This window comes from Buteo buteo, chromosome 8 (assembly GCF_964188355.1).
Source record: "Buteo buteo chromosome 8, bButBut1.hap1.1, whole genome shotgun sequence".
NCBI lineage: Eukaryota > Metazoa > Chordata > Aves > Accipitriformes > Accipitridae > Buteo > Buteo buteo.
Genome location: NC_134178.1, coordinates 22,846,040 through 22,918,128, shown reverse-complemented (window position 1 = coordinate 22,918,128; position 72,089 = coordinate 22,846,040).

Here is a 72,089-nt window from a genome sequence, read left to right as displayed (position 1 = left end):
GAAATCCAAAAGGTCTCTGTAATCAGTTGGGGCCTTCTAATTTCAGAGTCTGTTAGCGCTCTTCAGTAAAGGCATGCAAAAGAGGAATTTGAATCTATTTTGCCTTTTAAATACTTACATGAACCTGGCAACAGTTAACAGATGTAAAATATTTTACCTTCTTCACTGCAGTGAACAATTGCCTTGAATAAAAAACAAGTTGTCACTGTGTCCAAATTAATGTCATTTCTGTTTTTCAGCAAGCAAAGAATATAAGGCTGGCAGCACAAGTAAATGAAAATCAACTTTCCCTGGGACTTGCCTCCCTTCAATTTGTCAGCCAAAACCCATATTTATTTACAGAGGAAGGAAAAGAGTGTAAATATAAACAGTCCCAGAGGTAAATAGGGCCTTGGCAGGAATAAGAGCAAATGTCCAATACCATTCAAAGGTTAGGTTTAAGAAAGTGTGTTCATGTTGAATGAATTATGTTTTTATTGTTTATGAAAAGATTGGGGAAAGAGATATTGTCCTCACTGTAAGAAAGGAAAAGTTGTAAATTTTGCATTCATCTAACTGAATAACACAACTGGAAAAGGAGGGAATGCCTCAGTCTGACATTTTCTACCATGTACAGCATTCCCTATATCTGGTACATTCTAGTTAAAAAGTGAAAGCATTCTCACATTCGAGAGCAGGCAGAGAAAGTCTAGTAGAATTTAAATTGCAATAGTACAACTGAATGCCACGTGCAAGCTTTCGCAGCACCTGCGTGTCTAGTGAAACACCTAGCCCGCTGAACCTGAGTTGCAGATTATCTTAATATCTGTAAGTGAAATCTCTAGGGAACTAATGAGTGGAAAAGTCAAACCTCCGAGAGGCTAGATTCAATTCATTAATTTGCAAGCTTTGTCCCCACTTTGCAATACATTATGCTTGAGGATAAACCTTATTTGATCATTCCTAGGGGGTGCAGAAATATCATTATCCCTAGTGGAAAAATAAGATTAGAGATATTTACAGATAAAAGAAGACCCATTTAAGAAGTTTGTGGTAAAGTTATTATATAACCTATTATATACTACCAGACAGTCTTAGTAAATCTCTCCTTTTAATCTTCCTTTCTTTTTTTTTTCCTTTTTTATTTAAAAAAAAAAACAAAACCAGATTGTTTTGTCTACATGATGTCATCTACAGAGTGAGATGGCTAGTGTTTACCCACTTCTGCAAAGGCTTACACAAAATTAAATAAGGTCATATAGTGGAAATATTTTAGAGAAACTAAATCTAACACAGAGTCAAAATGAGATTTGGATTGGTTTTTGACAATACATGAAAAATAGCTTAGAAATGTAATAAAACTATATAAAAGAATGAAACCTCACTTCTCACAAATATTTAAAACACATAATGTTACAGCATATGATTTCCAGAAGGAGGTATACAAAACGTCTCTAAATATGAATAATTTGTACTTGAATCTTCTATTCTTTTTTTAAATCCTTTCAACTTTTTATGTTCTCTTCATCACCCCTCTAAACATCTCACTGTTTGTTGCTATCTTGCCAGTCCTCAGGTATATGGAACTTTATTTAATATTCCATTTGTGCTTACACTAAAGCCAGAGAGAAAAAAACTATTATTTTTTTCTGCATGACAAGACCTGCACATATCAGAATTGTTCTGGAGTTTTATAAACTATACCACACTGTAAACAAGTCCAATTTGTGCCCTGCTATCTTCCTTCAATCTGATTTAACAGTATTGCTTTTGATAGCTTGCATCTTTCTGTATTAGAACTCTGTTGCCTCTTTTCTGTCTCTGTTCCCAGACTGTCTTTCTGCACTTTTTTGCACTGTCTACAGCTTATTCAGCATACAGTCCATCATGTTTAGAATTGTTTGAAAGCATTAGTAACATTAGCATTATTTTCTCTGCCAGATTACTGGGGGAAAAAAAACCCCAAACAACAACAATAAAAAAAAACAGACAAGAAAACACCTCTTCTGCAGTACTCCCTGAGTTCTTTTCTTCATTTCCATATGATGTCATTTACCATCATCTTTTTTTGGCATATCAGCACTTCCCCTTCACAGCAGGCAAGGATTTGTACATATCCTATCCCTTCTGTGGTGCCTCCCATCTCTACTTAATGCTAAACAGCTATTCTTCTGCCAAAAGACTTTTCTCCTTTCTTGAAGCCCTATTTGCCAGGAGTATCTTGTTTCTGTAATGTGTGCTTTCTGCCTAAAAAGGTCCTGAATCAGTAGGGATCTCTATACATAATTTTGAAAGAGTTTCCTGGCTGGCACCCTTGCCTAGGCTGGTTTGTTGCCTAACTACATCAGGATAAACTTCCTGTATTTGCCTACTAGTAGCAAGTCCCTTATTTAGATTCACCAAAGGCTGCATATCCTATCTCAGCTTGCAGAAGAAAGATTAATGTTCTGCCCAAAAGGGACTGAAATGATGTCTTGGAAGAGGGAGGAAGGTATAGCATAAACAGGCAGATAAGTCTCAGGAGCTTCTGGGAAATAGTGACTTTAAGAAGCAGTACTGCAGCTAGAGTCAGTGGACAAAGGCATACCATAAACATGCTGAGCTGGGACTGCTAATGTTCTGTAGAGGGGCACAAACTACCACCCCCCCCAGCTGTGAGTGTTAGCCTGTGGCAACGAAGGGCAACATCCCAAGCAAAAGTCTGAAGACCAACAGTAGAAAACTGTTTTATGACTCTGATGGCAGTCCTCAATCAGATTTTTAGCTCACACTTAACAAAGTAGTGATGAATATATCTCAAGAGTTAATTGCTGTGTTACAGCCAAATAAAGCCAGATACTTGCCTCTTTGGTTTCTTTCTGCTCACCTCAGTCAAGCTAGAAGTTACTAAACCACATTCTTCAGAAGGATGAAAGGTGTCTTAATATATTTGACCTTCCACTGGATGTTTTACCAATCATAATGTCTAAGTGACTACAGAGAACTACTTTTTTTGTGAGTTGAGAGTTCAACAGTGACATGTTTTCTGCAGCATTCTGTTTAAGGTGCCCAGTTTCTGTAGCTGTCTTATTCAAAGATGAGTAGCTGCCCTAAGTATGACCTAAATAACCTGTCGTGGTTTAACCCCAGCCAGCAACTAAGCACCACGCAGCCGCTCACTCACTTCCCCCCCATCCAGTGGGATGGGGGAGAAAATCAGGAAAAGAAGTAAAACTCCTGGGTTGAGATAAGAACGGTTTAATAGAACAGAAAAGAAGAAACTAATAATGATAATGATAACACTAATAAAATGACAACAGTAAGTAATAAAAGGATTGAAATGTACAAATGATGCACAGGGCAATTGCTCACCACCCGCCGACCGACACCCAGCCAGTCCCCGAGCGGCCAAAAAAAAAACCTGCCTCCCCCCCCTTCCCAGTTCCTAAACTCGATGGGACGTCACATGGTATGGAATACACCGTTGGCCAGTTTGGGTCAGGTGCCCTGGCTGGGCATGAGAAGCTGAAAATCCTTGACTATAGTCTAAACACTACTGAGCAACAACTGAAAACATCAGTGTTATCAACATTCTTCACATACTGAACTCAAAACATAGCACTGTACCAGCTACTAGGAAGACAGTTAACTCCATCCCGGCTGAAACCAGGACATAACCTTATCTACTAATTATTTTATAGGTATTTTCTTAAGGATGACACAATATTTAAAATCTAAAGGAACTGTTACCCACCTATTTTTGAAGAGCACTGGACTTGTGACACAAAAACCTAATTTTAGAAAATCTAAATTAAAAAAATTAATGTAGCAGACACTATCTCTGATATCTCATAATGTGTTTATTTGCTTATAGATATAAAAAAGAAAATAAAGAAGTTAATTTCTTTAGCTATTTCAGGAGAAATGACAAATAATTTTGGATATATGTTATTCGGTGTAATCCGCATTTAAACAAAGAAAAAGGAATTGTTTCATGCTTAATCCACTGTAACTCAACACATCAGCTATTTGGGTGCTGCTTTATAACTCCAGAGGAGTTATTAAAAAGGCATAAAGAAATATCTAATACCAAGCTTTAAGGACTGATACTTTCTTCCTAATCCAGCCAAGCCATGGACTTTTGTGGGACCTGGACTTTTTGATATGACAAAAAGACTGCTTGTCTGGATCAGGTCCAGATTGCTACTCTTCCTACTCTGCAGTAATTCCTTGCTGAATTACATGACTAGAGAGAAAGTATAAATGTGCAGCAATTCGTTCACACAGAACAGAGTGCTAGAGAGGGATGAATGTACATGGTTGATTTTATAAACCTACATTTAAAATCTTAGGTCACTGGGTTATGCCTTCTCAAACTGAAGCTCAGATGAACATGTGATGATGAGTCTGAGTTGCCTATGTTCTGCAGTCAACATAGCTACAGAGGAATGATCAGCCATTTGGGTTAACTGCCTGTGTATTTGCTCAGGCTCCCAGGTAGGTTTTGCTGCCCAAAAGAGAATTTATTTGGTGTGGTTAACATTACCTTAGTTCACTCTAACAGAAGTACTTCAGTGTCACTAAATCAGTAGAGTTTTTACCATCAATCACATTCTGATCATAGATAGGACCACACAGAGAGCATCAACAAGTTCTAATTTTTTTTAAAATTAAAAAAGGAAAAAAATTAAAAAATATCAAGTCAAATTCTATATTGCTATACTGGGAAATTTGACAGAGGCTAAAAAGAAAATATTTTAAAAGTTGTATTGGTACAAAAGGCATCAAAACAGACTTCTTGCAACATGGTAGGTAGCTGTTCTCTTTTAAAAGCAGAAGAGTTCTGGTTCTTAGTGACCTGCTCTCAACATACTCACATGAATTAAAAAAACTGAAGTTTATTGTAGGTGCAGCTGGTTGAGCTGTATTAAACATTAAGAGAACAAACTTAGGGAGATTAAATAGTATAATGACATGAACATTAAAGACAAATAAGCTGGCTGAATAAGACCAAGAGGCATTGAAATAGGCCGGGTCTGTAATAAATGTCAGTTTCATTACTGGAACATAAAACAGGACTCTTCAAAAATCATGGTCAGCAAAAGTAACAATAAGCATCTACCCAAATTGTGGCAACATTAAGAGAGATGTAAATGTATGTCAACAGCTACAGGAATCAGATACAGAAACAGGTGAACAGCTTTAACATAACTGCTAAGTATTTCTCCAAAGACAGAACCTTTAAAGACTTTTTTAAATTAAAAATCGTGAGGTCGTTATGGAGGCATCTGCACCCCTACTATGCTTTGAGCACAACTGTGTCAGCCTTCATGTACAGACAGGCAAGAAGAATTAGGAAAGGCATGGGAATTACTAAAACATATCCTGCATATCTGGCTCTTGCTTAAATTCCCTTATCCGTGCATTTGGAAGACGTTGATTTCAGTGGCTGTCAGTAGTCTAGAAGGAAGTTGTCACAGTCCTGGACTTTGACTCTTGAAAGACAGAATGATTTGGAGCCAAATGAAGAGCAAACCAGCTCTTTCAGTGCTTTAAGGGGGCTTATAAGAAAGATGGGGACCGACTTTTTAGCAGGGCCTGTTGTGATAGGACAAGGGGTAATTGTTTTAAACTAAAAGATGGTAGATTCAGACTAGATATAAGGAAGAAATTCTTTATGATGAGGGTGGTGAAACACTGGAACACGTTGCCCAGAGAGGTGGTAGATGCCCTATCCCTGGAAACATTCAAGGTCATTTTGGATGGTGCACTGAGCTACCTGATCTAGTTGAAGATGTCCCTGCTCATTGCAGGGAGATTGGACTAGGTGACCTTTAAACATCCTTTCCAACCCAAACTATTCTATGATTTTATGATTTCTCAGGCATGAAAAGGATTTTAGGTCACTGTGGTAAATAAAAATGTATATCCAAGTAATAACCTCATATGAGGTTTGTAAACACTTTGGTTGTTTTCTGCTCTTTATAATTTCTTTCTTTTTAATCCTTGTGCTGCTTTTTTTTCCATGTAAAGTACCTCTTTCTCTCCTCCCAAACTGCTTTCTGTAACCCCTGCTTCAGAAAACTTCCCTCCTCCTTGTAGGAATTAAAAGACTCTCCAATGCTCTCAGCATAATGCTGCTGGGGCTTAAATTAATGAAAACACAGAAGCCAGGAAGAGCATGGCTGCTGTCACCAAATGCAATAAATACAAGATTGCCATTCAGAGTGGAGCAGTCAAAGACATGAATGTAAACCAGAAAGAACCTTTCTTGGCATGAAGTTTGAAAACAGACAGTGTTAGGCCTGTGGGTGGGCACCAGCAGGCTTTAGTAAATACTGAGGGCATACTGTAGACAGTAAGTACCTGGTAGGGTTGGAGATGTGTCGTCTGCATTAATTTGTGATTCTTTGTCTCTCTAGGCTAGTTTTTGACTTCATGATACAGTCAGACTAGCTCGCCAGTTAAACACTTTCCTCAATTATTTGGATCTGAACCTCAGATTCCCACATCACAGCTTAAACAAGTATCAAACTCACCAGCATTAATGAATATTGTCTTATCCAAGAGTTTATTAACAAAGAAGATTAAAATCCACTACTATCATGAATTATTTCAATTGGTCAAGAAATAGGTACAAGGATCTACCAGCTCTGATGTTCTTTCTCATGCAAAGGAACAAATACAAGGAACAAAAATGATGCTATGTTTCTTGACTGAATTTGTTAAAACAAGTATGCCCCCCTACCTCCACCTGTTGAGGATTTCTTGGCTGAGTGAGGACATGTGAGCAATCCAGCCTTTAGCTGGGAATGAAGCATAAGTTTACAAAGTGCTGAAGCAGACAAGGATGCTGTGTCCTTGTACGTTGGGAAAAGGAAGATAAGAAGAGCCTCACAAACAACTCCTGGATGCTGAAGAGTGAGATAAGCAACCGCAAGATGCCTCATGAAGAAGCTTGAGCAGCCAATAAAGGATAAGATAGTGCTGTGTGAAACGGGACATTGTACCAATTAGAGCATTGTATAAGGCACGTGCATAAGCACATAGGATATATAACTGTGCTGAAAGTTGTAGTAAATGGGCTTCACTTGATCACATTGGTCTGTGTGTGATGTCCCCTGTGGATCCTCCACCGCATCCACCCCCCCACACCTTTCTTTAAACTTTTTTTCCATTTTTTCTAAATGTAATTCTTCAAAGGCAAACACAAATTGTTGAAATCTTACTTTAAGCATCTTGGGCAAATGTCAAATAGCATATCTATATGGTAGGCTTTATGTTATGTATAGATAGCATTAATATTCCCTAATTATTACAATTTAGACTTTACTACTGTAATTTTCTTTAAATACAGTGTTCTCTATAAATATGTATCCCCCCTACTGTAAGACACATTCCTACTCTTTTTAATCCTCTCATTTTTCTTAGTCACTTGAAGAATATAAGATAAAGGGTGAAGTGTGCTGTAAAACCATTTCAGGGAAAAAAAAGAACAACTATATTCTGAGCACTTTTTATGCACATGCAATAATACTGTAGGCTTATTAAATGATGGGACTTGTAAGAATAAAAGTCTCTGTGAAATCATCCTAGCTGAGGTCAACCAGATTTAAACCAATGGAGAACTGAGCTCTGCATATGTCAACTTATTTCTGAATAAATTAACCTGGTTCAAACAATAGGATGAAATCCCAAGCTACAAGAATAATGACACCAAATCTGAGATTCTTTTATTAAGTGGATCAAATCCAGATAAAAATATCGTCCTATTTAATCTAATCTAGTTTGTTGTTTTAGTGTAACAGCAGCTCCACACCTCTTTAAACATATTTAAAAGAGATTATGAGAAAAGGAGATTTAAAACATTAATAGGATTGAAACAGATGGAAAAACCTCCTATTTGCTCTCATGAGCTGATGTAGCGTGTAGAATAAAAAAATGTACTGACAAGAAGTAAATTTTTAACTCTATTTCTAACCTTCCAGAACTCAAAGTTTAAAACCATGCAGACTGATAAACATACAGCTAGGTTTCTTTGTTAAGTGGCTCATCTCAGAACACTGTAGAAAAGACTGCAATATTTGAAGAAATGAATACAGTCCCTCTTTCTTCTCTCCAGTCAATCTAGTTTTTCTGCCAGCATGTGAGAAATTGAGACCATTTGAAATGCTTTTCACAATGATTTTTCTAAAGTAAAAGTGATACACCTTTTATTAGCAAGCCCACCTTAAGCTAGCCTAGAAAATTACATGGAAGCTACCTCCCACCACAGCTCTGATTTTGTGGGCTTTGATGGAGTGCAAGGGAAGAATGAGGATAAGCTGCAGGATTCCGCAGGAGTGAAGGAGACTGTAGCTTCTCTCTTTGGAAGGAGAGTGCAAAGGTGAGAGCACAGCCCAAGTTCTGCATCACTACCTGAGCCCAGAGAGAGAAGACATACCCCAGAATAAACTGCCTTTTCTTCAGGCTACTTCCATCTATGTACACCTGTTCAATTTACCACTACAGACCTCCTCCTGAAAAATAGCATCATCAGAAGCACATTTGTCTCCTATCTTTCTCACAAGACCCGCCTATACCTGATTTTCTTTTTTGTTTCAGTTTTGTTGGATCACAGGATGAGGTTGGAATAAACCTCAGGAGATCACCTACCCTAATAACTTGCCTAAAGCAGGGTCGCCTATAAGATCATACCAGCTTATCCTGGGCTTTATTCAGTCAAGTCTAGAAAAAATCCAAGGGTGGAGACTGCATCCATGCAAGTTTTTCATTATAACCTCTCTCTCTGTTTTGTTTCCATTTCTGTCTATTGTCTCTCACTCTCCCATTATGCAACCCTGAGGCTGGCCCTGTCGTCTCAGTGACCCATCCTGTCAGTACAGACAGGCAATCCCCCTCCAAAGCTATCCGTTCTTCAGACTGAAGAAGCCTCAAGTCCCTCATCTTCGATCACCTCTGTCTCCCGACCTCACTCCAGCTGATCAACGTCTTTCTTGTATTGGGGTACCCAAGCTGTCCACAGTACCTATATGTGGTCTAACAAGCATCAGGCAGCCATGAAGAATCCCTTCCCTCAATCTATTGGCTGTGGTCCTCTTGATACAGCCCAAGATGCTGCTGGCTCACACTTAGCTCATTGTCAGGCCAATACCCCAGTCCTGTTGAGAGAGCTGCTCCCCAGTCTGCTTGTTGGCAGAGGCACTTCTTGCCCATAGGTAACAGTGTAGAAACTTTTTACTGTTCCTCATAAATAAGGCAATTTGGTCTCAGTTGGACCTGACCTGCAATTTAGACTCTCTGGGTGCAACTTAGATGTTTATGGTTTTAATCTGGAGTAGGAGGGTGCCTTTGGAGTAAGTTTCTTGACCTTCAAAATCCACTGAACTTTGGCTCACATTTCAGAGCAGCCTCCTAGTGTGCCAACAGTTTTGGATGAAAACCAAGGTGGACTTCAGGAGCTTGCTAAGTGCACTTTGGCTGCTTATGGAAATTGACACCACAAGACCACACTAGAGTTCGCCTCAAGTCAAAATTCCAAAACTCAGCACCAATTCTTCTGCTTGAGAAAACTGTTCCTAGAGGGCCTGAATACTAGCTAATATATGCATATTGTTTCTTTCAAAGCTTGGTATTTACCATCACAAATGGGAAAGAATCTAAAAATCAAGGGTTTGTAAGAGACTGGGGACTTTCTGGAGCATGAAAATTCTTGGGTATCACATTGACAGAAATTCATGGTCTGATGAATAGGAACTTTTATTTCTGTAGTCAAAAAAAGTAATTGAGAAATAGTTACTTATCTACATTTTTTTTTCCCTTCTGTAGGCAGAAACAATCACATGTAGTAAAGCAGTATTATTGCTCTGTTGGTGCAAATCCTAGCAAACTTAGTTATCTGAATTATAATACTGTTAACACATGTTGAAAGGTCTAATGCAGAATAAAATGTAAAGCCCAGAGATCTTGTTTTATAGCTACTGTTTTAAGCTGCTCCGTTTTTTCCAAAACCCATCACAACGCAAGGAGATGCAGAATCGACCTGTTATGAACTTTTTCCTATTGCCATCCCTCTGCTCTGGGGGGAAGAAAGATGCTTTACTTAAGTCAACTGTAGAACTTCAGAGAAGAGAAAATTATTTTAACTATGTTAGTGTTTGGAAAAAGACACAATCCCACGTAACTCTGTCTTGATTTATTTCTACATAAAACATAACTTATCAGTGAAGATTAAAAGAATTACATTTATTTAGCTTAAAGAGGTGACATTTAGGGAGGAAAATGATAACTCTACATAAATAGTTAAAGGGCAGTAATATGAGAGAAAGGAAGAGCTAGTCACACTGAACATTAGTCATAAAACAAGGTGTAATGGGCCAAGTTAGAAGGATAAATTTACTTTGGTTATTACAAGAACTTCCTGAGAAAAAGGACAGAGTATAGAAAGAGTTCTCTCATGAAATAGTTATTACACAAACTTTGGAGACATTAAAGGTAAGATTAAAAAGCTATCTGTAAAATATTGTGAGTTTTTAGAGACTGAACTGGATGACCAATAATATCCTTTCAAATATTCTTGTAGGGGGTTGACCTTGGCTGGATGCCAGTTGCCCACCAAGCCACTCTATTACTCCCCCTCCTCAACAGGATGGGAGGAGAAAATACGATGAAAAGCTGGTGGGTTGAGATAAGGACTCAGAGGTCATTCACCAATTACCACTACCAGCAAAACAGTCTTGATTTTGGGAAATTAATTTAATTTATTGCCAATTAATAATAGAGTAGGATGATGAGAAATAAGAACAAATCTAAAAACACCTTCCCCCCACCCCTCCCTCCTTCCCAGGCTCAGCTTCATTCCTGACTTTTCTACTTTTTCCCCCTGAGCTGCACAGGGGGACAGGGAATAGAGGTTGCAGTCAGTTCATAACACTTTGCCTCTGCCTTTCCTTCCTCTTCATGCTCTTTCCCTGCTCCAGCAGGGGGTCCCACCCATGGGAGACAGTCTTAAATGACCCTCTCAATGTGGGCCCTTCCCTCAGGCTGCCGTTCTTCAAGAACTGCTCCAGCATGGATTCTTTCCATGGGTTACAGTTCGTCAGGGATGGACTGCTCTAGCGTGGATCCCCCATGAGGTCACAGGTGCTGCCAGAAAACCTGCTCCTGCATGGGCTCCTCTCTACAGGATGTAGTTCCTGCCAGGACTCTGCTCCTGCATTGCCTCTCCATGGACTGCAGCTTTCTTCAGGACATACCAACCTGCTCCAGTGTTAGGTTCCCCATGGGATGCAGGGGGACCATGGTGCTGCATGACCATTGCCTTCTCTGGGGGCTACAGGACAATCTCTGCTCCAGTGTCTGGACCACCTCCTTCCTCTCCTTTACCGACCTTGGTGTCTGCAAGATTGCTTTTCTCACACACTTTCACTCCCCTTTTTCAGCCACTGTTGCACAGCGTTTTTTCCCCTTCTTAAAGACATTGTCACAGAGACACTACCAACATTGTTGATTGACTCAACTTTGGCCAGAGGCAGGTCCACCTTGGAGCCAGCTGAAGCTGGCTTTGTTGGAGATGTGGACAGCTTCTGGTGTCTTCTCACAGAAGCCACCTGTCACAGCCCAGGCTGGACAGACCAGGGAGTCTTGTCACATCCCAGTTTCTTAGGACAATGACTCAGGTTTGCTGATTCCCAGGTCAGGATTAAGGTGAGATGACATCAGAGATCCTTTAACTCACAAAACTGAATTTTTATTTGCTCACAACAAGGATTAGCATGCTCACCACAAAAACTGGTATGCTCACAACAAAAACTGGCACGAAACTATGTCAGTAAACTGTGTAACATGTGCTAACCATACATCACCCAACATATACTACAGGCCTTGCTTATTTGGGAATCAGTTCAGGGCAGACAATAAGGAGATATTTCCTGTTGAGTCACAAGGTTCAGAGCAGACCCACTTGCTTTCTAGTCTCCTTCTCAGAGAGGAGCCTAGGGGCAGCTGATCCACTCCTAGTCCCAGACTTGGTCAATGGTTTATGTCTAAGGGATGAGGTGTAGGGATTACAGAAAAAAAAGAGAGAGAGAAAAGAGAAAGATTTCACCAGTCCTGCATCCAGCATTGGTTCAGTCAGCCAAGGGACCTAGCTCCAGTGGGCTTGCACACCTGTGGCTTCAGTTTGTGTCCTTTTATCATCCTTGCCCCTCCTTTGGGTGGGCACTCAAACTTATTAGGCTAATTAGGTGTCATGAGCGGTTTGTGAGCCTTTGGGCTTGGGGGTCTTTTGGAGAGTAACTTCCCCTTCCCTGCAGATGTGATCTTTGGCCATGCACGGTGAGCTACCCTGCTCAGCACATCAGAACAGCACACCATGTGAGAGACTGAATTGTTATTTGAGCTGTTTGTCTCAAAGATTGTTAGGTGTGAGAGACTGGACTGTCATCTCAAGCCTTTCATCTCAAGAATTGTGAACTGCTTATCTTGAGCCCTTTGTGTCTGAGATGGCCTGCCTAAGCAGGACATTCCCCTGTCCATAAGGATGATTACTAGGCCACTGAGGCATTCAGGAGATGAAACAGGCTGAAACTGGCAAAGCATGGAGGAATGTGCAGGCTACCATTCTCACGGAAACTGTAGTCTTTGAGATAAGACACTGGTTTCTGGTGTTGATCACGCAAAGGTCATGTGATAGATGAAACCTGCAGCGTGTGGACAGTGCATGAACAATACATATGTGCATGCCTCATCGAAATATGCCCTATAAAAAAAAGTGGAGACAAGCCATGGTTTGCACCCACCACCGAAGAATGGAAGACTGAGGACCAATGGGACGCCGCTGGATCTATGGTGGTGACTATACTTGCAACTCTATCCTGACTACTTGCTTGATTTCTGCCTTTCCTTCCATTCTATCCTATCACTACTATTTTCTAATTTTGATACTTTTGATAATAAAAACTCTTTTGGGTATACGGCATTTGACCTCATTTGTGTCTTAATCTCGCTCTTGGGATCATATTGAAACCTTCCCCAACATTGGATCGGGACACACTGGAACAGGGAGCTGTGTGCTCTCCTGCACAAACTCCCAGTCCTTTTGCTGATGGGTGCTGGTGGGCTTCTTTTCATCTGGGGTTCCCTGGTAGGCAGAGTTCATTGTTATGCAGAGTTTGTCCTTAAGCAGAACTTGCCCCACCACAATGTTTGAGACATTAACTCTTTCAGTCTCTCACACAACACCTGCAGCCCTTCTGCTATCAAAATCTTGCCATGTAAACCCAATACAATACTACTTCACAATACTATGGAAAAAAGAATGGTGGATGCTTAAAAATACCCAGAGGTAGAGGAGCACCAATTCCCTCCTTGCTGAAATCAAGCTGTTCTAATAAGGGGAAGGAAAAATGCCACACAAAATGCAATAAGCCTTCTGACAGTTAATTTAATTTGTAATCTGCTCTAGGTATGATTAAAACTGTATTGACTGACTTCTAAGATACTTGCTTCTACTTCTACTGCAGTAAGCAAATTTTTCTACTAATGAAATATGAAGCCAGACAAGCCACAGGTTCAGAATCCCCCTGCTTGCCACCTTGTGTTAGTGGGAGAAAAAGTTGAATAAGCCACATTAAGACAGTTCTATATTCAGCAGAAAGACTGAAGATTTACTCCTACGTTCTTTCTTCACCTTTAGATTTTCTCTGGCAGATCAGCAAGACTTACTCCTGGACTTTTCTGGTAGTAGGGATGCATACGAGCCTCTAAGAACCTGCAAGCTGGAACTGTTTCTTAACAAGTAGTACATAAAAAAAGTGGAATTTCCTAGGAGCAAACATGTAAATACAACTTCTACCATTTTCTTCAACTTACAGTTTTGGTCTATGAAAGCAAAATGAAGTTCTAGTCATGGAGGGAATAAAGTAAGGATATAATTGCAGATATTAACATTTGATTGACACCCCCTCCCCTCCCCCCCCCCAGATCAAATATATGTACAAGGTTCCAGTCTCTGACTGAGACAATAAACACATCTGGCCACATGGAAAAAAAAAAAAAAAAAAAAGTCTGCCTTTAGTTTGGTCTTGTTGAGATTACAGATGCTAAAGATTAAGCTTCATGGTTGTAATGGATTAGCAAATTTTCTTCTCCAGTTCACAATACCTCACAGCTGCCCAGGGAACTACAGACTGATTGCTTGACAAGCTGTGATTGACACAGGGTCATGGAGCCAGACTGACCATGATGATACAGACCCTTGAGAAACAAAAAAAAATTGTAAGGAAGGAACAAGACAAAATTTAAATATTTTTAGTTTCACAAGCAGAGTGAGAGAGCTGATAGGTTTGCATGCACTTCAGTTGCTTTGTCCATCAACACTAGTGATGTAACAGTGATGTAACACTCAGACTAGGAAAGGTCTGAGGACCCAGCTTTGCAGTTTCAGAATTAAGATGATGCTACTTCCCCCCAGGTTCTTGTTATTTGCTCATTACAGTTTGTGTTGTGTTTACGTGGCAAGGTGTTGGCAGCAAGGGTCTCCAGGGCTGGTCCCTGTGAAAAGAGGCCAGGGGCTGCCCCATGCTGAACACAGCCAGTTCCAGCCAGCTCCAATGTACCCATCACTGGCCAACACTTAACTCATCAGCCAAGCTGGACAGAGAGAGGAGGGGGAAAGTGTGAAAAACAGCCCTGCTGACACCAAGGTGAGAGAAGGAGAAGGAGGAGGGGGAGAAGGTGCTTCAGGTGCCTGAGCAGGGGCAGAGATTACCCTACAGCCCCTGGAGGAGACCGTGGTGAAGCAGGTATTTCCCTGCAGCCCACGTAGAGCACAGGGTGGAACAGGTGGATATTTCCTGAAGGAACCACAGATTGTGGAAGGCCTGCACTGGAGCAGGTTTATCCTGAAGGACTGTAGCCTATAGGAAGGACCCATGCTGAAGCAGGGGAAAAGTGTGGGGAGGAAGGTGCGTCAGAGAGGAGCTGTTGTGGACTGATCACAACCCCCCATTCCCCATCTGCCTGTGACGCTTGCAGTGGGGAGGAGGTAGAGAAGTTGCAGATGAAGGAGTGAAGTTGATCCTGAAAGAAATGGGCGTTGAGAAAGGTGGTTTTTATCTTTTGTCTTGTTTTTTCACCATCCAAATCTGTTTTAGTTGACAATAAATTAAATTAACTTTCACCAAGTTTAGTCCATTTTGCCCATTATGGTAATCAGTAAGTGATCTGCCTGTCTTTATCTTGACTCATGAGATTTTCTATCTTGTTTTCTCCCCTCATCCTGTTGAGGAGGGGGAGTGAGAGAGTGGCTGGCTGGGCATCTGGCAGACAGGTAAGGTAAACCATGATTAAACGTATGATAAGCATAATTAACTAATACTATGGTATACAATAAAGCTAAGATGTTTTAGCTGGATTCAGATGAATTCACTACATTCAATTTTTGTTACTGCCACCAGTAATCCAGCAGCAAAACTTTAATCCACTGTACTTTATCTTTTGGCTTTGAGGACTTTTTATTCTCCTATGCTTCCTTTCCGTATCCCTGTTACATTGTAGTGTCAACTGTTCTCTCAGCCTCCTCCTCAGAGCACAGGGTGCATCCGAAAGTGCTGTACAGTTTCCTCAGCAGAAGCAGGATGAGTACAAACAATATTTCTCCTGAATTACTCTTTCACTGTATTAACCAAAGCTCCAGCTTATATAATTCAGTAAGATCATCAGCTTTCCACCATCAACGATGACTGTCAGGATCACCACTAGGTAATAAATTATGTAAGACTTATTAATGGTTCACATATTTTTTGTCAGATTTATACCGCCAGTTTGTATTTTGATGTGAGGATCAGAAACCTTTTAGCTTTGTTAGAATGGGGGGACCTCTGGAGGGCAGCAGGGTCCTCCAGGGGGCCCCAGCAAAGCCCAGATAAGGCCCCGGGGCACTCTGGAGGGTAATTAGGGCCCTGCAAAGGCCCTTGCAGAGCCCAGCAAAGGCCCCTGGGGCTTTCCAGAGGGCAACTCTGCCATGTCAGAGCACCACTGCTGTTGGCAGTGATGGAGACCCTCCTGTCAGGGCCAGTTGCTGTGCATGTCCCCGCCGTGGGTAGCACAGGGCAGAGAGAAGTGAAACAGCAAGTGGCTCTGCCCAAGGATGTTTGCGGGGCACCTCGAACCTGCTGCTGCCTGTGCGTTCGCAGCCTGGAAGTAAGCTGAATGAATGGGCTGGTCTTGGCAGGGCTTTCCAGAGTGTCCCAGCACCCCTTCCCGAGCCCAAACTGGCCCCACAGGTCTTTTGGCTCAGAGCGGCTTCTGCTGGCTTCCTGCAACGCACTCACCCATTAAAGCAGTTCTGAGTGTGAAGCCTGATGCCTGGCCACATGACTGCTAATGGAGCACACCTCATGAAGCACAGATGAACTGTTAACAGTTTTCATCCTTCTGGTAATGTTAGAGGGAAGAGGTTAAGAAAGTCTAGGAAGTGATAGTAGCCCAGGTAAAAATCCCTAGCTGACTTAATATATTGAGCAACTGAAAGAGGTTGTTCTGGGTTTATGTGACCAGAGGTCACTGGGGACTTATGCCAATCAATTTAGTTAGAAAATAAGTAATAGTGAACGCAATAGCCTCTTGGAGTGAACATCCTTATCCAGGGGTTTGATGTAGGAATCTGAACACGTGGTGAAACTGTGACATGTAGGTGCTGCACTGTCAGTCCACATCCACATATGCCAAAGTGTTGGAAGCCAGTGTACTTTTGTCCTGGCTCCCAACTGGCCTGTGGGGGTCTGTTTGTGTTCTGCACATGTCCTGGTTTCAGCTGGGATAGAGTTAACTGTCTTCCTAGTAGCTGGTACAGTGCTATGTTTTGTGTTCAGTATGTGAAGAATGTTGATAACACACTGATGTTTTCAGTTGTTGCTCAGTAGTGTTTAGACTATAGTCAAGGATTTTTCAGCTTCTCATGCCCAGCCAGGGCACCTGACCCAAACTGGCCAACGGTGTATTCCATACCATGTGACGTCCCATCTAGTTTAGGAACTGGGAAGGGGGGGGCAGGGATTTCGCCGCTCAGGGACTGGCTGGGTGTCAGTCGGCGGGTGGTGAGCAGTTGCCCTGCGCATCATTTGTACATTTCAATCCTTTTATTACTACTGCTGTCATTTTATTAGTGTTATCATTATCATTATTAGTTTCTTCTTTTCTGTGCTATTAAACCGTTCTTATCTCAACCCAGGAGTTTTACTTCTTTTCCTGATTTTCTCCCCCATCCCACTGGGTGGGGGGGGGAGTGAGTGAGCGGCTGTGTGGTGCTTAGTTGCTGGCTGGGGTTAAACCACGACAGCACACTGTGTGAAAGGGTGACATAGATTAGAAACCTTGCAATAGAAATGACAACCTCCCTGTTGTCCACACCTTGCTTAATAATTAATTTTCAGATTTTATGTCACTGAGTGGTATAGTTCTCTTCTTGAGACTCTCCACCTCTGAATTCCCCTGTGACGTCTATAAACTCTGGGTACAGTAGTATCTTTCCAGTACTTTGCTGGTAATGATATTTTGCCAATCCTTTTTCTAAAAATGTCTAGTATTTCATATAATCATCTGCAGCCTTCAATAATCTTAGTGGTGTATTGTAGCACCCCAGTATGATGTTCTTTACAAGTATTCTCAGAAGCTATGTATTTGCTTACACAGTCCATCTGGTCTGTATGTATTTTCTATGGCACTTCCTTACACTTCAGCTGATTTCATTAGTATTCTTTGCTATAATAGCCAGTTTTGAAACAAAGTGTTTTAATTCTTTCATTGGATTTACTTGTCTTCTGTTTTTTCCTAGTTGCTCATTGGTATCAATCCCCTTGAGTCTTAGCTTCACAGTTTAATTCCTGGAATACATTATGACTTCTGATGTAAGGACAAGGAAGAGGTTTTTTGTTTTCATTTGATTTGGCTTTTTTAAATAAAGATATATCCATACTATTTTATTAGAAGTTGAAGATTAGTTGAGAACTAATCTCAAATTTGAAAATGAAATAGGTTTGTATACATGAAGGCAAATAGACTGTTTTATAGCATGCCAATTTCTGTTATGTACTCTTGCTATAGACATTATAGTTCAACATCATTAAGGGTTTTATACAAGAACTTTAACCCCCCCAACTTTACATTAGTTCATATAGTTTCACATTAGATCCATACTAGAACTTTGATAAAAATGAAACTTTGTATTACATGATATAGCTGACAGCAGACTGTTTATTAGGAGTAAAAATTCACTTTTTAATGATACATAAAACGAAGTTCAATTTCACACTTAGTTTGTGAATAAACTTTTAATTGATACATGGGTCACCTCACTTGCTTGTATGTGGACCTATAAGGATCATTCCTCATTGTCTGCTTGAGCTGAATCCCATATGGATTCCTTTAATGTATTAGGTTGACCTTTAGTCATATCATTTCCCAAGCATTTTTGCATAATTGTTCCATCTGGGTTTATAAATTGGATGATTGGTGTTTTGCCATGTTACCAACCATCTGATAAGTAACTGACCAATTCACAGCTGAACTTGTAATAGTGCAGCCTCTCAAGTTGAGGTGCCACAATTTCTTTTGTTTTGATTTGGTTTGGTTTTACTAACATTGATGTTGCTTTGCTTTTGAAATATGAGACAGTTTGATATGTGAAAGAGGATGAAACTGTGATCTGTACAACCTGTTTATTTCCATTTCTTCCTTCAGCACTGCTGTTTTTGTAGACTATTTTGTGCACTATTTTTGGATGTTCAATGATTTACTTTTCTCTTTTTATCTTTTTTGTGACTGAGAAGTCACAAATTCAATGCATTTGGAGTAAGCAGGTTTTATTTGTGCACACTTAAAAAGTCATAGATCTATGTACTTCAGGTTAAGCTGTGACAAGATTCTGAAGTTGAATCTGTCTGCCAAATGTGGATCAATTAGCAGTTTTTCCTTAAAGACTATGCCCCAAAACATTTTGAATCTAGAAATCTATCTTCATCTGAGCAGAAACTAAAGGAATGGACTTATTAAAATAAAGAAATTTATTAATTTTAATTAATAGAAATAAAAGAGAGTATAAACAAGTCTTCACTACACACTTGTCCTGGTTTCAGCTTGGATAGAGTTAATTTTCTTCCTAGCAGCTGGTAAAGTGTTATGTCTTGGATTCAGTATGAGAAGAATGTTGATAACACACTGATGTTTTAGTTGTTGCTGAGCAGTGCTTACACTAAGTCAAGGATTTTTCAGCTTCTCATGCCCAGCCAGCAAGAAGGTTGGGGGGGGCACAATACGTTGGGAGGGGACACAGACAGGAGAGCTGACCCAAATGGTCCAAAGGGATATTCCATACCATATGACATCATGCTGAACAATAAAACTGGGGGGAGTTGACTGGGGTGGAGGAGGTGGCCCACTGCCCACTGCTGGGCATCGGTCAGTGGGTAGTGTACAATGCGCAATGCAATTGCTCATCACTTTTTTATTTCCTTTTATCATTATTATTATTTTCCCTTCCTTTTCTATCCTATTAAATTGTCTTTATCTTAACCCACAAGTTTTACCTTTTTTTCCAATTTTGTCCCCCATCCCACTGTGGGGGAGTGAGCGAACAGCTGTGTGGTGTTTAGGGGCCCGTTGAGTTAAAACACAACACAGTTTATTTTCCCCCAGCCTTGCATTGCTAGCAATGCAATGATTTTTCTGGGTTGAAGAAACTCTCAAAGATAGTGAACGACTTTCTTTTTTTCTGCCTAAAGCCTAGTTGTATGCCTGGTCTCTGCTATTATGTCTGTTGTCAGGCCGGTGTTCTGTCCCTTGCCTTTAGCTGTATATAGAGACTGTATTTTGGCACTTTTTTCAAATAACTGATTATTTTTCCCCACTTTTCCATTATACCTGCTACTTGCTGGAGTTTTTTCTATTAATTTTACAGAACATGGTGGTTTATTTTTTTTTAATTAAGATCAATGTTTAATAGTATAAGCCAATTATGCTCTGAAAAAAAAGGATGAATTTCCCATAACTACCTCCATGACCAGAAAAAAATAATCTCATAATTTGGAATCCTTCCAGATTTATGGTGAAGGAAGAATCAATTATATAAGGAGACTTCTGCTTTGTGTTTTGAGAATTGGTATTTGAATTCCAACATCACAGCTCTGATAATATTTTTCCTTTAAATTTATTTAAAGGTAAATTTTAATTTATTTCAGCAAATAAATTTAAGTTCTTTTTCTTTTAATTGTATTCTACACCTCTGACTCTTGCATCCACAATCTGCAGAGAAAGATTCAGAGCTGTTACTATCATTGTTTACAAATAGGATAGTATGGGGTTTAGGAAAAATCTGTTCATATGTCACACTGTCCTGTTTAAGACTTTAATGGACTGTGTAACACTATATCTTAACGGATCAAGTTAAGGCTGTTCAGTGGTTGATGAACTTCGTTTTAAAGTCTTTTTTTCTGGGGAGTTTAACATAAGTCACTTTCAGAATTTTATTTTGATGCATTTTATTGTTCATTTATCTGCAACAATTTTTTTAGCCCCATACTGTACTTCGAGGATATTTCTGTTTTAGGTATGCTTACCATAGAGTACATGGAATTAATGCAGGTTGTTCTACCATCTTTTTTAATTGAGTAACAGTTTGGTTGTACTGTATGTATTCATGCATTCACCACCTTTCTTTCAAGCCAAAGCACCAGAACATGAGACTGTATGCATCTCACTTACCAATACACTGCTCTTTCAGAACTCTAATCGATAGTGTCATATTAGCAATGGATTTAACTTAGTATGCTTTCCATCTAGTCATGCAATGCGGACCTTTTTTTGCTGACTATTCACAAAGTGATATACCATACAAATCACAAATTACAGTGCTACAACTGGTATCATAATTTATTAATTGGCTTATTACCTAGTTTAACACATTTAAGAAAAGAAACAAATAGAACTATTGGATTTTTTAACACTTTAAAGTCCTTTGTTTGAATACTTTTACTGCACAAGGTGGCTGTGTCACAGTTCTGAACAGATGCTATTCAATACCAGTAATATAATGATTCTCATAGTGTGGATAACTGTACCAGGACCCTGAGCACATCCCACCTCCTGGAGGTTTGGCTGCCTGGGAACAGGCCAACTTAGAGATAGCACAACTGGTGTACTTGAAAGAAAGGGCTAGAAAAAGCCTGAGCAAAGGAAGCCAGCTCTTCCCCTGTTAGGTCCTGTTAGGCTGATGTTCTTGCCCTCAGTCCATATCACTACCCTTTCCCTGTGAAGAAGCCTGCTCTTGCTGCTCCCTGGCAAACTGTGGGGTTTACCTAAATAGCAGTAGCATGTGAGAGGCAAATGTTACCTTGGACAGAAGACAGCAAACCAGGAAGGTGGCTGTTGCTTCTGCATGTCAGGAGAAGGGACTGAAATCTGTGAAACTTAACAGAAGAGTATCTCAGCATCTTCTACCATGCTGCTGTGGCCCAAGCTGGCCTGATGGATTTTGGTGTGGTGCAGGTGTGGATTATATAATATAAAACTTATCTTCACCATTTAGATGCAGCTGATGTGTGGAAAGGACATCACTGAATAGAAGTAATGGTTTGCCGCTGAAACTTGGTCACATGGATGTCATCCTCCAATGTGCTGCCAGCTTCAATGTGGTCTAAGTACATTGGCACAGATGTTAGTTTATCTCCTTCCTCAAATTCTCTATCAAGCAGCACAGGATTGACTACAAAGGCACCTTTGTTTATTTAAAACTGTCAATGGCGTTTATTCTAGCCATCTTATTGTTACTTCATAAGTCTACTGCTTCACTTCCACCTCCTCGCTGTTGCTGTCTTACATCTTAGATACAAAAAACATGGGACAGAACAGTTAGAATTTTCCTATGCGCACTGTGGTCTGTATGAAATACAATAGATCTCTCTATTATTTGAAAAGAAATTCTGGTTTTGTAGGTATATAGTTAAAATTTACTTCTGATTGTCCTTTTAGTATGCTAAGAAAAGTAATTTAAAGCAGTACCAGCAAATATTCTGTGACTAGAACAAAGGCTCTTCTTAATAAAATTACTGGATTAGAGGCTATTGTTTTAAGAACAGCATTATCCTTAATAATCTCTTATATACTTTAAATAAAAAAAAAATTATGTAGCATAGAGCTAACAGTTTGGTGAAGGATAAAATTATTCCTAAAAATTCAGAATGCTTTATGAACCCTTCCCTGGAACGTAGTGAAACCTTAAAAAAGATATATTGTTTATTGGAAGTTCAGGATTACTAAGCCTTCAAGATAGGTGAGTAATTACAGAAAATTTATAACAGGCAACATATTGCTGTGGAGACACTGGCATTACTTTTCCGTTAAAATTAACAACTCGCGTAGAGTAACTTCGATTGCTCTGTTAGTAAGACATCAGTTTCAAAACACAAACGTGTTTTTAGCCATTCAATCATTTTTACGGGTGAGCTTTAACGCCTGGTGCGTATAACCACGCGGTGGCACTGTTGATTAAATTTGGATTCTGACGGCGTTGTCGTGTCGAGCTCTGTATTAAAGCTGCTGCACTCCTGTTATTTCTGCGTGTGAATCTGCCTGCTACCGTTTATTTGGGGATAATGAGGGGGCCGGGGTGCAGAGGCAGATGTTGATAGTTAGTTCAGAAGCAGGTTCAGAGACAGAGAAACTCACAATAAATGTAGTCCAGACCAATTTAGCAGTCCAGAATACAGCTCTCTGTGAAGTATACGCAGTATGATGTTGTCACTGATTATTTTAATTGTCTTTCCCCCCACCGAGAACTCATTCTTATAGCAAGTAATATTGCATCTCTCTTCAAAATACATTAATTTAGTTTTGAATGGAGATCAACAAAATAACACGCTTGACAGAGTATTATGTTCATCATCTAACATGACAAGAATGTAATGTAGCTCAGCTGGAGAAATACTTTTGGTACTCTATTCATTTAGGATGGCTCAAATATTTTTCTTATTAGTATTTCACTATTTAATTTACTGCTAAGATTTGCCATGTGCCTGGTTTATGTTTAAAGCTAGCTGTTTTGGGGAGACTACAAAGAGACCTGAAGCACCTACAAGACATTCACAACTTGTTGAATAACGATTGAATCTTTGAGCCTCTGAGATTGCATGCTCTTCAGGAGAGATGAGTAATAGCAATGCAGCCATCTAGCTGATGGTGGAAGCTTCAAAAATCTCTGAGGGTTTGCACGGCTTGTATCTATTCTTCATAGTTTATAAAAGGTAATATAAGAATCAGTTTGCATAGTCTGTCTCTTTTCAGTGTATTGTTTGATGTATATTTGCAAGATAGAACATGGAAGAATTCTCATAAAAAACTCAAAGTAGCCAAAGCTAAGAATTTATGTGTAAACACAGCATGTTGTGAAACTGCCAATGGACTGCTATGCCTGCAGCCAGAAACCTTTGTCTTGGATCAGTAAAAACCAAAATCTTAATGTCCATTTGTTTTCTGCCAGATCAAATGCCTCTGTATGAGACATTTGGTATATTGCTGCAGATGAAACAGATTTTTCTTTTCTTAATTTTAAATCATGGTAACATATTTTCAATGCAATTATATTAAACCAATAATGTTTCTATGAATTTTACTTGCTGTATTATTATTTTCTGTATTTACTCATAAACTCTTTACATGCATCAGACTTCAGATTTTTCCATAAAATTGCAAATTCAAAGCATTATCTTTGCTTATGTTAGAGAGTTCTGACAGTAAAATTAATAACAGATGAAGTTACAACTTGACATGGTAAGTTTGTATCAGATACTTTGCACATACAAAACCATAATTACTGATGCTTTAAATTTTATATGCACTATTAGCAGCAGAGCTAAACTCTTATAACTGATCTTGTTTGTATACTTTGGCCCTCATCCTGATACCAAATCAGTGTGACTCCATTTGTCTCTCCATTTGTTTGAAGCTTCCCCACCAAGGACCACGACGATTGATGATGCAGCATTAGCTGGACCTGGGACCATTAGGACATCTTGAGAACAGCAGTGGTAGCTATAACCTCTCTTTCTCCTCTCTCTAAACTTTACTTTTCTCCCTTCTTTCACCCATCTCTATCACATGCTTCCTCACAGGCAATACAATAAAGTTTTACTGTGCGATTACTACTATCCCCTTTGGTGTTGGTCACCTTAATTTTGCACTTTCAAGATCGTAGCAAACGAACCATCACATGTCCATCGAGTGGACCGTGACATTTCCTCCCTGAGTTATTTTGATCTCTCCCTTTCCCTGCCTTTGGTTTCTCCACTAAACACAGAATCATAGAGTGGTTTGGGTTGGAAAGGACCTTTAAAGGTCATCTATTCCAACCACCTTGCTGTGGGTTTTTTCAGCACAACTGAAACAAAAGGGCTTGTTTGAAGTGACCATTGTTATCCAATCTTACCCAGAATGGCATTGTCTTCTGCAATGTAAGGTAAGGCTGGTTCCCTAGGATATTGCCAAGCAAAAGAAGAAAAGTAAGCGATGAATTTACTTTAAGCATTGATGAGGCTGTTGTGAATTTCTGTCTCCAGGTATGAATTTCTGTTTCTAAATATATACTACTCCTCATACTTGGTGCAAGCCAGGAGAACCAAAAGAATTTGTCAGGCTTGGAGAGCTTTATTATTTTATTTGTGGGTGTTTTTGTTTGTTTGTTTTTTTAGACTTGCAAAGTCAATTTCAAAACTGTAAATTAATTTCTCTTTTAACTAGATATGTAGTTAAATAGCAGTATTATTATTTCGATTTGCTCATTTTTGAATTGTCTTGCCAGTATTCCATGAAAATACTACCCTTAAAGGAGCAAAAATAACTTGTAGTGAACAACATGTAACATCTGCAAAGCAATATAGCAAACAGGGGTAAAAGAGAGAGGCTAGAGATGAGACCAGCTGTTCTGTGATTTGCATTTTTAGATAAACTGCACACTGAAATGGGAGAGTGGTCATTTCAAATGACCATGATAAAACTCAGCACCCATGTGTCTATGATCATTGCTGAGAAGTGAAAAGTGAACAGACTAAATGAAATTCTGAGAGCAGTAATAGAAAGCTGGAGAGGTGTGGTTTATGGAGGAAAAAAATAAAAATGACTGACTTGGAATGAGGTGGCAAGAAAGAGAGAAGTTAAACTCTGTCAGCTAGCCATTTAGTTGTGAACTTAATGGAGAATTTCAGTAAGTGTTTGGTAAGTAAGAACATTTGCATACAATAATAGATGCAGGAAAATAAAATCACTCATGGCAGACCACAGACCTTTTAAATTATGATCGTAACTCCTGTTATCCTGACTTATGTATCAACATCACAGGAAATGTGGTGCTTGATAACCACCATACAGTTTGGGAAAGAGAAAAGAAGGTTGTCTTTAATTTCTGTTCACAGGTTAGCATTTAGCAAGAAACAAACTGATGACAGAAACTGACTGAGCTGTTTCAGCCTATTAGCAAAAGAACCCCCTACATTCCTGTCAAGTTTTACAGATGCTTTCCTTTTCTCACAAATATCTTCCTCCTGAGCATGTCTTTCTATGTACTGTCACTCCCATTGTTCTTCCCCTTATCCAAATATTCATGGTCCTTCTCACAAGTAGTGGCTGCAGCCATTTATGAGGTCTACATTTTGTTCAGAGGAGTCATATGCTCTACCCAGTTGCATGTGTAGTTTCTATTGCCTAGTCTCTATACAGGACAGTGTGTACTCATGTTAAAACCATGTACAGTCACAACAAATAGGTGAATAAAGTTTGATCCTGACCATGTTCTTTTTCACAAAGTTTAACATTTCTTATTTAGCCTATCTTCTCAGAAGTTGTTCTTTTTTTTTCCTGTTTCTTGTTTCCTCTTCTTTTAAATAAAATACATTTTCTTGTCTCAATAGGCATGCATCGAACAGCATCCAGTGAAAATACCTATGGCAGCACCCCTTTCTTCCTGTAGTTTAACTGTATTTTGATCATTTTTCATAGTGTTATTTTTGTGATATATTATTTTTGTGTCTATGATTAACAACAATATATCTTTTGCTAGATTACATATAGTGGCTTAGGTTCTTTATGGATGTTTATTTTGAAGATCTTTTTTCTCTTTCCATATTTTTTCCTTATAGCATGCTACTCTAGTTTAAGTGGGTCTCACCTTTACTTTTCTATTTTTTATTTAAATTCTCTATCCACAATGGGAGTCTTTCCATTAGCTTCAATTGGCTTTAGATTTAATAGTAATAGTAATGTTAACAAGTATAGAAAGTTTTGGGAGGGTATGGGTTGGGGATTTTTTTGTTTTCGTTAATAGAAACATAGTCACTTTTTCTATTTAAGGTGCATTGCAGGCACCATGTAAGATCTCAAAAAGAAATTGAGGGTAAAAGAAAAGTGAACATGAAAGTGTTCACAACAGGACCAGCCAGTTCACACATGGTATATATCTCTTGTCTTCCACAGTCAGACATTAAAATCACTTTCCAGTACAGCAGAAAAATAACAATCAAATATGTCAGAACAGACTGCTCATTTTCTTCTTCTTGACCCTCTTTTTAGTTTTTATCCTACTATATTGTTTGCTGATAGCAATTTGTATAAACTAAGACTCTTATTTATTTTCTGCTTTTGTACATGCATACAAGGGAAAGGAAACGTTTCTGTGTTCATATTCCAATATCACTGGATTTGCTGTCAGTTTTTACTACACTGTTTATGTACCTTATCAAAACTGAAGCTCTTGAATTTTCAGTAAAATTAAAGCTTTTATTTATTTATTTTCACCTTGGCCTTTTTTCTATTCTCTAGCTCCTTTTTTTTTTTTCAAATTTCATATGGAAGTCTCTCTTCTATTTTACGAGTCTGAGTTTCTACGTTGCTCTTTTGGTATATCACAAATAATGTTCATGATACCAAACATCTTGCTCAAAGATCCAAAAAGACATTAATGGAATCCAGAAGATGCCATGCATTTCATCCATGAACTAGGTCAGGTAGAAGTGACTATGCACCAATAAGGGCAAATGAGCATAGATTGTCAAGATTGGTGTTAGCTCTTGCTCTTAGCGATTGTCTTTTTACCAATAGTTTTAGTACCACTAATCAGTACAGTAATTTCTCTGAATCTATGTTTGCCTAAAACTGGTTACTTTCAATATATTCCTCAAGATGCCTTTTAATGGCAGGGGTTTGTTTTTGTATCTGAAATATCTGGCAGCAGGCTCATCTCCTAGGAAACTCTATTACATTTTTTTTCCCAGTACATAGACAAACCTTTCTGTTTTTAATGGAAGGACAATAGATTCAGAACCTGCTCCTCTGAGAATGATTACTCTAAGATCACTTTTCAGTACCTTTTGTGATATAACGAGAAAATAAACAGCAATAACCACAATCTTTCTTTAGATCGTAAAGGTTAATATGTGTTTATATATCCAATTTTCCATTCCAAAGGACAACAAAAGGCATCTCTGATTGTTTTAGAAACTATGCAAAAACATAAATAAACCTGTCAAAGAAAGGATCCACTTGCTCAGAAGTTACAGTTCATGGGCAAGAATTAAAGCCTGAGTATGTCCTTACAAAAACTCTCACTCACTGTACCCACATGATGAATATCTAATTTCTAACATTAACAAACTCTAATTCTTTTCTAAACAGTCTCATTCTGATTAATACAGTTCCTCTATACAAAAAATCTAATCAAGACTCAAGTGATTATATAGTCAAAACCAGAAAATTATTTTTATTATATAGTAGTTAAAGTTTAAATCATTTATTATTCCATTTGGTTTTCAGTTGTTTTTATTTTTCAGAAATCAGAAAGAAAACTGTTGCTGCAACACTACTATGCTAATTGTCTATGTGACTATCAGGTGCTCACTAAGTTCATGTAGGCCTACAAAGCTTCCGGTAATTTTGTCTTTTTGCCATATACATCTAAAGTCTGCCATTCAAAGATTATGTGCCTGAACAGATGTCATAACAATTACATGCTCAGGACCTCTGAATATCAGTATATTGGTGTCTCATACTGCAAATGAAGGAAATAAGGTCTAGACAAATTTCTATTACTCTATTTAACTTATGGTTAATAAGTTCCAAACTGCAGCAAAGACCTGAAAAAATCTCTCATGTTTTCCAACTAGTGATATGGCTGACATTAATTAATGACTCATAAGTGTTCCCAAGCACTTCCATTTTGGAGTACTCAAACATCAAAGCAAAGATGTACAGTAGGTAGAACATGCTCTTGGTCTTTAAAATATAAATGGCACTAGAAACTGAAAAGGTCTTAATCACTGCTTACTCTGGAAAGTTAAATGAATTTTCGTTCTTCGTCTCAGTCATTCTGTGTACAGAATAATACAATCCCACATCAGAGTCATTTTAGTCCTCTTAGAGGTGAGAAATACTCATCCTGACAGTTGCTAGATCTAATTAAGCCATCAGATGCTGCAGCAATGATTTTTCTGTGGAATTTAGCTAACAAATTCAATAGATCTGCATTTATGAATATATGACTTTTGACAAATTCCATGTGTTTGGAATTGGATCACATTTCTATTAAGTCTTTTATATGAAAGCACTATACACCAAAATGTTTGAAAAATATGAAGCACTGAGGGAAAAAGGATATAAATCCCAGACACTATGTAGAAGCAAACACTCTAATAAAGGCATTTAAGAAGGAAAAAGAAAAATTTAATTCTTTACTTACAGTAAAAGAGATATAGCACCACACTTTACTATGAGTTCCATCCATCACATCATCATTTTTTTAGACAGAATTTCTTAAGTAACCTATGGGGATTTATGGTTGGACATCAGAAATATAATACAGCTTTTTCTTTGCATATCAGAGCTTTAGAGAAGCGTAAAAGTATCATCTGCACCATGCTTTTAAAAGTAGTTGCATGACTGAATAAAAATATCCACATGAGTAAAGTAGGCATGAAGGATCTTCCCTATAGTAGAGAACTTTGGTGGTGGACAGGTGAGATGGTCAAGAAAAAAGACATTGTAAAGAGAAATTTGGTTTTAAAATCAGTTGATTCAGGGTATACATGTGTGTGTATTTGTGTGAGTATGTGTGTATAGATACACAATCATAAACAAAATGCAATAAAGATCTGTTAGTTTCAAGTTACATCATCTGGAAATAGACCACAAAATACGTGAAGGTGACAAAGCTGTATTCTGAAGAGAAGAATCCTGTTGCAATGAAGTTCAAGAGGAATTGAAATAAAATCCCTTCATCATGAGCATATTTTTAGCCATTTCTTATGACTACACGTCCATCTATGTAATGACTGATATTGTAAGACTGATAAGATATTATGGTTCACTTTTACTTATATTCATGGGCTAAATTTAATAATGATTGCACAGTGTAATTAAAGGAAATTAGGTCTGATATTACTAAAAGGCCCTGATAGGTTTGATATAATTTTGCACTGCATTAAGAGAAAACATGCATGAAAGAGTAAGACTTGAAAATTTCTTAAAGTGCTTTTAAACCTATGCGGTGTCAAGACACTTACAGATAGTCCTTTTGGGTGACCTATGGAATTCACAGAAGAGTGTGGCATCAGTAAAAAATCAACCAGTAACATAAAAGCTGATTTCAATTTCCATTTTAAGGTCTCATTGATTAAAACACTGAGTGATATAAAAGTTATTTGGATTTATCTCCCACTTTAGAAGGCCATATGCTACATGAATCTCATACTGTGAACTACTTTTTTAAGACTCATAAGCTGAAATAAGCTGGTTCTTTCAAGTGTTCTCTTCGAAGTGAAATCAAGTCATATGTTGGATCTATACAAGCATCTGCATAACACAAAGTTATATCCAAGAATATTCAAATAATTGGTTAAGGGTAGTAAAATTAAGAAATGAAGTGCTAAAGGAAGAAAATTGTCAGGTCCTTAAGTGTACTAGTAAGCCTTAATGACCCTAATCAACCTCATCTGGGGCCTCCACACTCTTCTATGGACAAGGAGGGCTATTTAGGCTCAGTTCAGGGGCATTGAGTTCTTGGCTGAGCTATGCTGGAGGATAACTGATGTCTATCTCAGCTGTAGATGTGATTGTGCCTCGTCATGGAGCCCCTTGATCTGCAGCCTGGCTTTACCTCAGGCCTTCTTCATTAGTATGGACTTATCCAGTGATCACTGGATTGACCTTCCACCTGCCTCATCACCATTATATTGCCTTTTGAGCTGGACTTTTGGTTGGCCTTGGCTATCATCTGTGCATATGTCCTGCTCACCTCTCTCCTGTTCTGCAGGATATGGCATGGCCTCTGTCCTGCTGGCTGTGTGCTTCCCGCAGCTCATGGCATCTGTCCCTTAGAGAGCAGTCCTGCTCTTGCTGCTCCATGACAATAATAGTAAGAATGAGTAAGAGAATTGGTGCTTAGATATTTAATTAGCCAAGACATTTTAAAGAACACTCACAGATATTTCAGAAACAACATCCATAGTCACATGAAACAGATAAAAAGGTCTGATAGTATTGTTTTCACATCTATATTATATACAAAATAGACTACTCAATTATTTCAATGGCCCTGAGATTTCCCCCTTCTGAGGAGTATAGCTGTTTGGGAGTCTGGCTCAATGTCTGTTTAAAGGTAGGGCAACTGAGAGCAGTCCCTTTCTTCTAGTGACTGTGGGCTAGCCTCTGTATTGATTCTACTGAGAGAAACACCTAATACCTAACCTAGGGACTTTGGAACTAGTAACATGGTAAATATACTTTAGAAAGGAGAATTTATTCAGAAAGTTCAGTCTCCTCAGCACTCTAATATGATTTTTATGGTAGGACCACTGGGTTTTGTACTTTATAAAATTATAATGTCTGATCTATATGGTGGTTACAATGGGAATAAGTTTAGCTCTACAAAGACTTACCTCATTTCCCTGTCGTTACTGATCTTACAGGTTTTTTTCAAGTTTGTCTTAGTTCGTGAAGAATACTTTGAACAATATTTAGCTAGGCATTTGTTCTCCTTTTCACATTCTTTCTGAAACAGATATTTTTTTCTGAAGCTAACCCTCTGACTTTGACAGGCCCTATTGCTTTTGTTACAGGCCTTTAGTATTGGATTTCAGCACCTTAATGAACAGGAAAAGAGGATTTTAATGAAAATTACAATGGGGTACATCTTACAGACTTTCTGAATGGTGATAGATGTCTATAAAGTTATGAGCATTAGGGGTTCCTAACAAAGTCCATCAAGATGTTTTCCTGACAAGATGATCATATTTTTTGGAAACCTTTCATGTTCCAGCAGAGGTTATTCTACAGATATTGTCTATGAATTTATCAATTAATTATCAGCTCTATCATCATTGTTCACCCAGTTTTTTGAAATTTTTTTCTTTAAGTCATCATTCTGTAAAAAAGCAGGTTCTTGGCAGTGTGTTCTCTGGACTACTACATGTCTGCTCTGTAAAGTTACCTGATGAAAATCTGAAGTGCTCCTTTCATAATTACCACCATTTCTCTTAAAATTTAAACTTCAATAGAGAGTCAATTCCAAGCTAAGTCTTTAATGAGTAACAGTGTTTTCTTTCTCTTCTAACCATTTTAGGCACCCAACCTCAGTAGCTAATTTCTGCAGTCTACAGACTGCATTTTCAGCTAGGAAAATACCACTGGCAGGTGCACATAAGTAATGCTCCTTCTTTGTACTGATTATTACAGATATAATCTCTCCCTCTAGAGAGTGGGGTGGTGGGAAACAAAACACTGCGGCTCATTTTGGCCCTTGAAGTTGGAACAAACAATATAACCCATTTAAAGCATGAACTGAATCCTATCTTTCCTATCACTGACTTCCCCCCTCGATTAAAGTGTAATTCTTTATTATTAAGACGGTAGTGTTATTTGAAAATCTTTTCAAGGAAATTTTTAAAAAGTCAAAGAAAATCAAACCCTTTCTAGCAGCAATGTTTCTGTTTTCTTTTTAATTCAGGACAAATGTTTAAAGAAAGGAATTTGTCATTTGTACTTAGCTTAGATAAAAACATGCATTTCAAAGCTAAATATTTAGTCAACATTTGAGACTGAGCAAGAACATATTATAAACTTACTTTTGCTTTAATGTTACAGAGAAACCTTAGAAATGTAGCTTGCAAAGGCTAATTGTTCTCTTCTATATTTAGAGAAAAATAGTATGAGCAGACTTAGGAAATACTATTGTTGGAAATTTTGTTGAAAAAGACTAGTTTCTACTGGAAAAACTAACAACCTTGGCAAAGTTGGAATTGGGATAATTTATGAACATGCAATCTGGGGGAGAACATAAAGGCTTCATTTTAATATATTTCAATAGACACAATTAGAACTATACAGCAGTAGTTCAAAATAATGATTTTGATTTATACTAGGGTTTGTGCCAAATTCTCTTATCATAGACCTACTGGCAGAGGGAGTTCATATGGTCACTGAGCTTGTGCTTCTTATCATGCCAGATGCCAGCTGTGGCTGCTGAAAAGGAAGTGGCAGTAGTTGAGAGAGACCACGGAAGAGAGAAATATTTCTTGCAAGCAAATTTGACTAGCAGATATTATCTATACTTTATAGTTATTAAGAAGCTCTGCAAACAACATCTGCCCTCCTTCAAGGCTGCATATCTTCTGGCATGGGAGCTAGTGCTGGGATCAGAGAAGGAGACTCCAGCAGAGGAGCTGTTATAAGCAGGCAGCCTTAACTGCTACTCTCGCATTGTTATAATTGGGCTCTGAATAAAACCTGTCAGAGTCTAGCAGGAACTTCTGAAAACTACTTTGCTATGGCACAGACAGGAAAAATGTATTTGACACTGTTTTATAAAAGTGTCAGGATCAAACTAATGAGATTTACTTACACTTTTGAATCAGTTTATTATTATTAATATTGGAACATCATCAATTAATTTAAAATTCCACTCTAAGGAAACAAATTACTTTTCAGGAGGATTTTTGCTATTTAGTGTATCAAGTAAAGCTAGTAGAATAATAAATCTTCTCCAAACTGTTGCTCTAAACTTACCGTTATCTGATACTTGTCTGTAGAGCTGATGTGCAGCCAAAATATCTTGTTGAGATATAATCAATAATATTTTAAAATACTTTGAAATGTATTTGACTCATGTATTTCCTGAGGATTCTAATCCTTTGAGAACCAAAAATTAGAATTTTTTTTCCTGCTTCTAATTTAAAGTTCCTACTAGGCTTTCACGACTTTCCTACCAGGGGTCATGACTAACCTAATTCTGAGTTGCAATTAACAATTGTTTTAATGCAGTACCCACAGCAAAGCATATGAAAATAATCAGACCACTAAACAACTTTTTAAAAAGTTTCTTCAGGTTTATACAACTGCACTAGTGGGCTTTTTCCATTCAGAAAAAAAAGTAATGTTTTTTCCTACATATCCTGCTGAGTGAGACTTGCTCATGTGTAGAACTTGGAAAAAACTTATCCAAACAGATAAACAAAAAGCATAGTTTTGTTTAGGAAAAAACCCCAAGTCCCTTAAAACAAAGAAACGGCAAAACCAAATTGGTATACTATGTTGCTCTTCTGAAAAAAAGAATGTGGATAGAAGTGTGTCTTACAGAAAAAAAAGTAATGGCCTAAAGAACACAGTAAAAATTTGGAGTTGATAGAGGATACAAAAAAATTTGATTTAAGAATTTCATCACATGGAGAGCAGAAAATTATGAAACACTTTAATGTAAACTCAGTCTCTTCCAAAAGCCTAATCATCCTATGGTTGATTTATTTTTGAAGAAATGCAGGATGTATGTTCTTGCTTTAAAGAAAACTTAGTTAATGCACCTGTTTTAATGACCCATGTATGGTTTTACTCTTTGAATCTAACAAGGACTCAATATCTTGCAAAACAAATTTCACATGTATATTATGGATAATGTTAAAAAGCAAAAGAAGCAAACTTTTTGTTATTTAAAATAATTGTTACTCTCTGATTCATCTTGTTTAATCAGGAAAACAGGTTAGAAGGTGTCTATTTCACTGAACCCAAAATTTTTAAGTCACTTCATTGTTTTATGTGAAATGTATCTTTCTTTGGTTCAGTGAAGAAGAAACTGAAAGTACATTTGTACATCTTTATTTTTTGAAATGGATTCTCTGTGCTACTTGAAGTGACTTAGAGGAATATATAAAATGAGAATGGAAACCCCACAGTGCAAATAGAACTTCCTTTTCGAATATGTGCTTTCAAAGTCTTCATGCCAAATACATCCCTGGTGTAAATCAATTTCAGTAGCATTACACCAGGGAAGAATTCAGATTTTCCTCTCCATGCCAGTGACCCACTGGTAATATCAATCTATCTGCCATGCTACATTCAATTTTGTTTCACTCACATTTACAGAATTAGTTACAATTTATGGCAGAAAGTAGTAAGAACTTTCCCTCTCCCCCCCCAGTACCTTCAGGACTGAATGTAGTGTGAGTGAATTGCACCTTTTATTTATTATTTTTCTAAAGATAGATGGAGCAGGTGTAAAGGAATTAATGAAGCAACTGCCAAATTGCAAGGGTCATTGGTGTGTAGAAAGCTATAAATTAGCTGGTACTTATGGGAAATTACCTTCTACCTGTAAGGTGTTGTCGTTTATAAATTCTTGTTAAACTCCTGGGAAATAGCAGTTTGAACGTCCAAAAAAGAAAATCTTAAAATCCTTTTTTATTTGCAGATTTTTCAGAAAAAAATGTCTGGAAGAGCTTGAAATATAATAATAAACATTCCATGGAAGCTACATAACCCTAAATTTCTTTTTACATTTAGAAAAGTTTGCTGAAATATACATCCTAAAATACATTTTGTATGAACAGGATAAACCTACGATCATTGGAGACCAGTTTGCTACTGGAAGTATGTAAATCTGCCAAATCATAGTACATTTTGTAAGGTCCTTTCTTACTCTCTTTAAACAGATAGTTACAAATATATTTTTTTATATATATATATATATATAAAAAATAGACTAGGGGACCATGAAAATTCTTTAATTATATATCTGTTACTAATTCTTCAGGATATTGTTGAGGAACAATGATGATATGTATACATTTATGAGAAAAACTGTAGCTCTGCTACTTCATTAAATGGCAAATCCAGATCACTAAGTATAAGCTCCTAAAAAGCAATAAAATATGTAACAGTAGTATACTGGTATCTTTTGGTAACTGACCTGAGAAACATCACAGTATACTTAGAGCTGAAAGAGCACTTTCAGCTTGTATCATTTGTTGTGGAAAAGGAGTCTCATAAATATGAAAGTTTCAGACAACATCCTCAAGAACTCTCTTCATTTCTATTATTAAGAAGATCTTCAGTTGATGGACAGTTGATTGAAAAATATGTTCTATAAATAATTTCAACAAGCAAAATTTTAAGCATTTACTTTAGTCTTTTTTTCTAAAATAGACACTTGAAATAACGCTATTGCAATAGAATCATAGAATGGTTTGGGTTGGAAGGGACCTTAAAGATCATCTAGTTCCAACACCCCTGCCATAGGAAGGGACACCTTCCACTACACCAGGCTGCTCAAAGCCCCATCCAAACTGGCCTTGAACACTTCCAGGGATGGGGCATTGTCGTGGTTTCAGCCCAGCTGGTAACAAAGGACCACGCAGCCACTTGCTCACTCCTCCCGCCCCCCTCCAGTGGGATGGGGAGGAGACAGAGGAGAGAAAAGGAAGAAAAAAAAAAGCCGGAACCTTGAGGGTTGAGATAAAGGCAGTTTACTGGGACAACACCAAAAAAAAATTACAACAATAACAACGGTACTAATGAAAGAGTATACAAAAAAAGTGATGCACAGTGCAACTGCTCACCACCCGGGACCCGATGCTCTGCCACTTCCCCCACCGAAAGTCAAGACCACCCCCATTTATATACTGAGCATGATGTCACATGGTATGGAATAGCTCCTTGGCTAGTTCAGGTCAGCTGCCCTGGCTATGCCCCCCACCTCCCAGGTTCCTGTAAAAATTAACTCTATCCCAGCTGAACCCAGGACAGGCATTCACAGCCTCTCTGGGCAACCTGTTCTGCTGTCTCACCACCCTCATAGTGAAGAGCTTCTTCCTTACATCTAAACTAAATCTACTCTCTTTCAGTTTAAAGCCTTTACCCCTTGTCATATCGCTACGTGCCCTTGTAAAAAGTCCCTCTCTGGCTTTCTTGCAGGCCCCCTTTAGGTACTGGAAGGCTGCTGTAAGGTCTCCCTGGACCCTTCTCTTCTCCAGGCTGAGCAACCTCAAATCTCTCAGCCTGCCTTCATAGGAGGCATGCTCCAGCCCCCTGATCATCTTCCTGACCCTCCTCTGGGCTTGCTTGAGCAGGTCCATATCCTTATGTTGGGGGCCCCAGAGCTGAACATAGGACTCCAGGTGGGGTGTAATGAGAGCACAGTAGAGGGGGAGAATCACCTCCTGTGACCTGCTGGCCATGCTTCTTTTGATGCAGCCCAGGATATGGCTGGCTTTCTGGGCTGCAAGTGCCCATTGGTAGGTCATGTTGAGCTTCTCGTCAACCAACACCCCTAAGTCCTTCTCCTCAGGGCTGCTCTGAATCCATTCTCCACCCATCCTGTATCTGTGCTTGGGATTGCCCTGAGCCATGGGCAGGACCCTGTACTTGGCCTTGTTGAACTTCATGAGGCTTGCATGGGCCCACCTCTTGAGTCTGTCAAGGTCCCTCCGGATGGTATCCCTTCCCTCCAGTGTGTTGACCGCACCACACAACTTGATGTTGTCAGCAAGCTTGCTGAGGGTGCACTCCATCCCACTGTCTGTGTTGTCAGCAAAGATGTTAAACAGTGCTGGACACAATGCTGACCTCTGAGGAATGCCACTTGTCACAGCTCTCCACTTGGACGTCAAGCCATTGACTGCAACTCTTTGCGTGCAACCACCCAGCCAATTCCTTATCCCCCGAGAGGTCCATCCATCAAATCCATGTCTCTCCAATTTAGACACAAGGATGTCATGTGGGACAGTGTCAAATGCTTTGCAGGTGGATGACATCCATTGCTCTTCCTTTATCCACCAATGCTGTAACCCCATCGTAGAAGGCCACCAAATTTGTCAGGAATGATTTGCCCTTAGTGAAGCCATGTTGGCTGTCACCAGTCACCTCTTTATTTTCCATGAGCCTTAGCATAGTTTCCAGGAGGACCCACTCCATGATCTTGCCAGGCACAGAGGTGAGACTGACAGGCCTGTAGTACCCCTTTTTTCCCTTTTTAAAAATGAGGGTTATGTTTCCCCTTTTCCAGTCAGTGGGAACTTCTCCGGACTGCCCCGACTTCTCAAATATGGTGGATAGTGGCTTAGGCACTTCATCTGCCAGTTCCCTCAGGACTCACGGATGCATCTCATCAGGTCCCATGGACCTGTGCACCTTCGGGTTCCTTAGATGGTCTCAAACCTGATCTTCTACAGTGGGCAGTTCATTCTCCCAGTCCCTGCCTTTGCCTTCTGTGTCTTGGGCAGTGTGAAGACTGAGGCAAAAGAGTTGTTGAGTACCTCAGCCTTCTCCATGTCCCAGGTAACCAGGTCTCCTGTTTCCTTCCAGAGAGGGCCCATATTTTCCTTAGTCTTCCTTTTATCACTGACGTATCTATAGAAGCTTTTCTTGTTGCTCTTGATGTCCCTGGCCAGATTTAATTCTATCAGGGCTTTAGTTTTCCTAACCTGATCCCTGGCTGATTGGACAATTTCTCTGCATTCCTCCCAGGCTACTTGTCCCTGCTTGCACCCTCTGCAGGATTTCTTCTTGTGTTTGTGTTTGTCCAGGAGCTCCTGGACAATAGAAAAACATGAAATTGTAAAGAGGATGAAATTGCACATTCGGTATTTCAGTAGTCAAGAGGAGGCTTAAGACTTTTTTTCCTATCCCTTATTATCAAAGTCAATTAAGTCAGATAATGTATTTCATATAGTTTGAGAACTTCAATTATTCTGCTGGGGGAGCAGTTTATAAATATTTGCCCCATTGCTACTTTTAAGGATTCTGCCAGAGCCTTCTTCCTTGGTAGTTGGTAGCCCCTTCCTAATTTCAAATGAATTTAAGATGGTTTATAGCCATTCTTTTTTGCCATTTAGTTTAATAAGCTTTTTCTTTTGTAGTGTTGATCTCCTCCTCGCTTCCAAAATTGCATTTGCATTCCTTCTCTGGCATTATATAGCTATGTTCAAGAAATCAAGAATGCCATCATGACCTGGGCTGTACAGACCAGGGAGTCATATTGAATTTGGAATTCCCTTGGGCTAAATTAAAGATGAAAGGACACCAAACAATCAGTTAAACAATTTATTCATGACAGGAGCAAATTGAACTTGAAAGGCATAACAATAGATGGCAGGGTTTCTCACAACAGGAATTGGTGTGGAACTACCTCAGTGAAACGTGTAACCTGCGATAATGACATACATCAATTCAGGGCAGAAAGAGATCCCTCCCGTTGAGTCATGAGGTTCAGAGCAGACCCCCTTGTTTTCCGGACTCTTTCTCAGAGAGGAGCCTGGGGGTAGCTGGATCCACTTCTAGTCCCAGACTTGGTCAACAGTTTTATGTCTTAAAGGGGTGAGGTGTAGGGATTATGGAAAAAGAAAGAGAGAATAAAACAGAGAGAGAAAAAAGAAAAGAGAAAGATTTCACCAGTCCTGGGTCCAGCATTAGTTCAGTCAGCCAAGGGACCTAGCTCCAGTGGCCTTGCACACCTGTGCCTTCAGTTTGTGTCCTTTTATCATCCTTGCCCCTCCTTCGAGCGGGCACTCAAACTTATTCGGCTAATTAGGTGTCATGAGGGGTTTGTGAGCCTTTGGGAAATGGGTCGTTGGGCTTGGGAGTCGTTTGGGGAGTAACTTCCCCTTCCCTGCAGATGTGATGATCGATCTTTGGCCATGCACGGTGAGCTGCCCTGCTCAGCACATCAGAAGAGGGAGCTGTGCACCCTTTTGCACACCCTCCCACTCCTGTTGCTGATGGGTGCTGATGGGCTTCTCTTCACCTGGGGTACTTCGCTAGGCAGGGTTCATTGTTATGCAGAGTTTGTCTTTAAGCACAACTTGGCCCACCACAATGTTTGAGACATTAACTCTTTCAGTCTCTCACAAATGTCCTTCTTATCATACAATTTTTGCAGTTAGTTGCAAAAGTTCAAGTCTGGAGCAATTAGTTAATGTGGATGATCAGAAATACGTTGTCCTGGTTTCAGCTGGGATAGAGTTAATTTTCTTCCTAGTAGCTGGTACAGTGCTATGTTCTGAGTTCAGTATGCGAAGAATGTTGATAACACACTGGTGTTTTCAGTTGTTGCTAAGTAGTGTTTAGACTAAAGTCAAGGATTTTTCAGCTTCTCATGCCCAGCCAGCGAGAAAGCTGGAGGGGCACAAGAAGTTGTCACAGGACACAGCCAGGGCACATGACCCAAACTGGCCAAAGAGGTATTCCATACCACGTGACACCACATGTAGTGTATAAACTGGAGGGAGTGGGGGCAGGGGATCGTCGCTCGGGGACTAACTGGGCATCAATCGGCGGGTGGTGAGTAATTGCACTGTGCGTCATTCGTACATTCCAATCCTTTTATTATTGCTGTTGTCATTTTATTAGTGTTATCATTATCATTATTAGTTTCTTCTTTTCTGTTCTATTAAACCGTTCTTATCTCAACCCACGAGTTTTGCTTCTTTTCCCGATTTTCTCCCCCATCCCAATGGGTGGGGGGGGAAATGAGTGAGTGGCTGCGTGGTGTTTAGTTGCTGGCTGGGTTTAAACCATGACATACGTATATGTTATCATTTTGTAAAGGTCTTGTTTATCTATGAACACCCCTCCATTTCTTGTAAATGTCTTCCTAGATAGAAAAATGCCAGTGCTGCATTTATAAGTCATTCATGATTGCACCATGCTGTTAAGACAATGTCACTGTGTTCAGTACGCAAGCCTTGCTCCTCTTCCTATAATTTCTGTTGAGGAGGTTTTTAGCATGAATTCAGAGATCTTATTAAAGTCTGTAATATGGTACTTTGTACTACTAAATTTAATCAAATCTATTTTATTCCCATCCTTGAAGTATTCAGGTCCTTCTATCATGACATTCTAATCCTCTTTTGCGTTGACAGTCCTGACTTTGTGCCTTCAACAGATTTCATTAACAAGCTGCTGCTTTTTCCCTTGTCACCAAAATCAATTGTTCTCTAAGCCTGATTTTCATTTAACTGGTTTATCAAACATAGATCTATGATTCCATCCCATTTTATCCCATTTCCTGTTTATCTCCTTGCCTAATATATTAGACATCTAAGAAATACTCATTTAGAATATTATCTAAAGCTATGGGCACTATCATGGCATTTCAGGGTAGGCTGCAATAGATAGTATCTTATCTGTAGTTACCAGTACTCCTAAATGGATATTCCTTTGATTGCTCTGCTGTCACTTCAATAATTCTGAAAGAACAGAGGAGCAGTAAAAATAGTTTGTAATCATGGCAAATACAATATTCTTTAAACAGAGTAAGTTGCATAGAAATATCTTCCATCAGCTCAAGAAAGGAAGGCGATCCAGATATTGACTGCCATTAGATGTTCATACTTCTGCATTAAGCAGGGTCCCTGTAACTGTATCCTGAGGGATTAGATAACAAAGAACATGCTGTTAAATGGTCTGATTTTCATCAAATACATGGAACATATTCCATGCAATATTATTAAATTAACTAGCTTGCAGATGAATATAGATATATACGTGTTCATATACATTTTTTAAGTGGACTCAATACAACTTTGAATTTTCTCTTTTGGAATTCTCCTATTAGTGGATTCTTCAATCAGTTTCTCTTGTCACCTTCATTCTCATATATTCTGTTCAAAATGCCAAATATTGCATGTCATATATAGTCATACTATGCATCACTTAACTTTATAAATAAAGACAAAGGATGCCAGTATCATGTTGTTACATCTATTCTTAATAATTTCCTGACATTTTTCGCTGTGACATAGCAATAAGTATAGTAACAGTGGATAACATGGTCTTCCGTGAATATTATTTACTATGGTTAATGATGATCTCAATATGTTAAATTCAGTGAAAAATAATCCTTCCTATACAGGGTTTGTTGCATACTCTAATGAAGTATATGAGGTAAGGTACCTCCAGTGAGCTGTTCTTCTGGATCAGGCCTGTATCATGCTTTATTCTTGCTAGCTATTAAGAAATTTATTTTAGTGAAATGGGTCAGATGAATATGATTTGGAATATCTTACAAAGAATTTCTCTTCCCTCGCATACTAAAAATCTCTGAGAATTATTTTCCCTCATGCAGGGGGGGCTTTGAGATGGTTATTTAATCAACTATTATGTAGCTTCAGCTGTCATTCACTTTGTCTTGAGATATTGCAGAGTGAGAATGTTACTTCTTTTCCGAAAATAAGCATTCCACAAACCAGTGCCCTTCAACTTACTAACAATATTTTGCCCAAGAATTCAAATACATGTCATGTTACATACATTATTTTAGCAAAGTCATTAGAGCAATGAAATGCCTAAAGAAAGACATAGCAACATAAGCTGCTGGAATATGACTTAAAGCATCTCCCTGAGCAGGCAGTGATACATAATTGTATTGCTCCAGGAGTTGCTTCATGTGGTGTTCTTTACTCACTGTCCCTATTCTCTTCACTGTTCTTTCCACAATTCATTCATTCCCTATGGAAAGAGTAAATTACTGATGGGATAACACAATAAATCTTCCAAAGTCACTATTAAGTAAAGTCAAGAGATTGACTATTTTGCACTTAAAATGGGGAGAAAGTAACCAAGCAAATAGGTTTGGTAAGCTCTGAGCACCCAGATCCAAGGTCCAAAGTAGGCCAGGTGGATTTAAAAGGACTTCTTCCTTCATTGTGCTGACGTACACTGAAAGTCACAAAGTAAATTCAGTTTACAATTTACAGTTCCGTGTGTGTATGAAGGTAGCCACTCAGATGTCCTACCTTTCTCTGATTTGACACATAATTACTGTAAAACTTGGACAATTCTTTTTAATAATTGAGAAAAATTATGAATTGGATAATTCATCAGAAGCTGGTCATCTTCTGCCACTCACCCGTATCAGGTGTTTCTTGTTATGCAACAAGCCACCTCTAGAGAAAGAACATGGTAAATTGTTAATTATCTATCTTTGTCCGGATTTGAAATAGCTCCTTTTTTTGTGTGTTATTCTCACTGCCTCAGTAAGTCGACCAAATCTGTGAACTGAGCTTCTGTTGAAATGAAGAAAAATTCCAAGAAGAATCTTTGTAAATTTTATAATGGGCTCCACAAATTAAAATTTTATTTCACACTCATCTTTTTTTCTGAATTTATATGTGTCATGGTTTAGGCCCAGCCAGCAACTAGGCACCACACAGTCACTTGCTCACTCTCTGCCTTCAGTGGGATGGGGAGGAGAATCAGAAAAAAAATGTGAAACATGTGGGTTGAGATAAGAACAATTTAATAACTAAAGTAAAATAAAATGTAACACTAACAATAATAATAACAATGACAACAATATAATTGTAATGAAAAGGAATATAACAACAAAAATAACAAAACAAAAAAACAAGAAAAGACAAGTGATGTACAATGCAATTGCTCACCACCCGCTGACCGATGCCTGCGCAGTGATCTGCCCCTCCCAGCCAACTCTCCCCAGTTTATATACTGAAAATGATGTCCTATGGTATGGAATATCCCTTTGGCTAGTTCAGGTCAGCTGTCCTGGCCATGGTCCCTCCCAGCTTCTTGTAGACCTGCTTGCCAGCAGAGCATGGGAAACCAAAAAATCCTTAACTTAGGATAAGCGCTACTTAGCAACACCTAAAACATCAGCGTGTTACCAACATTATTCTCACACTAAATCCAAAACACACTGTACCAGCTACTAAGAAGAAAATTAAGTCTATCCCAGCTGAAACCAGGACAACATGCAGACATTTCTTCATCAAACTTTTTTTTGGTGTCCAGTATTCACAGAGCTAAATTCTTTATAACCCAGTAGCTGATATGCAGCTGGAGGGCAATTAGATTTTTCATGGTTGTTACTAGAGTGTGTTACCTTTGACTATAGCAGCCCAAGTCATATTCTGTGGTAACAGATATGGTTTTTATGTTTTTATCCATTCTCAAATTAAATCCATTACTAATACTGTAGAAGTTGAAGGATTACTCAAAATTTAAATTGGTGAAGGCCAGTAATCCTTATGTGAGGTTTTCAAATGTATCTTAAAAAAAGAGTATGAAAAAACTCACTGAAAATGAAAACATTAACTACAGGCAAGCCTTTAAATACTATCTAACCATACATTTTTATGCAGGTTTACTGCTCTTTGTACTGTGGTAGGAGTTTTGAAAATACTGGCACTTATTCTGACTCTTTAATAACTGTAAAAATTGCATTAACAGAATGGGCAGTAGAACATGAATATGCTCCAAAACTTAGGATATTAATGAGCATCTACAGTGATTAAGAGGTTTTGTTCATATTTGGAAACACCTCACTGTCTCTGCTTTGGTGGAAGAAAATACAAATTCACGTAAGTATTGAAGATGTTTGATTTTTATCAAACATCCTGAAAAAAGTCTACCCGCAAAAAAGTAGCATTTCTAAGAAGATAAATTAGCATTAAGGGAAACAATGGTTTTCATGTGGTGCATCACACAGATTATCCACTTCACTGCCAGAGTCAGGATTCAGAGATTTTGAACACTGAGAATCTGCAAGCAAAGCAACTGCCTTTTCCTTAAGGAAACTCTCTGACTTACACCTTGAAGAATTTATATATCGTGAATCTCCAAAATGCATTTCTAATATATAACCTAACAAATAGAAAGAGTTGTATGCTCATGATTGGTCTACAGGTAGTATTGATTCTCTTAAAGATCTGTCTCCAGTTTCTCAAGAAGCACCTAGTGCAGAAAGTAGGAGTTGTTGAACTTTTCCTCTTTGCTTCCTGTACTTCCCTTCAAGAATTTAAAAGTGTACTACCTGGATTTAGATTGTTCCCAGAGTTAAAATGTGACCCTAACAAGCTGTTTAAATACTACTGCAAAAGTTTGGAAATCTTCAAAGAACAGTTACTTTTTTTTTTTCTTCTGAGAGGTGACTTTCAAAATGACTGCATATGCACCATATGTCGCAAGCATGCATCCTATGTATGTAGCATGTTGTCCTGGTTTCAGCTGGGATAGAGTTAATTGTCTTCCTAGTAGCTGGTACAGTGCTATGTTTTTGAGTTAGGTATGAGAAGAATGCTGATAACACACTCATGTTTTCAGTTGTTGCTAAGTAATATTAGTCTAAAGTCAAGGATTTTTCAGCTTCTCATGCCCAGCCAATAAGAAGGCTGGAGGGGCACAAGAAGTTGGCACAGGACAGAGCCAGGGCACCTGACCCAAACTGGCCAATGAGGTATTCCATACCATGGGACGTCACATCTAGTGTATAAACTGGGGGGAGTGGGGGTGGGGGTTCACTGCTCGGGGACTAGCTGGGCATCAATCGGTGGGTGGTGAGCACTGTGCATCACTTGTATATTCCAATCCTTTTATTATTACTATTGTCATTTTATTGTTATTATTATCATTATTCGTTTCTTCTTTTCTGTTCTGTTAAACCGTTCTTATCTCAACCCATGAGTTTTACTTCTTTTCCTGATTTTCTCCCCCATCCCACTGGCTGGGGGGGAAGTGAGTGAGTGGCTGCATGGTGCTTAGATGCTGGCTGGGTTTAAACCATGACACGTGTTTTTATAGCTTGATAGAAAAAGAATGATAACAGAAGGAATAAGTTTGCTTTTTTTGCTTTACTGGGATTTAGTGTATTCTTGATTCAGTTTCTGTTCCATTTCTTCAAGGACAGTGGTCTTATGATGCAGAATCTTTTTTTCAAATATCTAGATGTTCAGTGTGTTTAGAAATTGCTTCTTATCAGGACCAAGAGTTCTGCAAGATGCATAGACAGTCAGTTTAAAAGGCTCTTGACTTAAAAATACTAGAGATTTTTCACAGCTCTTGATAAGAGATTTGGATCTTGTTTAGAGTTGTAGTTTCACCAAATACATTTTAATGCTAGATCACATTGCACTTGCAAAGAAAGGAAACTGCAAATATAATACTAGTATAAACTGTTCTGTAGGGACATTTTTCTAAGAAGCTATTGTTTACACTGAGTCCATTCTTTTGTTCAGCAAGGAAAAACTGCCAAATAAAATTCACTTACTGTGCTGGTCTTGGATGTTAAAAATAACACTGGTTAATAAGGAGTGATTAATCCCTAAATTATGCTTATTGCTTCCGGATTCATTCATAATACCTACTTGACTGTAAAAGTAGAACATACTCTGTTCAGTACTGCCCTGTTTAGCTGAGGTTATTTTCTAAGAAAGAGAGTTTGATTGGCACCATTTGTTCTGGTTCTGTTAACAAAACATGGAGAAATAGATATCGTTAAGTGTCATTATGACAATCAAACTTTTCTATTGAAGAAAGTAGTTCTTGAGTTGCACCACTTTGTAAATCTAGTGATTTCTGAAGCTGTTTTGGGATCAGTGACTAACAGAGCAGAAAATGAAAATGCAGAGCAGGAACAATATGAACGTCATGTGTTACTTATCTTTGAGACAGATACACAGCACATCAGTGATGCCAAAGAAGCTCAGCAGCTGTGCACGTGCTAGGGTTAAATTCTGGGTTGTTCTCAGTAAAAAAGAATATAATCACAAAAGTACAATCAGCAATCAAAATGCTGGGGGGTGTATTTGGCCTATTTAGGTATGGCACAAATGTCAGTTAACAAGTATTTTTTCCTTTTTGTTTCCTAGTAACTACATGTGCATCTAAAATGTACAATAGTTATCTGCTTCCTTATATTTCATTGCTACCTTTTGCTGCATGTAAGTGTAACTGCATGCAAGGAATGTAATTTTTTAAGTTTTTAGAACTTACTGAATTTATAAAACTTTTATTTATAGAAAGTCTTAACACAACTTTAACTAGAAAAGATTTTTTACATCAAATAAAGCAGACAACTTCAAATAATAAATGGCCTGGGATAAAGAGGATATTTGGAGTGTGTTTACATCTACTTTAGTACTGTAGTTCAGATGAAGAATGAGCTTTTGAACTGAATGTCCCAATCATCCATTAATTGCACTTTGGCTGAGACAACATAATGATCTCAGACCAGATCAAGTCGATTCCTTTCAAACGGACGTAAACTGAAATGTGCACTCCAAAAGTGTACCTGATGTCCTCCTGGACATTCAGATTACAGGCCAAGAAGACAGACTAAATTCTTCCAAGACTTACAACATGTATGTTGTGACTGTTAGTTCATCAGATTCAATTTCTTCTTCTACAGATTCAATCCTATTATACTGCATTGCCTGGTGTTGGTAATGTAGGGCATTGTCTATTTGTTGATATCAACACAGTTGCATGATAAACCAAAGATGATGGTGTTCTACAATATTACAGAAAAGCATGCTTAGCTCATACCTTAAAAAAAGTAGGAGGAGAGAACACGTAATTATTGTTCAGTAATGTAGCTCTTTCAAAAACATAGAAACAACCACACTTCCTGTGAGTATCTAGGAGATGAGAAGATGAATAGCAGATGCTTTGGATTTGTCAGGAACAAATTAAATCAAATCAACTTAATGTCCTTCTATGACTGTGAACAGATATGTGAGCAGGCAAGAACATTAGATCTTTAAGGTTTTTGTCTCATGACATGTTCTAATAAGGAAGATGAAATAAGCAACATTAAACTATTATTACGAGACTTCATAACTGCTTAGAAAGCCAACTCCATAGATAATGTTATCTATGAATCTTTTGTTACCGTAAGTAAAGTGGAAAACTCAGAGTGGAAAGAAGGAGACAAACCCCATCTAGAAGAGGCAACAAGTAATGACTGGTCATTTGAAACCGGTTCAAGCTAATGTTCTGATACTGGTAATGTAACGATTGAAAATTATGTCATCTGCATCCTGGTTAATGAATCTAAAAAGCAGTCAAATTTCACTCTGTTTTCTTGAAATATATTTCTTCTAAGGAAACAGTTATACCAACTTATTAAGGTTAGATCAACATTCAATGTATTAGATTTACTGTCAGTTGATTGGTAATGTGTTTTCCTTCTGCTCACTCTGCAAATTCAACCTTAAAATCTGAAAATCAAAATGAGATTTTCCTTGAACAAATCATTGCCAAGATGATAAGATTCAGCAGGACAGCTTCTGGCCTCATTTATACCCATATTATAAAATTGCTTTCAAAGTATCTACTCTGACTTTTGTATGGTTTCGCTTTGGTAAGATTTCATAGGTGCACCTAATTAGAAATTTGCAAACAAACCTCTTGAGATTGCACAAGATGCAATACAATCTAGAAACAACTTTGTTCTGTCAGTAAAACAAGCAGATAGCATAATGAGTATATTTAAAGAGCAGTGAAAGCTGAATAAGTGTTCGATTTTCACTTAGTCACTGTTCAGAATATATTGTCTCTCTAGGACCCTGTCAGAACATTGTTCAGGTCCTGCTCTTTCAAAATCAAGAGCTGTCTGTTTCACTGAAATAGATGTTCCCCTCAGCTTTGTGCATACCATATTTTTACCATCTGTGATATGACTTTTAAGTAGGTGAATCTGAATGCCTGAATAAATCTGCCAGGCCACAAACAATAACATGAATCTTATCAAAAAGTGTAATCAGACCAGATTGCTTTACAGTTATGCATTCACTGTTTTGAATACTTTCTTAAATACCAAAATGCAAGCTTGTGCATTTAAAATAATGCTGCAATGTAATGCTAGGTTTCAAAGGATATAGAAAATATAAGAATACACTAAGTCCAAATAATTAATATTTTTGTCATATTGAATCATTACCTTAAGATAACTTTCAAGGTAAAAATGCTATTACAGATTTGCATGTAGAGGTTATTATGTGTGAACAGAATTTGAGAATCAGAAAAAGTAATAGGTCAAGCATACTTTAAGAGTCATTGTAATGTGTAAAATGAATCATCTACCAATGAATTCAGAATTAAGGAATTGAACTTTACATCATGGTCTTTGTAGTTGTAATAAATAATTTTATCCTAAATTCACGCCTCAAATGTACATATTTCATTATTATTCATATGTTGTATTTCCTTCCTCAATACAAAATTTTCAGTAGTATTTTAAAAAAACCCTTTGAAATGCTAAAACAGTAGCATACTGTTTAGATAAAGGTGCCCTGGTTGTTTCTCAGCTGTGGTAAGAGATTTTCACAACAGTGGCTGAGCATTTTTCCATTCTTCTCCTTTACTAAAAATGAAGTGCTATCAAGAAAGTAGGTTTTCTCAGACTACAGACTAGAGATATGTCCTGAAAAACAGAATTAAGAGGCTTCTTAATGTTTTTACTGACATTAACTATTTATGAAAATGTGGCATTTTCTTAATACAAATTCTAATCAAATCAATCAAAGATCAAATTCTAGTGCTCAGGTTATAACAGGAGTTGAGTTTAGACAGTGGATAATGAAATTTTATTAAAGCTTCTTTCTTTAATTCAAAATTGTCTTTAAATAAGAATGTAATGTGCTAATGAAATGTGAATGTCATTTTTTTCAGTCAAGAATGGTTTTCTTCATTACAGGGATTTTTATTTTTTTTACCAGTGGTCATTTATTTAAAAATATGCTACCACTTTTTATTCTTTCTCTATTTTTTTTTATTTTCAAAAATTCAATGTTATCTGATTTAATTACAAAGTTTCTCCCCCCACCCCACCCCCCCCCCCGCCCCCTTTCCTTTTACTTTAGGGCCACTGAATGAGAGACTTTATAGAAAAGGACCAAATGGAGCAGAGAGACCTGTCCAATACCCCTGGAAATAAAGTAAATCTTCCAGCTGTGGTGCTGGAGGAAAAGTCATGATCAGAGAAGGGCTGTGGAACTGTGTATTGGAGGGACTGGCCATTTTTGGCCTGGCTGCTGCATCTAGGGAAGGTGTAGAGGGATTTAGCTAAATGTGAGCAGCACTGGCTTCCCTTCAGCCTTGAACCAAGTTCTGAGGGGATGTTCAGTTCTGAATAACATAGGCAAAAGAGAAGCATTCAAGTTAAATCAAACATCTTTGATCTAATGTTAGCAATTCTGAAACTTCTAAATTATATCCTGAGCACAAGAAGATGTGGGAAGTCAATAAATGATCAAAAACATGTCTAGTCCCTAAATCTTTCAGAATATGCCATTCAGGTTATTTTCTAGGGAAAAAACCCACCACCACCACCACCAACAACAAAACCCAAACCAAACCCGAAAATCTCACACACACACCCCCACCAAAACATCAACCAAACCCCTCCCACTTAAATTCACTCAAGAGCTCTTTGCAAAACAATATGAATGGTCTTTATAATTTATTCAATCCACTAGTCTGTCATAACCTGCATTCTACATATTCATGGTTTGAGCAGAATCAGACTTGTCAGTCACTGGCAATAATTAATGTTTTATCTGACTTCATGCTGCCTGACAGGTTACCTCTTTTTGGTTTAATTTTTTTTTTTTTTCCGGAGGACATTTCTATTTTTTCTAATGTTTAAATATTTGGCTGAGTAATGTGCTTGTCCCATTTCTCATGGTAGAAATTGTCCCTGCTTTACCTTCTGAGCACTTTGCAGCAGCTGGTGCCTCTATAGACTTGCAGATAAGAGCCTCAAAACCAGTAACTGCTAAAAGAAAAAGGCAATGTTTACCTCTCTAGTCTTTTAGCAAATACTGTATAAGGGAAAAAAGTGGGTCTGGAATAGAGTACCTTGATATCAAATGATCTAGAATTAGAGTCTTCCCCTTCCTATAGAGAATTTTAGAATAGACAGCATCAACAAAGAAAATTCCCATTCTAGAGAGGGAATAACAGTGGATGAAAAATGCTGGTTTTAGCAGAACTGTCCCTTAAACATTAGTGATTTGAGTAAAAGTACATGATTCATAGTATACAAACAATATTATTCCTCTGGAACCATGATGCTTTACAAACCCCATTATAATGGATTTCTGGTGTTTGTACAAAAGATAACAGGAATGCTTATTTGTACACACCTGAAAGGTCCTTTGGTTTGAGAGTGAGGTGCCAGAAATAAGGAACAAGGGATCATCCATGATGAAAATGATGATTCACAACTGCAGTTCTGCAAAAGACAATAGTCTATTTTTATTTATATCATTGTTATCAAAGTCTTTAAGAAATGAGAATTGAATATGCCTGACTGTGAAAGTTGTTCTTATTAGATGTAACTTCAAAGTGAAGTATTCTCCCAAATGGGCTCTTAGAAGTATCTATATAGCATGCTTTGTCTCACAGAAGAATATGAATAAACGTGTATTAATGGGCATCTGAATGTGCAAGGCACAGACCAAAACTGAAATCCCAACTTCCACCTTGTGGTCAAAGTGCACAGGAATTCAGTCAGAGGAGAGACATCTTCCCAGGTTTACCATTAGAATTGTGTGCTTCATTTCACTTATATCTTCTGTCATTTTGTTCATTACTGACATTATAAATACTTTTATCTGCATATTTGTTGGATCCAGCTTAAGTGTGATTGTAAGGTATCTGGATAATAACAAAACATTTCTTACAGAAATACACAGCAGGGTTTACAAGGTATATTAACAAATACTCAAATGTCATAGCATATTTCTCATATAGCCAAGGGCTAAGAGTTGATATCTGTTTCAGATGTCTGAGACAGAGGGAAATATTGTTCTGAAGAAGTCAAGAGAAACAAAGCACCAGATCATAAAAAAGGTTGCTGTCTGGAGTGTTGCATGTGCCCTCCCTTGAAGTTTAATATGGAGAATATCTCAGCATCTTTTCTTGATTCTGTGATTCCAAAGTATCTAGATTTGGAGGATCAAAAACTCCAAGCATATCCTCAGTAGAGGTGAAGAGATGCCTTTTTTGGATTTATAATGTATTTGCTTAATCATGCAGTTTGGGACGAGCCAAAAGTATTTGCACATTCATGGTAAATTCTACTTTCAACAATAAAAATGCATTATACTTTGTAATTTTTAATAATTCCAACTTTTTATTTTGAAATAAAATTAATTAAAATGTTTATCAAAGAGATAAAAACTAGATAAATGAAAATGAAACCCTAAGAGTTTCATACTAAACATTCAGCTTTGGTTTGGGTTGTTTGAGTTTTTTCTATTCATTGCCAACAATTTCAAGTTCAAGCAGGGAGTCAAACATTCAGATAAAATAGTTTTATCCTCAAGCAAAACTAGTAAATGAAGACAATCACGATAACATACTTATTTCATACTATTCAAATACAAAAGGACAAAGAGTTCTGCAGCCTAAAGACTAAGGTCATCCCTGAGGCTGTGGCGGAGAGTTTAAATAGAGTTCAGGAAACTTATACCTGTAGAAGAATATTTGGCGAAATTGGAGACCTGTATATACATAAATACATGACTGTGAATCTTGAAGCAACTCAAGATATCGTCTGTCAGCTTTTGAATCATAATTTCAGGATGAGCTGTCCTTGAATAAGCTATTTATATTCTCCTGATGTTCACACAAATTGGGCTGAGGACTGATCCCTTGCTATAAAAAAACCCTTGATACTCCAGGACAGCAAGACACAATCATTGCCACTTCACTGTTAAAGTCCTAACTTCCATGACAAACAATAAACTGTGCAGCTGGTGATAACAGCAGTACAACACATCTTCAGTTTCTTTTTTTGCCTATTTTGTTAGTTTTCAAGGGAACAAAACTCATATCCAAGTTTGTACAAAAGCAGTTTTATACTATTCATAAGTTACAATATTTGTTCTCAGCTTTTACTGTGATTAAAACTTTCCTATGCCTTTTATGTTGTCTCTTAATTTCATGGATATTTTCTTACATCAGCACTCTTATACAGATGAAATTTGCTAGAGGTTAATACTTAAAAAACTCTTACGCTTGTATGTATCTTTGCAAAACATAGTTTGGAACAACTGTAGTTCCAAGCCAATGTTTAATATTACTATTCAATAATGTTAAGCATAAAAAAGAACTTTGTTCATTCAGTGTACTTTTAGTTATTTCTGGGTATGGACTTTATTTCTTTACTCTTTTTTGAATTGGATTTTGCTATTCACACATACTGATAGTGCTTAATATCTATCCTGCAAGTACTATTGTTAATGGAATTATTTCAGAATAGGATGCAATTTCCTGGTTTAGGATATAAAGTGAATTAAGAATCTGTGATCACCTTAAGTTTTCTAAGCCCTTGAGCAACCTGTGATTTATGAGACACACATTCACATTTTATAATATATTGAATAATTATGTGGTCATATAGCCATATCTTCCTCTCCACTGGTCTGAAAGAGAAACTATAGAAATATTGAATATGTTATATGACAAAATAGGGCTTTGTAGGAGAAATACATTATTGCACCTGACTGCAAAGAACTGCTTTTCTGCATTTACTTGAGACAAGTTATTTTCTCTCAGATCACGATGCCTCCAATAGAAACATGGAAAAAAATTGGATGAACAAGAAAACTATTTTGAAGATGTATTTTTCTTTTTAGAAAAAAAATCATATTTGTGTGGAGGAATTTGTCTAACAGATCTTTTCATTAGGTGACAAGAGTCTCTTAATTTAATGTGAAATATTACTTAATTGTTGCAGCTTTCCCTCTCTGAAATATTTTTATTGCCAAGTAAAAAATACAAAATTACTTCATTAAAACATCTCAAAGTGTTTTGGACTGTGGTGCAACAATAGGGCCTTTTACATACCAAATTAACATGTTAAACTGCACTGTTTTTAGAGAATTATATACTGCATCACATAGCAAGTAATTGTTAGCCTGTTTCTCTCTTTTGATTTATGAAAAAGGAGAGGAGTATTTTATGGATGGTTCATGGTACTATTTTCTTTAAAAGAGGCAGCAAAATAATTAGAAAAAAACCATTTAATTGATGTGCAGGATGTGTAATAAAGTCATACTGAGATCTCCTTTTCATTAACAGAAAGATAAGAAAATTTTAAATAATAAGAGAGTATTTCTTTGTGAATGAGATAGCTTTTGTTGTTCTTTTGTTTGTTTTCTTGTAGCTCAGGAAAACACATGCAGCTTTGTGAAACCTTCAGTGTTCACTAAACATGACTCTGTTCTCAGGACTGGTACACTGATCTAGCTATTTCATAGACAAATTCAAGACGTGCTTAAGTATCTGCCTTATATAACATGGTGGACTCACAAATAAATAAAAAGAGGATCAACTAATATGATCAACAAAAACAAAAGCAAAATAAAATTAAGAGTGAAGTTTCAGAATGGACTACTTGAAATAAGAAAAATCAGAATATGTTGTGAGCTAGTTTGAGGCAGGGGGTGGGGAATCAAGAAAAAATCAATGCCACATCAGTCTACAAACAATCTAGAAGCTCCTATACATACTATGTATGCAGAAATTTTCTCAACACGTTCATAAAAATTATATGTAAGAAATGATCTCTTGTATTTAATATGGGAACTACCTTGCCAAGAAAGCAAAGTTTCTTACCACATTCCTGTGGTCGCAGCCTATAGTATCCTTTATTTGCTAAACAGCTTTGGCTCCTGGAAGGTCAAGTTTATGCTGGCTTCCTGTTGCAGGGATCCTTAATGGTCTGAGATTATGCTATTCTTTAAATTTAAAATCTCTACAGTATGCTGTAGATAAGTATGCTACTTATTGTCAAGTCTATATATTTTTAATCTTCCTTCTGTTGGGTGAAATTAAAAGAGAAATAACAGGCAGTTAAAGATGTTTTCAGCTTTTGGCAATATGCAACTATACTATTTAGCAGGTGACATTCTTACCACCTGCAGAGAAGTTTTTTATTGACTCTACACTTATCTGGATCAGTGGAATATCAACTACATGATTTTTAGGAAAAAAAAATCAAAACCAAACCCAAAACCATACAGTTCCAATACCAGAGTGAAGAGTATCCACTTTTTCAGTTTACACTGCCAAGGAGGTCCCTAAATTCCTGAACACAATTTATTTGTTTTTCAGTACAAATATTTAAAGAACATTTTCCACTTCGAGCCCCTTTTTCCATAAAATACATGTGTTCAAATTTTCTGGCTGACTTTGTCCAATGGTATGTGTCACGTTGTGTTGTGTCAGTCAAGGCAAGGTGACTGAAGCAAAGCGATATGACTCATTAATTACTAGAGATTTCAGCAACAAACATCAAACCCCAAATCTCCTGGCTTCTCAAAAGTAATTGCTTTTTATTCTTGGAAGTAGTATTTTCCAACCTGTTTCTATAAAGGCAGATTGTTTTCAAATGGTCTTGGCACTGGATATAGATGGCTCTGACTTATTTTTGTTTTTAAATGCTCAGCACATCTCTAATTGCACAAAAACATTATTTGAATGGTTGACTCTGCAACTGTATTTTATTTTGGCATAAAGTAGAGTAGATGCTTTAGTAACTTGTGATAGTGGAAAAGAAATTTAAAAGTAAATGTTTCTATGTTAATAAGGAAGAACAGCTTCTCATCTCAAACTGACTGCAAAAGTATTTTTTAAATAGAAGCACTATCAGAACAAACAGAAGACAAAGCAGCAGAAAGAATGAACCTTGACCATAGCATCTAATTTACTTAGCACTAAACTGGGGAACAAATTCCAGAGGAACAAATTGCTTTAAAATTATTCATTGTTCAGAAAGATGTCAGTGTTATTAGAACCTAGATATGTATGAACATGTTTTAATATAGTGTACAAAATGAAGTAGTTTGGCTTTTTGATTAATACTCTAATCTAGGACTCAGGAAATGTCAATTCATCAGATTTCTTCTTTTATTACAGCTGCAGTCATGTTTTTTTCCAGGTGCAGCTGAGCCAGCTGAAGAAATTGTTCTTCTCAGCTACTCTTCAGCACCTTCGGGCTTAAAGTTACCTTCACCCCTCAGCCTTCAAGTGTAGACATTCCTATTTCACTTCTGTTAAAATGATCCAATTCAACTTTTAGTGATAGCATGTTCAAACTTGAATCTCTCTGATGGACCTGGATTAGCATTTCCCATGTTCATATATACACTCTGACAGCTGAGGAGTTAGCAAATTCTGTGTGGTAAGGTTAGATGAAAGAGAGCTTTTGCCCATCTTGGCTATGTTTGTCTGTTTGGAGAACAAGCTGTTAATGGGAGAATTTAGTCTATTCTGTGACTGTGAAGCACCTCGTAGGACCATGCTATTGTTTGGAGATCTTCTGCGTTTCTATGATATATATAAAAAATTCACAGCAAATGAATGCAAAATGAACAAAACCCTGCTATGTGGTATCTTATCACTTAAAATTAATTTATTACTTGTTTTTATTATATCACAGCAGTTATATCACACCTTCCCTGTCAGAAGATTTATGCTTTTTTCTTTTTTTCCAACAGGCTTAACAGTGGTTTTCCAAATCATATATAATTTATGTCATTTTTTTTCTGCTTCAAATAAGGTAGATTCAACAAGAGCACTTGCAACAGTTAGTACTCTCAAGCAATCTATTATTGTAATTGTGAGCTGTGCAGATATACTTGAACTCTCCTATTTCTCATTGAAATTGCGATTTTAAAGAAGAAGGACTAAATTAACTAACTCCTTGAGTAGACACTGAAGAAAAGATCTAAAGAATTTTACTGTTTTTTTTGTCTCAAAACAAGGACAAGAATGATTTCTGTTCCAGAAAATATTTTTCTATAACAGCAAAAAAAGACAACCTGAGAGAGCAGAAAGAAAATAGGAACAGCCAAGTATAATGCAAAATACTGGGTTTTGAAGAAAAAAACCAAACCTAAGAAGAACATGAGAAGGACTAATGTTGGATTGCTAACATATTCAAGGCAAAAGAAAGTATCATTTTTATTTTCTTGTATAACACGTTTATTACATTGAAAGGGAGAAAAATTAAGCCTTTCTTGAACATCTAGATATTATTTCACAAAACTAAATAGATTTAAAGTTTCACTCTGCTTTGTACAAAATGAAGTAAGAGGTAAAGTTGACTGGAGTGGTATGGTAGTATGCCTCTTTTGGTACTTATTTTAGCTCTTCTAGCTTATTTCAAATTAATAAAAAAGAAAGTTAGCTTTTTTTTTTTTTCTGAAGCTTTTATTTTTACATTCATTCTTGGCTGCTTGGCAACCAAGAGAATATCAAAATGTAACAGATTGCATAAGTGAGATCACTGCATAGTTGTACCTAAGGGAAACTTCTTTGCTATAGTTGTTTTAAATTAAAAAATACTACAGACTCAATTTATCAAGACACTTTAGTCTTATGAGAAGTCTTGCTGACCTCAGCTGATAACCTTTATCTCACTGCCATCCTTTCCCGCAGAGGAATGCTTTTCTGTGTAAAACACTTTAAGTTATAATGGTATGTAGTACTTTAGTTCTTCTTAGATGTGCTTCTGGAATATTATGTAGTGATTCTTCTTTCCCATTGAAAACAGACAAGTCTATTGTATAAGTATGGAGTCTCAGTCTTGCATCTTTATATGTGGATTGAAGAAAGACATATGTGAAAAAAAAATCTTGCAAATCTGAGTTAAAGGATAAAATTTTAGTACTGTTGGAAAAACCTATGTCTCCTTACTCAGAGCCTTGTAAATTCATAGGTGCTTCAGTAAGCTGAGCTTTTTCAGCCTTAATGCCTTAATTTGCACAAGGTATCTCAAAAAACAAAGCAGTACACAAGATGGATTGCTTTGCTAGGCTGAAATGTGATTTGTCATTACCAGTGACAGGAAGACACAAGGACATAAATAAGCACCCAGGAAAGCAAGAACTGCTTAAGTTAGCAATGTCAGTGACAGAAATGTCTGTAGACTTACAAGCTTCAGTGTCAATAGTGCTTATAAAATTCTAGAGACTTGTCCATTTCTGTATGTCTCTGTTGGGCTAAATCATTCTGGGACATCATGGAAAAGTAGCAGCACATGGCCATCATGGATCTAAGACCTCTGGTAGCCTGCCCAAAACTTTCTCAAAAGCACTATTTACGTGTGTAGACAGTAGGTTCAAAGAAGTTTTTGCCAATCATTAGCCATACCTTTTTCTGATGCTCTGGAGGCAGGAGGAAGGGCTACCTTTGGCACAGGTTACACAGACAACCTGATAGATAACTTTTTTTTAAAAAGTAAGCATGAAGTGTATCCTTGATGTCTTGGAAGTTCTGTAAATTGTTAATAGTTCCAGACTTTCTGTCCTTTTTTAGTTATTTTGATTCAGATGTACAAAGGAAAGTATTCAAGGTTTTAAAACAGAAAATAACATAGTGTTTTACCTGTCTCTAAAGCACTTAAAACTGAAGTGCTCCTAAACTGCCTTGAGCTTAAATAATTCAAGAGTTATTTATACACAATTCTTGTAATGTTCAGCCTTAGGAACATGGGAATAGTCTCTGCAGTGACAAATATAAACCTTGCCCTGAGGAATCAGAACATATTTTCCAAAACCATCTAATAGATGAGGGAAGCATAAAGTTTTTAAGCCTGGATATGCCATGCAATGTCAAAGGTAAAAAAAGAACTTTAATCTGCCTCTTGAACAGAATATGATTACAGACAAGTAGTGAGCAAGCATGGGTACTGCAGTGGTGTCAGTTGTTTAGTGGATTACACTAAGCAAGATTGTAGGACACAGAATAGGAAAACTCCTGACATGTTTCCTCACTTCTTTTCATTTGTACAATGTTGGTCTAATGAAGCACAGTAAACAGTTCTGGCGAAGGGCTATGATCCCATTTTGTCATTCTATTGGTGTGTAGGTAACAGAAATTTGAGTTTGAATATGTTCTTAATGATAATAACAATTGAAATAGATAATAATTGAAACAGATAAAAATAAACAAATAGAAATAGAATCCATTTAATCAATTCTTATAAAAACAGAGATTTTAATCACATGCTACTTCTTTGATGACTTAGAGTGACATATACCGCTCTTAAAAACTTTATACATCTAAACACCCTTCTTATTTTTTTTATTGTAGGCAATGTCCAATACATTTAGGCAGAAAATGTTTGTTAACAATATGCTTAAGGCAAAATTATTGAGATTTAAGTTATGAGATCCATCCATCTCAGTGTCACACATACCTTATATGCACAAGGGGCAACTACTTCTTAAATGACCCTCCTTAAATAGATAAATCCATCTATTATAAATGTTTTAAAATAAAGCAGCAACAAAGCTAAAAAAAATTACCAGTTAAAAATAACTGTGACCAGAGTAACACTTTCAGTATCTTAAATATTTATAGAAGAAGTATGCTCCTAGGCATGACTTTCCAAATCTGTTTATTACCTTTATCTAGTTCTGTCTAATATCTTTATCAATGACCTGGATGAGGGTATCGAGTGCACCCGCAGTAAGTTTGCAGACAACACCAAGTTGGGTGGGAGTGTTGGTCTGCCTGAGGGTAGAAAAGCTCTACAGAGGGATCTGGACAGGCTGGATCGATTGGGCCAAGGCCAATTGTATGAGGCTCTACAAGGCTAAGTGGCACATGCTGCACTTGGGTCACAAGAACCCCATGCAGCGCTACAGGCTTGGGGAAGAGTGGCTAGAAAGCTGCCTGGTGGAAAAAGACCTGGAGGTGCTGGTTGACAGCTGGCTGGATATGAGCCAGCAGTGTGCCCAGGTGACCAAGAAGGCCAATGGCATCCTGGCTTGTATCAGAAATTGTGTGGCCAGCAGGAGTAGGGTAGCAATTGTCCCACTGTACTCGGCATTGTTGAGGCCACACCTCAAATATTGTGTTCAGTTTTGGGCCCCTCACTACAAGAAAGACATTGAGGTGCTGGAGTGTGTCCAAAGAAGAGCTGGTGAAGGGCCTAGAGAACAAGTCCTATGGGGAGTGGCTGAAGGAACTGGAGTTGTTTAGTGTGGAGAAAAGGAGGCTGAGGGGAGACCTTATCACTCTCTATAACTACCTGAAAGGAGGCTGTAGTGATGTGGGTGCTGGTCTCTTCGCCCAAGTAGCAAGCGATAGGACAAAAGGAAATGGCCTCAAGTTGTGCCAGGGGAGGTTTAGATTGGATATTAGGAAAAATTTTTTTACTGAAAGGGCTATCAAGCATTGGAACAGGCTGCCCAGGGAAATGATTGCATTACTGTGCCTGGAGGTATTTAAAGATGTGTAGACGTGGCACTTAAGGACATTATTTAGTGGTGGACTTGACAGTGTTAAGTTTACAGTTGGACTTGCTGATCTTAAAGGTCTTTTCTAACCTAAGTGTTTCTATGATTCTATGACTTTTAAGCACTGCAAATCTGTATAAGACATTTCTAATCATCAGAGCAGGGTATAATTAGGGAATAGCAAACAGTGCAGAAAAAAGGCAGAGGAAAGGAAGGTACTTTTTAAGAAAGCCAAAGATAAAATGTGAGCTGCCATGAAAAGTGTAACAGGACTGCAATTGGCCAAAAGTTTTGACATGGGTATGTCTACACCATTTCCTTAAATAAGCACTCAAACATCAGATGACCTTTTAATACTTAACCTAGATTTCCTTAAAAGCAAGGTAAATTTGAAACACAGAACAATCTGGTCTGCTTAGTGAAACAGTTAAAAATAAAAAGAGTAGTAAACAAATGTTTCTCCTTTTTTATTAATCTAGGAACTTGCCTTAGAATATTGGATTAGAACAAACTCTACACAGTGTTTCAGGTTTCTTAGGAAAAGCCTCTTTTCACACATTTCCTTTAAGTCTTTTCTTTATAGGCATTCCTTGTGTTTATTGGGACATTTCCCCTTTTTCACTTTGTCTGTAAGTTTCCTGGAAGTCATCTCTCTCTTCCCAGCTGCCTCACATGTCTAGAAGCTTTTATATGTTAAGTAATCCTCAACGAAGGCAAAATCTTTCCTCTATTTAGAGGGTTCCAAGACAAGTAGTTTGCTTCTCTGCTGCTTAATCTCACTGCTTTGAATAAGTTACTATGTACAATATTCATATAGTGTTCTGTGAGTTTCACAATGGTGAAACAAATGGTTTTACCGTCTGTCAAAGTCCACAGCAGGAAAATTGTAAGGGACTGAAATTGTAAGCGACCATTTTTATCACTTGAATGCTCATAAGTCCATGAGGCCTGATGGGATTCATCCCGGAGTACGAAGGAGCTAGCAGATGTTATAGCAAGACCCCTCTCAATCATGTACCACATCTTGGGAGTCTGGGAAGGTCCCTGCTGTTTGAAAGCTAGCCAACATTGTTGTAGTTTACAAGAAGGGCATGAGTGAAGACACAGAAAACTACAGACCTGTTAGTCTAACCTCAGCACCTGGAAAAATTATGGAGAATATCATACTGGGTGCTGCTGAAAGACATTTAAACAGCAATGCAATTATCAGACACAGTCAACATGGGGTTACCCACCTACTATATGATGGGAAGGTGGTGTATGTAAGTTTATCTGAATTTTAGTAAAGCTTTTGATACTGTCCCTCACAGCATCCTTCTGGAAAAGTTGTCCAACTGTGAAATGAGCAGGTACCCAGTGTGCTGGGTGAAGAACTGTCTGAGTGGCAAGGCTCAAAGGATTGTAGTGAATGGGACTACATTTGGCTGGTGACCAGTCACCAGTGGTGTTCCTCAGGGTTCAATTCTAGGGTGAATATTTTTATCAATGATCTGGATGCAGGACTTTAATGCACCATTAGCAAGTTTGCTGGTGATACCAAACTGGGAGGTACTTGCAGAAGGATCTAGATAGATTGGAATATTGGGCAATCATCAATGGCATGAAATTTACAAGTCCAAATGCTAGATTCTGCACCTGGGATGGAGTAACATTGGACACACGTATAAACTGGGAGAGGAGTGGCTGGAGAACAGCCCTGCAGAAAGGGATCTGGGGGTGCTGGTTGACAGCCAGCTCAACAGGAGTCAGCAGTGTGCCCTGGCAGCGAAGAGGGCAAACAGCATCCTGGGGTGCATCAAACCCAGTATAACCAGCTGGTCAAAAGAGGTGATTATCCCGCTGTATTTAGCATTGGTACAGCCTCACCTTGAGTACTGTGTGCAGTTCAAGGCCCCACAATTTAAGAAGGATGTTAAGGTACTTGAATGCATCCAGAGGAAGGCAACAAAGCTAGTGAAAGGGCTGGAAGGAATGTCCTATGAGTAGCAGCTGAGGACTTTGGGTTTGTCTAGTTTGGAGAAAAGGAGGCTGAGGGGAGACCTCATTGCTCTCTATAGCTTCCTGAGGAGGGGAAGTGGAGAGGAAGGTGCCGAGCATTTCTCACGGGTATCCGGTGATAGGATGTGTGGTAATGGTTCAAAGCTGCATCAGGGGAGGTTCAGATTAGAGGCAGAGAAGATAAATGAACCTGTTCTGACACCAGAAGCCCAGAGGAAAGTGTTATCCATGTTTCAGACAGTGGTCAAAAGGAAGCTGCAGAAAAAAGATGCTTAAACATCACTGCCTTCATATTGCCCAATTACCTAGTAAGTTCTAAATTCAAATTATTATTTTGCTGAATCCAAGATTCAGAATCCACTTTCTATGCTTATGTTGTGAATTTTAATCTTATTCATTATAGATTCCTTGTGCAATTTATAAAAAAAACCCTTTGTCTTGTGTGTCTTGTATGCTGGTAATATTTTATAACATGAGACAGAAAATTTGCAGTCAAATAAAAAATGTTTTCTGCCATTATTGGCCTCCAAAGGTAGCAGGCTGTGGGATACCCTGCCCCCTGTCTTCAGCATGAGTGAAGCTGAGCTGGGTTTACCAGGCCCACCATGGCCAAGTGCCCACGGCCCAGCCTGTCTGAGCTCCAGCTCTGTTACTGCCACCAGGGAAGGGGTGGGATATTAGGGGACTGTGGAGTAGCTTTCACCCTTTCCCTGGGAGCAGAGGAAAAGGAGTGGGTATTGATGGAAATACATAAAAATATTCCCAAGCAGACCCAAGATCGAGAAAGAAGGGAGCCCACTACCTATATCACATTCTTTCTGGTGAAGACCTCAGGGTATTGGTGACTTACTGTCACCACCCCCTCTTGCCCACAGTCTTGAGAAGGATTTCAGTCTTGACTGTAAGATCCAAAGGGACTTTGAAAGAGTGATGCTAACCTCAAAGAAAAGGGGTAAATGTAGTGAATTTCCTTAGGTAACAATTTTAATTTTATTTTAATTATTAGTAAGCTTTTCCTGTATTTATTAGATAATCTGGACTATAGATACTAAGTAATATGACTGATAATAGCTGTTGTTTATACTTTTATTAGATTGCGAATCTTTTAATTAGGTTAAGAATACTTTCTTAGTTCCTCGTATGTGTCATGTTCCTTTTTGTCTTTCAGAAGATCTTAAATGCCACAAGTTCAGGATGTTTTTCCTAGCACAAGGCACCATTTTCCCCACCACCACATGTCACAGACTGCCTTAAGTTCAGAAGAGAAGGATGTTGGCTTTCATTGTTGGTATTTTTCTTTTTCTTTTTACATAGTAATACACTGCTGTGTGTTACGGAGTAATATTCTAGAGTTCAGCCAAAAAAGAAAATATTATTAACTGTTATTTGTTTGTCCTGCAATGTCAAGAATTTTTTCCTTTCTGGAAAATAAAACTCAAGGAAATAAGGGTAGAGCTTCAAGTGTTACATTTAAAATAAATTTAAAAAAAACCTCCACAGCTAACATAGTAAGTATATATCACATTAATGAGTATTTGCATAACATACTTCAACAAGTAAACCACCAAAATAATCTAGTGTGGAGCTTTGAGGTCTTTACATCCTTAATCTTATTTATTTACCTTCCAGGTAAATGAGTCAAAGTTGTGCTGAAGAACTAAAAAAAAAAAAAAAATTTTAAATTTTAATTAAAAAATTTAAAAAATGTTAAAACCTTCTTGTTCACTATTTGTAAATGCAAATTTTTTTTCATGCCTTTGTTTCTAAACCTTCTAAGTAACAAAACCAAAGGCATTTTGAAAAGCACACCTTTTTCCTAGTAAACAGTGAGTTGGGAATCAATTTATTTAGGTGAATGGTATTCTTTTCCATGGAATGGAGAATGAAAAACTGCACATTTACCACAGGCATCAAAAGCAAGAGTCATAAGCAAGAAGACATAATGTTTAAGGAAGCCTTTCATAATCTGCATAATTTACACTCAAGCCATCAACCACTATCTCCTCACTTTAATAGATTTTTTTCTCTTTTCTTCACAAAACTTCTCAACAAAAAATCTAAATATCATCAGATAACATATGAAAAGTCTTCATTAGTTATTAAAGTGTTGTTGTATTTAAAAAACCATGCAAGATCTGAATTTTAATAATATATAGCAAAGTTGGTATGGAAACTGATGAATACAAAAATTAAATATCTTCCCCATGGAGGGCAGATCTTTTCTCCCATCAGGTTACTTACAGCCAATAAAGCAAATATCTGTGCACCATTCTCATACAGAAATGAGACGTTTCTATCAACACTTGGATTATGCTCCTGGAGTCTTCCTCCAAAGATAATTCCTGGACTCCATTAAAGTTAGAGTCTCCTGTCTTACAGAGTCTCCTGTCAGCTCTGGAAGATACAAGAAGAGTGGCAGTGTCTGGGTTAGTCATAGCCCGAGGGAGGGAGAAGCTCATTCTGAAACTTTTGATTCCTACTGACATGTTAATTGGCATGTACCTGGGTAGGTAAAACCAGTTTGTGCTCCTGGATCTAAAAACTGTAATAATGAATTTCAGTGCTAAGTTTAATCTAGCCAATTTAGACCATGACTTTTGAACCTCTGAGACTCAGACAAGTACTATCATAATTTGTATTCCAGAATCTAGCTGAAGCATTCCCCGCTTGTTACTGTCTACGGTGCTTTTCTCTTCATACTAGTAGGCTTGCACTCAGGGCTGTGGCTGCAGAGTATGTAAGGCTGTGTATAAAGGAACAGGGGAAGTTAGAGAAAGGCCTTCTCTTTCAGTATTGACAAGACTTTAGCAATGCTTATTTCTTCAAGGCACTTTGAGAAAAGAAAACTGATAGCTTATGCCACTGGATTTCTTAGTCTCCCTCTAAGAAGATATCCACTGAGCTCACGAATATGATGATAATTAAACCAAGGATGCTGTTACACCAACAGCAGTGCCATTAACTGGGTGGAATACGCCAGACTGCTAAGCAAGAGAGAAGCCAGTGCACTAACAATGTTAAGATGTTCAATAAAAAGCATCCTAAAACAAAGCAAAGTTGTTAACAATGCAGATAGATTTGGGTTAAGGAAAAACAGAAAAGCACCAAAAAGATTTTAAAGAAGTGTTAAATGAGACACTGAAGTATTGGCTACAACTACACTGATATAGTTGTTCAGTTCCTAGAGTGTATCACAGAACAAAAAGAGATTAAAAAAAAAGTGGAATATTTTTATAAAACAAAGCATATATATTAATACTTTCAAATCATTTACAATATATTTAGAACACTTGTTATGAGTGTTAGATTTGTCCAAAATACTTAGCCATTGGCACTGTATGCATTGAATAGAATAACATAGATAGGTTTCAAAGTATGACTTAAGAAAAGATTAATTAGTTAAAGGCATTTTTTCAAGCAGCATCCTGCATTTATTTCCAATAGAGTTAGTTTGAAGATGTGAGGTGTGATACATGATTTGGAAGAAAACAGAAGAACTTTGTTTCATTTAAAGAGATAAGACCATCACTCTCTTATCATTGAGGAATAAATTTTATCTTAAGATCATGCATTAGAATAACAAATATTGATTATTGTAATTTATTATGCAAATGAAGTTGCTTCACTTGGGAAACTGTATATAGTCAAACATTCCATTTTTAAGAATATACTTCCGGGGGGGGAGGGGGAAAGTGTGTACATTAAGGATGCAGAGAAGTCATATTACATATTTGGCTGGTAAATTCACAGCAGAGATTAAGTTTCTCTCCCATCCACTACATAGTGTCAAAACAGTAGCATTGAATGTGCTCTCTATAGGTTTATTTACAAGTATATATTAACTACATAGTAGGAAGTGAAACTAGCTATGTGGCTATGATATGCATATGTTCCACTTTTTTTAAACAGGGAAGAAAGAAAAACTGGAATATCCAGACAAAAAAATTATGTAAGATTTAGAAAACTCTTCATGTAGCAACATTTCAAGGGCTGAGTCATTTTAAATCCTTCAAAATTAAACAGTGCTTGATCATGGTCTAAAACTGCCTGCAGCAGTAGAAAATTATCTGATACTACAGAGCCCTTTAATATTTCAGACAAAAGCATAAAAAAATGCTGGAAGCTAAAGCTTCTGAAAGTCCAGATTATTAAAAGATATTTTACCATTAACCATTTAAACTACTTACTAAGGGCTGTGCCATTTACTTGAGAGGTTTCTTGGCTACAGCCAAGAACATCCCTAATTCTTGCATGCCCACATAACCCACTCTTATACTAGCCCGTGAATTTAGGCAGGAAGTATCCTGTGCTTTCCAGACATCCTGGAAAAGTCTTTCAGTGGAGGAAGCGTGTGCTACAACCCCACTTACCAAGATTTGGTCACAGGCAGCAGACACAACTGACAGAAAAGGAAAGTATATGATAAAGTGCCTCTCTTACAAACTTCCCTTACATATTCATCTCACAGGGTGTAGGCAACTCTTACCCTGGATGGTAGCAGCTTTGGTCTCCTTTTGCATGCCTTAGGTGTCTGGGTTGAAAGTAAAGGAAATGCAACCCTTAGGGGATGTTAGGATAACTTCTATACTCTGGTTCCATTCTTGGTATCCCCAGTTTGTATTCATTTTTCTCTCCCATGCCTTCCCCCCTCCCTGAGTAATTCAGGATCTGCAGCGATTTATTGACTTAGTCGGGAAAAGTTTTCAATATTCTTCCCCCATATTATTGACTTCTTTGGAACTGCTGCTCCTCTGGTATATAACATCTCTTTTACTTTGATTAAACTATTAGCAAAATATTAACCTACTGGAGAAAAATGTTCTCCCTTTCTCAGGAAGCAATGTGTACATCTAAGGTTAGAACTTTTTAACACACTGACCTTGTATTTTATATCATATGGCTATGTAAATTAGCACCTTGGTGTAAACAGTTTCTTAAAGAATCTGTCCTAACCCTGTTGCCCTAATAGGTCTTCACTGACACCAGGGATGGTGGTAATGAATCAGGAGTTATCTAAGTGTCATTTCTTTACCATATGAAAGTCTTCAGTTTCGGACCTTAATTTACCTTAAAAATCCCTTCTATTTTAAATTTAATCAAGTCATTTAATTGTTTCTGTCTGGTTTCCAGTGCAAATAACTTCACAGAAAGCAACTAGTTGGCTTAATAACCCTGTTCAGCTGAATTGAATACTTCCTTTGACATTACTGAGAGGACTGGCTTATTATTTCTATGTTTTACTTCTCTTAGTTGTAGAACAAGACCAGCTAATTACTATAGATTTAATTGAGATAAAAGTAACATTTGCTAATAATTGATTTTGTTATTGCTTAAAAAGGAAGTAAAGAACCATTTTTTAAGTATGTTTGATCAAAGTCAGTCATGCATTTTGTACCAGTCATTGATTTTTTTTCAATATATTTCATTAAGAGAACCATAGGTTTACTTAGAGGATAGAGAAGAAAGAAAATTACTTAGACCTAAAATTTAGTGCAGCTGAAACAGAAAGACAAGAACATGAAGAATACATCCTTATAATAATGCACACGGAGGTTTTTTTCAAAATAATTTTTTATTACCTACATATCTTAAACAAATACACTATAAATCCAACAATCACTGAGCAATTATGCAATTATAACATTAGCTTGCATGATTAGTGTGTATAATAATATAAATTAATAGCCTTTCAAAGCTCTTACAAGATCTTGGTGAGGTAGTCAGTACAAATGGCCTGGTAATAAAAAGAAATTTTATGTTTTAAACTAAAAACCCAACCAAACAAACAAAAAAACCCAAACCAAACCAAACTCATAAATGTGAAAGATATAATAAACTGGAATATAACAACACATTTATTAATATACCATGAGAAAACAAATATTTTATGTCCTGACAACCTCAACTCAGATATGTAGAAGACACAATGCTAACTAGGAATTCTGAGTAAATAACTACTTTTTAACAAGAGGTCAAAATGGTAAAATTTCAACAAAATTGACTTTTAATTTATTATGAGAATGTAGCTTTCTAGTTGGACTTGAGTAGATTTACACAGAGTTGGCCACCATAAGCCTACACAGTTCAAGATTTCAGCATTAATCCTTGACTGCTGGCAATCAGAGCTCAGGTGTATTTGGAACATCTTGTTCAAGCCGTTATTTTTTTGACCATTATCTTGATTCTTTTTTCTTTTCTTTTCTTTTTTTTTTTTAAGATAATAATATGTCTTATCTTTACCTTCTTACATTCTTTCTTTCAAATCCTGAACCATACTGGCGGTCCTAAACTGACAAAATTATAGTCTATGATTATTTTTAATTGAGTCCTTAGTCACATTCCTGTTGTTCTGTTAAAATCTCTTTAATAAAGTACAGAGAGGTGTTGGAAAAATTGCATCTAAAGTAAAAAGTCAGTAACAAAATCTCATTAGCCACATGGTGTATGAAGTGACATTAACTAAGCATAGAGATCAGTGCACAAATTAAATATTGTAACAAATCCATGAATGTTGAGGAACTGCATGGTTGTCACTGTTTTCCACAGGGTGGTCTTTCATAAATTTATCTCAGAAGCTGAAGAATCATCAGAAATGTTTTTTGGTGGGGAGGAGAAGAAAGTAGGGGAGATGAAAGAGAAAAATGACTTTTTCTTGGTTATTCATTAAATTTTTGTGAGCAAAATTGTGCTCCTGAATGTGTTTTTTTCAATAAGACCTTTTTCAGTGAATATGGCAAGCAATAAAATTTGACCTAAAGAATTAAAACCTGTTTTCCTTCTGTACATTCAGCTCATTATTTTCACTGTATTGATTCAATTATTCAGTAATCACTCAGATTGTGGGAGTTGACAGAGGTCTACTTCACTCATTTTGGGATTGCTCATATCATACACCACTATGCAGAACAACAGCTCGTTTCAGGTTATTCTTATGAGATGATGTTAAAAGTGTAGCTTCTCCAACCAAATATAACAAATAATACTTAAGGAATCAATTTTGATGTAATAAAGAGCTGCAAATACTTATAACAAAATTACTGAAAATCTTCCTTTTTGCCTGAGACACTGTCTGCTATCATGTGGTCTTGCCATTGTCCTTCCAACTCATAATATGCAGGAGGCAGTAATCCCATCAGTTCTGATAGCAATAAATGCTTGGGTTCAGACTTAGCCTGCTGTGATTTTTTGCATGTCTGTGAGCTTTGCTGGCAAAAAGGCTGTATTAGTGCCTTTTGTAACTCACCTCCTCCCAGGGTTTAAAGGAAATGCCATGATTCCCTTCAGGATATGCATTTAGGTGAGCAGAAAAAATGATGTAATTCCAAGTTAGCTGTTTGTGGTGGCAGACCTGGATGTGATCATTATTTCCCATTAAGACACAGTGTCATTTACTGTTTGTTGCTAGAGTCCAGTATTCAGGATTATAATGAGAGTTTTCTGATGTTTCTTACAAAACCCACAATAACTAGTATAAGTCAAATCAATACAATTACATCTGCTATATTATTTAACAAAATGTTAAAAGCTGACAAGATAGAGATTATTGGTATTGTTCTTGCATTTAAAGGCAATATATATCTGGAACAAATTCTGATATCAATGTCCTGTTTTCAAGACCCAATAATTTCTCTATTACTAATTTATTGCTTAGTATAATGTTCAGGGAGTAAAAATAACAGAAGGGATTCAGCTTCCTTAGTGTTAGACATTACATTTGAGCTACTCACCTTAGACTCAAAGCACAGTTAAGGAAGCAAATAGTCATTTCTAGGGAACAATTCTTCTGACACTTTAGGAAATATATTAGGATATTATCTGATATTAGGAACTTATCTAAATTTCTATTTCTTTCCATTGTCAATGTCTTATTTTATAAATCTTACAGCCTGTTTCTGTCTTACTTCAGTCTGGACCAAGCCAATTTACTCCCAAGTTTTCTTCTGGAGATAGTCAAATAATTCCCTTAGGAATAGACCCAGGCATTTTTTCACCTGGCTTCAGGCAGACACTATGGATGTATGCCACGCATGGATGTCTCCATCCAACATCATTCTTCAACACTGTCTGGGGAGGTCACTGGCTCTCAAATGCCCACAGCTTCATGCAGCCTCACAGTATGAGGTCATAAAGTTATTTTTGGTGGGCTGTGAAATTTCCTCCTATTATTTCAGGCTCTTTCAACTGAAAACAACATTATAAATAGTATTTGTGTCTCATGCTTACAAGGATACCTCTTGGAACCAGCAGAAGACTTTGTTATGCTACAAAGCAATGGCTGTGGAGAAGGCTAATCTGCTTCTGAGGATAATTTTGCACAACCAACCTCAGCATCCAGTATTCTATCCCAGGTGTAATTCAGGAAAAAAGTATAGATTAAACATACAGTGACTTGCTCAGATGAAAATATCTACTATGTAGACATTTGGCAATATGAATCCTAGACTGTATTTCTGAATTGTACAGAAACTATTTTACAGTGCCACCTACTCAGTTGTGGTCCATTAACAACTTGGATGTAGCATGTAACAAAAATGGAGTTGTTATGCATAAATGACAACCTTTATCCACTAGTACCTTTTGGGACTATTTTAGAAGATTGTACTCTCCTCAGAGCTGTCTTTAGACAACATAATTTTTTCTTCCCTTTTTAAATAATGGAACCTTTACTGTTAGTGATGTTAATATCAAAAAAACTTGAAACCTGTGTCTGTTTTGAAACCTATGCCTGTTTTGAAGCCTATATCTGTTGGACTCATTTGCTTTTTGGCTGCTGATACTGGCTGTTAGATCAGACTGATTATGTGAAAATTATAGTTTTTATCTCTATTGCACATCTTTAGTTCTTTCCATTGTTTTCAAAACCTTTTAACATTATTCTTTTACTATTTTTCATTAGTTTAAAATGTTACCTTCATTATAGATAGAATTTTAGGGAAGGAAAAGAGAATAAAAATGAGAACAAGAATATATGAAACCAAGCTGTATCTCTGTCTTAACGCTGAGTGTAGCTTTGGTTCTCCCATCTCAAAAGGCTAAGCCTGGAAATTGCTCATGAGAGAGTGACAAGAATGATCAAAGGTTGGAAGGGTTTATGTGTGAAACATGACAAAATAGGCTACTAAACTAAGCTTGAAAAGGAAATAACCAAAGTAAGATTATATAGAGATCTCAAAAATTATCACTGGCAAATAGAAAGAAAACAAGGTTCAATTAATCGCATTCTCTTCTAGCAGAAGATTGAGCTAGTATTTCAAAAATGCAAAATCCCCAAACAAACAACAAAAAATCCCCCAGCTAAACCAGTAGTTCTTCTTATATAATTGTTGTGGTTTAACCCCAATCAGCAACTAAGCACCACGCAGACACTCACTCACTGCCCCCCCATCCAGCGGGATGGGGGAGAGAATCAGGAAAAGAAAGTAAAACTCATGGATTGAGACAAGAACAGTTTAATAGAACAGAAAAAAAGAAACTATAATGATAATAATAACAATAATAAAATGACAATAATAGTAATAAAAGGATTGGAATATACAAGTGATGCACAATGCAATTGCTCACCATCTGCCAATTGACACCCAGTTAGTCCTGAGTGGCGATCCCCCCCCCCCTCTTCCCAGTTTATATACTAGACTTGATGTCACGTGGTATGGAATACCCTGCTGGCCACTTTGGGTCAGCTGCCCTGGCTGTGTCCCCTCCAACTTCTTGTGCCCCTCCAGCCTTCTTGCTGGCTGGGCATCAGAAGCTAAAAACTCCTTGACTTAGTATAGGCACTACTTAGCAACAGCTGAAAACATCAGTGTTATCAACATTATTCTCATACTGAACTCAAAACATAGCACTATACCAGCTACTAGGAAGACAATTAACTCTATCCCAGCTGAAACCAGGACAATAATATAATAAGATGTGGAGTTCCCTAAGATGTTGTGGACATGAAATTTTGCTTGGATTCAAAAGGAGAGAAGTTGATGCAGAAAATCCACCGAGGCTCATTATAAAAATGCCATTTCTGACTTAGAAAGCCTCAGGCTGTTGAAGGCTGGGAGAACACTCTGTGTGAGTATTAACATATGGTTTCTGTGTTCCTGTACTCTTCCATAGACATCCACTCTTGCCCATTGCTGAAAATAGTATACTGAGCAAAATGCACTTTTTAGCCTAACTCATTATGACTGTTGCCATGTAAAAATGTATTAGACTGTTTGTCAGTAGGCAGCTTGTCAAGAGCTAAACTGCTTCTTACACTCATTTCCCAATTTATGTTTTGTTTGGGGTTTTATGTTTGTTTTCATTGATTTTTTTCCCCCAATAAACTAAGCTGTAATCACTTCTTTAATCAGAGATTGCTATCACTCCAGAATTTGTGACACTTTTTTCAGCCTTATTTAAATCACTTCCATAGTTTTTATTTCTTTCTGCTCTCTCTTGTTTAAAAGTATACAAATTATATGTTTTATATTTACATGGCATGCAGCACTCTTCAATATAGCTTCATTCTTAAGATTCCTTTAGTTGAAATAACTGAAACCTATTGAAGCAGGTTTCATGAGGTACTTCAGAATTAGTTATTGTCAAAATAAGGGTTAAGTTCTTGGCTGTTATTTGGTAATGCAAAATGATCTATGGTTTATATTTTCCCTATGGGAAGTCTAACTGCTTTTACAGGAATTTTAACTGTTCTACTGTCCTGTTCAAGATATTTTTTTAGTTTGCTTAATCTCACAACTACTGACTGTTCAAAAGCAGTTTGAAATATGAAGCCTGATACAGGTC